Source organism: Chiloscyllium plagiosum, unplaced genomic scaffold (assembly GCF_037043375.1).
Source record: "Chiloscyllium plagiosum isolate Xiang-an unplaced genomic scaffold, Cpla_swu_hap1 HiC_scaffold_27, whole genome shotgun sequence".
NCBI lineage: Eukaryota > Metazoa > Chordata > Chondrichthyes > Orectolobiformes > Hemiscylliidae > Chiloscyllium > Chiloscyllium plagiosum.
Window position 1 is genome coordinate 69,377,177 of NW_028270165.1, and position 72,089 is coordinate 69,449,265.

Here is a 72,089-nt window from a genome sequence, read left to right on the forward strand (position 1 = left end):
TCACCTTCTTGAAACATCTTGGACTGGGTCGGTTGCCATTAAGGATTGGAAGGGTAAATACTGAAACAATGCTTCCATTCATTGGGTTTAGGACTAGAAGGTAGTGTTTCAGAATAAAAGGCGCCAGTTAGGGCAGAGATGAGTAAGAATCTATTCTCTCTGTGAGCTCTATCTCTTCATCACTTTGCCACAGATAGATATTTCGGCAAAATTCCATTAACAGTGACAGCTAAATTGTATTAAAATACAGTCTGTAGCTTAAACAAAATTTAAAATCATAATGGTCCTTCATTGTTTAACTGTTTTTAAATTTTCATTCCGTCATGAGTTGAGGATATCGTTGTGAAAGACAGTATTAATCTTGCAAAGTATTCTCAGAGAGAGAAAAAGACAGTCAACATCACTGACAATGTGTGGAGTCAAATGCACGCCACACCAGATAATTTTGGCAACCTTCTTCCATTAGATGGTGCCACTTTCACGTCGACCGCTACTTGGGCTAGTTGATTTCAGATTTTTGCTAACTGAAGTTGCATTGTGCCAGGAATTCTGCCATGGAACTTCAGTCTGATCTTCTTAAATCTGAAGAGCAGTGACATTACTATGACACATCATTTGCGCTTGAAATGTACATGCCCTCATATTGTTTTGCGATTGCTTAATTAATTATTAACGCATTGCAATTATAATATTGAATACTTGCTGGTATACATGTATAAAGCAGAAACGGTGGACTGGTCGGATATTATATTTTCTGCTGCTCTGTCCCTGCTGGACGATTCTTCGTTCCAAAATCTCGTACAGCAGAAATAGCTTTAATGTTCTAAAATGGTATTTCCAATGATTGAACCTCGATCTGGTTAATATTACGACACCCTGTAGCTTTTTACTGAATAAATAGATTATTGAAACATATGGGGTAATCTTGTTCGTCTACAAATAACAGATCACAATTTGGAAACATAACAATCATTGGTTCCACTCAACTATGTATATCAGAGATTCATTGGACACATCATCAAATTTAGACTGCATGGAATCCCCACCACAGCTTCCATTTACTGGTATTCGCCTTTCAGCTGTCTCCTTCGCTTTGGCCAAGTTTTGTTCTTGGAGAGATGTTTGCCGCTACGCGAATTTTGCTGTTGATTGGATCCGCAAGGCAATGTGGCAGCGATCTGTGTTTATAGAATCATAGAGTCATAGAAACAGCATGGAAACAGACCCTTCGGTCTAACCCGTCAATGCCAATCAGATATCCCAACCCAATCTTGTACCACGTGCCAACACTCGTCCCATATCCCACTAAACCCTTCCTATTCATATATCCATCTAAATGCCTTTTAAATGTTACAATTGTACAAGCCTCCAACACTTCCTCTGGCAGCTCAATCCATACATGTACCACCCTCTGCGTGAATAAGTTACCCCTTATGTCCGTTTTATATATTTCCCCTCTCACCCTAAACCTATGCCCTATAGTTCTGGACTTCGCCAACCCAGCGAAAAGAGTTTGTCTATTTATCCTATCCATGCCCCTCATTATTTTGTAAACCACTATAAGGTCACCCCTTAGCCTCCGACGCTCCGGGGAAAACAGCCCCAGCCTGTTCAGCCTCTCCCCATAGTTCAAATCCTCCAACCCTGGCAACACCCTTGTTAACCTTTTCTGAACCTTTCATGTTTCACAACATCTTTCCGATAGGAAGGAGGCCAGAATAGCCCGCAATATTTCAGCAGTGGCCTAAGCAATGTCTTGTACAAGCATAACATGACTTCCCAACGTCTGTATTCAATACTCTGACCAATAAGAGAAAGCATTCGGCTCTGACAACGAATTTCCAACACTGCAGAGGTACGGAGACAGGTTTCAACATGCGGAATTGCCTTTTGCCATTCCTCAGCATTGTGCCCATTCACAAAACTATGTCCTAATCAGAACAGAATTGTTCCTAATCAAGTAATATTTTGATCGAAAAACAGTTAATGTGACGATTGTGTTGATCAATCTGAATTTGGCGCTGATTCTCGCTTCCTTTGCTCCTTTCCATGTGTTGAAATGGAGCCAACAATATACAATTGAACAGCCGTTTACTGAAATGACAGTTGAAGATGGAACAATATCTTCTCAAGCTGCAATTTGAAGAAAAGTGATGCAAACCTTACGTGTTATAATATGGGCAACCTCTACAGTTCATCTTTTGACTAGTTAGGAACAGTGTGCCGAAAGAAAACCGCATCAGTCATCTGTTTTCCTCTCAGGATCTTAAACTGACAAGATCACTAAACTAAATGTCAGTAACATCCTCATCACCTATGAGGATGTGTCACGTACCTATGTGCTAGTCAGCACTGTAGTGAAATGAATAAATGGAGTCAAAATCTCGTAAAAAGATCCATCCTGAGAGTTCCAGTTAGTGATCACTAGAAGGAGCCATCACATTGAGAATCCTGAGCAATTGCACCCTGACTGCGAGAAACCCAAAAATCTTCTGAGATGATAATGATGAGACGCACAAAACTGAACAGAAATTTTTTGATTAGATTAGATTACTTACAGTGTGGAAACAGGCCCTTCGGCCCAACAAGTCCACACCGAGCCGCCGAAGCGCAACCCACCCATACCCCTACATTTACCCCTTACCTAACACTACAGGCAATTTAGCATGGCCAATTCACCTGACCTGCACATCTTTGGACAGTGGGAGGAAACCGGAGCACCCGGAGGAAACCCACGCAGACACGGGGAGAACGTGCAAACTCCACACAGTCAGTCGCCTGAGGCGGGAATTGAAGCCAGGTCTCTGGCGCTGTGAGGCAGCAGTGCTAACCACTATGCCACCGTGCCGCCCGTGAAGCGTTTTCCTTGCGCACTTCGTTTGTGTTAGCGAGTTCTACTCATTCCTGCAACAAGTTTATTTGTATTGTTGTTCCTACACGGGGTAAGCTCCTTTGCCAAGTTAAACTAGCCACACAGAAATGGTTCCCCTCGTGCTGTAATCTGTCAAACTTTGAGGGGCAAAAATCGATCCCAGGGATCAATATTTAAAGTAAAAATTAAAAACTTTACTCTTTAAGTCCAACAGAGAATATTAAAGCCAACAAGAATTTACACCCTTTTATTTTCTCTTAACCTTATTTATACCTCCCACTCTACAATAATGGTCTGATCTTAAAAATCCCAATTAAGCTTTACAAAAAAAAATCACGTTTCAAAACCAGTCAGCTTTGTCAATACGCCTTTGTAGATTTGCATCTGTAGATCGTTTTCGATGTTGTGCTGTGCAAACCTCTTATGGACTGGTACTTTCCAAAGAGCTCTTCAGCTCGCAGTCCATATGTTGGTCCTTGGCAATTCTCCCACTAACCGTTCAGAATGTTCAGTTTTCTACGCCAAAACATCGGATCGTCTCATTGGTTTAATATTATCAAAATACTACATTCAAATTTTATACCACTTTGGTATCGTGGAGCATAGTATAAACTGATTGGTCGAATTCAGTTAGTTTTTGTTTCATGGCAATTCATCTGTAGCTACTTGTTTCGACCAACTGTTACTTTCTTACTTTGTTGAAAAGTGTTTGTGCTTTGTCAGTCCTTGCCAGCTTTTCAACTCGCTTAAAGGTACAGTACGCTTCTATACATTCATAACACCTCTCCCTGGAACAAAAAAAGATGAATCATCATAATGAAAAGATGTTTTATTTATCTTCTCTATTCTTGACCCAGAGGATCATGACATGCATGTGATTTTAATCTCAGTTCATATTAAGTTCTTCACACGTATACATAATACATCCAATGATACCAATCGTATCTATGCTTCATCAGTTACATCCGCGATAGCACAACTGTGATTACTTTCTTACGACCTGCAACATTTCCGATTGGTATATTAAATGTGTGTAACCAAAGAATGCAATGAAATAGTCTCATCTTCTTCTCTGCAAGGCTTTCCATCATCTCAACACGTTGTGCATCAGTAAATACACATTAGCCAGAGGCCATTCAACTAAATATGTGTGAGACAAGGGGTTCAATCTGTTATCCAACATGGGGAACCATTGTCACAGAGAAATTGGAAGTGAGGCTTTGACCAACCTATCTGCCAAGGAGAACATGGTGGTGAGCTGGCTTCTTGCATGTCTGCACTTCCCATTGTGCTGGGATACATCATTTTAAAAAAAAAGTGAGATCCAGGGCCTGAACCACTTGATGTTGACGTAATGTGATATTGGTCACCACCTTTTTGGGCGTCACGGTGGCGCAATGGTTAGCACTGCTGCCTTACAGTGCCAGAGACCCGGGTTCAATTCCCGTCTCAGGAGACTGACTGTGTGGAGTTTGCACATTCTCCCCGTGTCTGCGTGGGTTTCCTCCCACAGTCCAAAGATGTGCAGGTCAGGTGAATTGGCCCTACTAAATTGCCTGTAGTGTTAGGTGAAGGAGTAAATGTAGGGATCTGGGTGGGTTGCGCTTCTGCGGGTCGGTGTGGACTTGTTTGGCTGAAGCGCCTGTTTCCACACTGTAAGCAATCTAAAAAAAAACCTTGACATCATGAGCTGAGGTCTGAAGAAGCTGTCAGGTGTCTAACCTGGTAACAATTTCGGAAATAGACCCAATCAGATTAGATACTTAAGTCTCTCAGCTAAAATAATTAATCATCAACTCCTTTTGTTCAAATCCAACATTCTCTCTGCAAATGGTTAGGCATGTTTTATCTACTCTTACCATACTGATGCAGCTCTCTTAACTGTTAAGTTCGGAGTTGTAAAATGTTAGCATTTACATAATTTGGCAATAGAAATCGCCCCTTTTGCTGTTTTCACTGTTTTAGAATCCATGCTATAACTTGGTGACATATTTTTCATGTTCTATGTTTCTCTATTTCTGGAGGCAATAGTTTTGCGGATTTGGTGTCACCGGTGCTGAATAAAGTGATACAATTTGAAGAAATTTGGTGATTATTAATTTCAGCTATTCGAACAAAGTCAATGCACATGTTTTCAATTTTGCCATGTGGACGTGGGTATTAAGAGCAATTCCCATACATACGGGAATACTGTGAGAGCAAATGGGGTTCGTACTCGATTTTGTGCATCCCTGGACTCTTTGAAAATGAGGGAAACTTCACGATCTGTGTGTTGCTGCGGGTTGGGAGACACGGTTACAGGAACCAAACGAGCTGCGCTCAAAAATGCTGTTAGTGTTGGTCAACGTTGGACAAATGGAGATAAGGGGAAGTGTGCAGCCTGCATATAAATACACTCTTTGGAAATGCATTCTTCAAAAGCTGTCATTTGAAATAGACACAATTTTTTCACAAAAAGATTTAATAGATGCAGCACTGGGGAACGTTTTGTATTTTCCATCTTTTCTCCTTTGCAAGAAGCACAGTGGTTTAGTAGTGAGCATTTCTGGCCTTACAGCGCCAGTGACCCGGGCTCGATTCCAGCCTCGGGCGACTGTGTCGGCGTTGCACATTCTCCCCGTGGCTGCGTGGATTTGACTGGGATGTTCTGGTATCCAAATATGGTTTGTCTTAAGTGAATTGGCCATGCTAAGTTGCCCATAATGTTCAGCGATGTGTAGGTTAGCTGCATTACTATGATAAGTTTGCGACTATATGGAAGGGACATAGGTCTATGTGGCATACTCTTCAGAGGGTTGGCGTGGACTTGTTGGGCCAAAGATTTTGTTTCCACACTGTAGGGACTGTATGATCTACACGGAAAAGCTTTTGAACGTTATAAAAATGTGCTATTAGGAAATTCACGCGGTTTTGTTAAATAAAAACTTGGGGACAGAGTAGTTTCCCTAAATGTCTGACATGACATTCCTTTCCAATCGTTCATGAATGTTTAACTACAATATGATCGCACCACCGAATGGTTCAGAAAAACAAAACAATTATTTTTATTCGCACATACTGTTATCTGATGAGTTCAGATTTCTAAATGTGCTTCTAACATTTTATGGCAGAAATATTAATTATCCAACAGGCTTTTATATTCAATCGGCTTCTGGACGGAAATCTGTCTTTTTAAATTATTGCTATAAACAACAATAATCGCAATGATTCCTTCGTCTCGTGAAAATATCCCTTTTCACTTTATTATATTGTAAATTCTTAGTGTTTACGTGTGTATTTTTAAAACTGAGAGGTGTTCAATTAGTTTACTGTAATTACCAAGGATTTCCTCACCTGGCAGCTATTGCATTGCAGAATTTTACATCAAAAGGTTGTCTGTTCTTTTTTTCTCCTAAAACAGTGTTACACAGATATTGTTAGTACCAAGACGGTTGCGGAGTTTGTATTTTAAATGAATGAAGAGTTTACAGGGAGCCTCAAATAAACAATCCTCACATGGTTGAAGGGGCAATCAGGATCAGTGCTTGCTGAGAGCAATTTGAAATGGTATTTTGTCTCGATTGTCCTCCAGGACGTTTCACTCACAGTTCTGCACCACATTTCCACTTATGAAACACTGTTAAAAAAAACCGCTGAAGGTGCAGCATCTGTGACCCAGAAACCTGTGATAGTTATTGTACGAGGCTTCAGCTGGTTCGCGTCACTGTGAGACTCGTTGCACAGTAATATACTGCGGCGTCAGCCAGAAGGATGTCCGAAATTGTCAATTGGTAAAACTTGTCTGTACGCTGGAAGGCAATAGAAAACCGGGTCTGAGCGAAATCCGCCTTCTTTTCAGCCTCAGCACTCGTGTACCTCCAGACTGCGAACTCGGGCTGCCTGCCTGGATATTGACGGTACCAGAACACGTAATTAGGGCTTCCAGTGTAAGTGCAGTTAAAGGTGACATCTTCTCCCTCCGTCTGTGTGAGGTAAGGAACCCGCTGAGTGACAGAATCTCCATCGCTCAGATCTGGAATACAATGTTACGGAACGCGGAAATCAGTAATGAAATATGCAAATAAACTGAACTGAAGATGGAATTTCATGGTGTAAACAGGACAGACAGAATTGAGAGCAACAAAAAGTGCCTTTAGCACATCACGCTCATGTCCATGCAACTAAAAGCAACGAGTAGCCTGCTTACTTCTCCCTGTAATTCTATCTGTAAATATCTCCAACCATTTCTACATCCCTATTTTTATGCACGTTCTTTAAAATACGTCTTTCCAGTTGTCTCAAATACCCCTTGTGGAAAAAAAACAGCCAGATTCTCGACATTCTGCATCTAAAAAGAATTAGTTAGAAATCTGTTTTGGATCTTGTGCCACTTAATTATTTTTCAATTAAACTTATAAATATGAAATCCTTCTCAAGTACAATATTCCCTTCTCTGTCCAGAACGTTTAATCAGTGTAAAGATGTCAGTTTGGTTACCCTATAGTCTTGTGACCAGTAGGGAATAGATCAGAAGCTTAGATATTATTTTCTGACTGTTCAATTCTTGAAATTCAAGCATCATCTGCACAAGTCGTATTCCATGTGCGGTTGTATACCTTAGGTCTACAGCCAAGAATGACACAAGAAGTGCACATCCCAGTGTACAAATGCTCAGATACTTATCTAATGCGATCATTCTGCTTCAAAAAATGCATACACCTGGGGATTAAATCCTCGTTTAAAAGTTCAGTTCTTACCAATAAGAAATGTTACCCACATCAGAGAGAGGACGGACAGCCACATCACTGCTGCTCCTGATGCTAGCGATGTTTCAATACTTCACAACATTGCAGAGTGTCAGGCAATAAAACACTGCCAGCATTGGCTTGTTCAATTGATGTCACTTCCTGAGGATTACGCGATAGAATGACTCGAGACTGATCGTCTGATGATGTAGATAGCTGGAAATGTGTTGCTGGAAAAGCGCAGCAGGTCAGGCAGCATCCAGGGAACAGGAGAATCGACGTTTCGGGCATAAGCCCTTCTTCAGGAATGTCGATTCTCCTGTTCCCTGGATGCTGCCTGACCTGCTGCGCTTTTCCAGCAACACATTTCCAGCTCTGATCTCCAGCATCTGCAGACCTCACTTTCTCCTGATGATGTAGATAACCATATGTCTAAGTCGATGTCAGAGAAGAGAAACAATAATGGGCATTGTAATGAGTAGCGTATCAAATGAGTAAGCAAAGACACGTTTGTCTGAAACTGAGCGTTTTAGACACTTAATGGTCTGAAATATGTCATTTACGGGAAATAAATATATTTGTTGAAATTCAAAGTTCCTTTTCACTCACTGGCACTCGTCAGTTGGGTTTAGAGAGTGGTGACATCTGATAAACTTGAATGCGTGACATATGAGGGAATGGTTATCCCTACTCACTCCGTGTTAGCAGCACCAAAACAGCGAGCGAGGGCAATCGGCAGCGTATGTTAGAGGGGACTTGTAATAACTCCATCATACTTAATCTGCCTGTTGCTAACTGTGGAATTAATTTGCAACGGAAAGCTCGTTCATTTCTTTGGTTTGATAGGAACAAACAGGCTCTTTGTTAAATAATGGTCAATGTTTTCTCCTTGCACAGCCCTTCAGCTGTTCACTTGGTTGCCAACGTAGTAATAGTTTTGTGTGATACTCCCGCTTGAGTCCTCTCGTTGTCACTTTCAGTTTTCAGTAATATATTGCTCTGACAGTCATCAACAGCTCACTGTTTGTAAAATTACCCCCACTTTTTACACAGTCGATGTAGACAGAAAATCTAGGAAATCCTCAGCTCTGATAACATCAGCAGTTACGAAGTTAGGAGGTGAGGAAGTTAGAAATGTAACTTAGGCTTGTTGGGCATTTTCCCGATTCTGCTGATATAGTTGCAATGAATGTGCAGCAGCCATCTTCAAATAACTTTTACGATTTGCCACCATTAATTTTGAAAACTTATCGCTGTTTGCACTTCTTCCAAACGCAGAAATTTACAATTGCAGAACTTCAATTGGTTATCATTATGCTCTGGCATTATCTGATAACTCATCTTCCTCAAAATATACAGACATCACATCTGAACGATATCAGGGCTACCTGCATGGAGTAGTGTGTAAATTTTATAATGAGGTACCAGTTTTGAGAGCTGCAGTTGCGAAGAATAAATATAAAGTAACAGCCATGTTTGGAGGCAGTTGATGTGAATTTTCATAATGCAAACTCACATTGCAATAGTTACACGCAAGAATGGAGTTAACATTCAGTGACATCACGAGTTTCTGCCGATTAGTTAAGTGTTGACATGGTTAGAAGCTGACAGCCATCTGCTCACTGTTCGTTTATTCTCCAGTTCTTGACATGAGAGGGCCCAGTTCAGGAGTTGAACTCAATGTCATCCGTTCAATTACTTATATCTTGGAGATGCATAGATTGAAGTGAAATTGCCCATACTATGTTGTTTTGAGTGCCAATGATTAAGGTGTCTATGCATAGACACTTGAACTTCGGGCAGGTAACATATTATGGCCTCCAAAGGATTAGTGCTATAATGATGATTTAAACTCAGTGATGTCGCTAAGATGGTGTCTGCTTCACACAGTATCAGTGAAGTTAGGACTGATTGATCGGCTGTGTAGGAATAGCGGTTTGTTCGCAGTAGATATGTAATTATAAAACGTGGGAGCTGCTCTGTCAAACAAAAACACACATGTTGACATTCATAATAATTTAACTGTCTCTTTGACAGTTTGTAATAAAACACGACATGTATTTCACTGAGTTTTAATTGATGCTCCTTCACATGAAAGGATTTACTGTGACTGGGCGATTGCAGACTCCTTATTAACGTTTACCAGCAAGTAGAAAAACCTAATGTTCAGGCGAATACTTTCTAACAGAAAATACTCAACGTTCAAAGGCAAACTCAATCCAAATTTTCGACACAGCACTTGCATGTTTTGAAATCATGGTGGATCAGAAAAAAAACATAGTTAACATTCTGAAACCAATATTCTTTTCCGCAGAGGGACAACGTACCCTCAACATTAGTTCTCTTTCTATAGATGTTGCCAGATCTGCTGAATTTCTGCAGCGATTTCTGCTTGTGTTTCACATATGGAAAAAGTGTTGTAATAAGTGATGGAGGAAGGTATACCAGCACATTTTGAAATTCAGTTCCTCATCAGGAAAGCTAAATTAGGACTGATTATTTTTTCAGAGAATTGTGAGTCCATTGCAAATCGACTGGATAGAGGACAACAGGCATATGTATCATTTTGGAGTGCCAGGAAACACTTGACAAGGTACCTCAGAATGGTTTGTCAGGAAATAAGAACCCATTGTTGGAAGTGCAATATTGCTATGGATGAGGAATTGACTGATAAACATAAAAAGCGAATGGGGAAAGCAGTTAATTTTCAGCTTGGCCTCCTGGAACTATTGGGGTCCCATTAGGATCACTGATCCGATGATAATATTTTCCAATATGCAAACGTTCATACCTTGGAGAAAGGAACGAATGCACTGCAGCCAAATTTGCAATTGATACAAAAATAGGTAAAATCGCAAACTCTGAAAATAATACAACTGGTATAACAGAGTTAACAGATGCTGCAAGTGGGCGATATATTAGCATTTGACGGGTAGTATGGAAACGTGTGAAAGAGTAAACAGCAGTGTTCTTTTTCAAATGGACTGAAAGTGAAGAAAGTTGCAATACAAAGAGAATTTAAGGTATACGTGCACAGAACACAGTCAATAGTGCTCACGTGAATCAGGTAATCAGAACGATAACGGAGCGTTGGCCCTACGTCAAGAGGTTTGAAACTTCAGAGCAGGGAATTCGCAATTTAACTGTACAGGACACAGTTGGTGTTCTGGGAGCATTTTGACCCACTTATTCAAATAAAGGCAAAGTTTCATGAGAGTCAGTTCAGAGGTAATTCATTAGAATAATCGCGAGACTGAAGAGATTTTTCGTACAAACAAAAAAACAAGGATTCAAACAGTAGAGATAACAGTTCAGTGGAATGAGAGGTCATCTTTTTGAAATATATCAGACTGCGGCCATTACCATTGAGGACTTCTCGGGGTAAACACTGGGACAAATGCTTTCATTCATGTGAGAGTGTGGAACTAGAAGGAACAGTGTCAGAATAAAAAGCTCAAATTAAGAGAGAGATGAGGAAGAATGTCTTCGCTCCGTGAGTGCTACTCTTCAGCACGTTGCCATAGACCGCTATTTGGACAAAATTTCATTAACAATGCCAGCTAAAATATTTTAAAATATAGTCTGTAACTTAAACAAAATTTAAAAGGATAATGGCCCTTCATTGAGTAACGTTTTTCTTTTTTAATTTCATTCCGTCATGAATTGTGGATGTCACCGTGAAAGACAATATTAATCTTGAACTGAGTTCTTTCCAGGTCTTCTCAGAGAGCAAAGGAGAGTCCACATTACAGACTCCTTATGTATGACGTGGAATGCACACCTCACCAGATAATTTTGGCATCCTTCTTCCTGTAAATGATGTCAGTATACAACAAACCCATTACTCTTTCACGTCGACCGCTACTTGTGCTACGTGATTTCAGAATTTGACTAACTGAATTTGCATTGTGTCAGGCATTCTGTCTGCGATCTTCAGCCTGAGCTTTTTTTAATTCGAAGGAGCAGTGACATTACTACAACACGACCGTTTGCCCCTGCAACGTACATTCCCTCATGTTGTTATGCTATTTCTTAATTCAATATTTACGTTCTGGAATTAAAATATTGAATACTTGGAGGTTTTCATTTGCGAAGCAGAAATGATGGAATAGTCGGACATTATATTTGCTGATGCTCTCTCTCTACTGGACGATTCTTCATTCCCCAATCTGGTGCAGTAGAAATGGCCTTAATGTTCTAAAATTGTATTTCCAATGATTGAACCTCCAGCTGGTTAATGTTAAACTATCTTGAAGCTTTTACTCAAGATATAGATTATTGAAACATGAGGGGTAATCTTGCCCATGTATAAAGAATAGGGCACAAATTGGAAACGTAAACATAATTAATTCCAATCAAACAGGTCCGAGTATGTCTGAGATTCATCGAACACATCATCAAATTTAGACTGCATGGTATCCCCACCATGGCTTCCATTTCATGCTATTCACCTCTCAACTGTCTCCTTCTCTTTGGCCAAGATTTGTTCTAGGAGAGATTTCTGCCGGTACACAAATCTTGCTACAGATATGATCAGCAAAGAAATGTGGCAGGGTTCTGTATTTCTGCATTGACAGTGAACATCCACCAGTGCAGATGTACAGAGACAGGAATCAACATGTGCAAATGCCTTCCGCCATTCCTCACCATTGTATCCGCTGACAAAACCATGTCCTTGTCAGAACAGAACTCATTGTTGCAAATCAAATATTATTTTTGGTCAAATAACCATGAATGTGACAATTGCGTTGGTCAATCTGATTTTGGTGGAGATTCTCGCTTTTTAATTTGGCATTTTCCATGTGTTGAAATGGAGCCAGCAGTACACAATTGAACAACCCGTTGCTGAAATGACAGTTGAAGAGGGAAAGAATATCTCCCCAAGCTGCAATTTGTAGAGAAGTGATGCAAACCTTATATATTGTGGTACAGGTAGCCTCCACAGTTCATCTTTCGACTTACTGGGAGCAGTGTGTAGAAATATAACTGCATCAGTAATGCATTTTACTCTCAGCTTTAAAAAACGTGTAAGACATTAAACTAAAAGTCAGAAATACCCTCACCTTCTACATTTTCATGCACCTATGTGCCAGTTAGCACTGTAGTGAAATGACAAATAGAGCAGATCTCGTACAAAAATCCATCCTTAAAGTTCAAGTTAGTGATCACCAGAAGGCGCCATCACACTGGGAAGCATGGACAATTGCACCCTGACTAGGAGAGACCCACAAGATGTTCTGAGACATGACAATGATGAGACGCATAAGACTGAACAGAAACAGACGACATTTCCTTGCATACTTAGTTTATATTAGTGAGTTCTACTCACGAAGCAACAAGTTTTGAATATTGTTGTTGTGACACGGGGTAATCTCTCCTGCTAATTTAAACTACCCAGACAGGAAATGTTCCCCTTGTGCTGTAATCTGTCAGAATTTGAGAGGCAAAGACCGATCCCAGAGAACACAATTTAAAGTAAACATTAAAAACTTTATTTTTAAGTCCAACAGAGAATAATAAAGCCAACAACTATTTACGCATGTGTTTCTCTTAACCATGCTTATACCTCCCACTCTACAATACCTGTCTGATAAAAATAATCCCGATTAAAGTTTACAAAGAAAACAATGACGTTTCAAAACCAGTCAGTTTCGTCGATTCTCCTTTGCAGATTTTCATCTGTATGTCTTCTCTCGGTCAGTTTCATTTTTGTACTGTGCAAACGGCTTATGGGCAGATATCTTTCAGAGAGCTCTTCAGCTAGCAGCCCATATGTTGGTCCTTGGCAATTCTCCTATTATCCGTTCAGAATGTCCGGTTTTCTACCCCATAACACCGGATCGCTTATTTGGCATTAATATTATCAAAATGCAGCGTTCAGAATTGATTCCACTTTGGTGTCTTGGAGCAGAATTGAAAATGATTGGCCGAATTTGAATTTGATTTTGTTTCATGGAAATTCATCCGCAGCTATTTGTTTTGACCGACTGTTACATTCTTACTTTGTTCAGCAGTTTCTGTGCTTTGGCAGTCTTTGCTACCTTTTCAACTGTCTTAAAATTACAGCACACATCTACACCTTCATAACACCTCGCCCTGAAATTACACAAAAAACACCATTACAATTGAAATATGGCTTGGGTATTTTCTCTACTCCTGACCCGTAACGTCATGACATACATGTGATTTTAATTTCAGTTCATATTAACTTCTTCCCACATAGACATAAAACATTCAAATGACACCAATCGTATCTGTACTTCATCAGTTAGATAAATAACGCAACTGCGATTACATTCTTATGATCTGCAACATGTACGATTCTTGAAAAGCTGTGATTTGAAGTGTATCTAAATATTTAACAAAAGAGATTAATAGATGCGGCATTGAGGAAGGTTTTGTCTTTTCCATCCTTGCTTCTCAGCAAATGGCACAGTGGCTCAGTGTCTAGCACTGCTGCCTCAGAGCACCAGGGACCCGGGCTCCATTCCAACCTCGGGCAATTGGCTGTGTAGAGGTTGCACTTTCTCACCCAGTCTTGGGTAATGCGGTTTCCTCACAAAATCCATAGATGTGTAGGTTAGGTGAAATGGCCATTTGAAGTTGCCCTTATTGATCAGGGATGTGTAGGTTAGGTGCATTAGTTTGTCAAATATAGGGCAGCTTTGTAGGGAAATGCGTCTGGGTGGTGTTCTCTTTGGAGGGTTGGTGAGGAATGGATGGGCTAAGGAGCCAGTATCCACACTGTAGGGACTCCATGATTTAATCTGAACATTATTCAAAAACATTATTAGAAAATTCGCATGGTTTTGTAAATTAAAAACTTGCGGACAGAATAGCTTCCCTCAATGTCTGACTTGACATTGTTTTCCAATCGTTCAATGATATTTAAAGTTAACATAATCGCACCACGGAAAGGTGCAGAAAAACAAAACAATTACTTTTATTCACGCATAACGTTATCTGACTAATTCGGATTTCTAAATGTGCGTCGAACGTTCTATGGCACAAATATTAATTATCCAACCGGCTTTTATATTCGTTTGGATTCTTGACCAATGAAACCTGTTCTTTCAGATTATTGTCATGAACTGTTGGCGATCTTCCTATCAACTGGTGAAAATATCCCATTTTCACTTTATTGTATTGTAGATTCTTAGTCTTTATATGTGTATTTTTAAAACTGATATGTGTTCAATCAGTTTACTGTAATGACCAAGGATTACCTCGCCTGGCAACTATTGCATGCTGGCATTCCACATCGAAAAGTTAGCTGTTCTTTTTCTTCTTATAAAACGGAGTTACGTGGACATTTTTAGTATCAAGCCGATTGCAGAGTTTATATTTTCAATGACTATGAGTGAGGAGCTTACAGGGAACCTCAAAGAAACAGCAAAGACTTCGGACCTCATATGATTGAAGCGCCAATCGGAATCAGTATTTGGTGAGAGCAATTTTAAATGGTCTTTTGTCTGGATTGTCCTCCGGGACTTTTCACTCACAGCTATGCACCACAGTTCCACGAAACCCTGTTAAGAACAACGCTGAAGATGCCGCATCTGTGACCCAGAAACCTGTGATAGTTATTGTACGAGGCTTCAGCTGGTTCACATCACAGTGAGAGTCATTGCACAGTAATATACTGCGGTGTCAGACAGAAGGACGTCGAAAATTGTCAATTGGTACAACTTCCCTGCATGCTGGAGGGCAGAAGAAAATCGGGTCTGAACGAAATCCGCCTTCGTTTCAGTATCAGTACTCGTATACATCCTGATTGCGAACTCGAGCTGTCTGCCTGGGTACTGAAAGTACCAGAAGACATAATTAGGGCTTCCAGTGTAGGTGCAGTTTAAAGTGACATCTTCTCCCTCAGTCTGTGTGAGATAGGGCTCCCGCTGAGTGACAGAATCTCCATCGCTCAAATCTGGAAGACAATGTTATGGAATACGGAAATCAGTAAAGAAATATGCAAATAAACTGAACTGAAGATGGAATTTCACGGTGTAAACGAAATTTAGACCGAATTCAAAGTAACAATAAGTCCATTTGGCACGTCACACTCATTTTCATATAGCTGAAAGTAAAAAGCATCGTGCTTATTTCTCCCTGTAATCCTATCTGTAAATATCCCCAATCATTTCTACTTCCCTCATTTTATCCACTTGCCTAAGAATCGATTTTCCTATTGTCTCAAAAAGTCCTTGTGGTAACAACAGCCAGATTCTAGACATGCTGCGGATAAACAAATTTATTTAGAAGTCTGTTTTGGATCATCTTGTGCCGCTATTGTTTTTCAATTAAATGTATCAATATGGAATCCTTCTCAAGTGCAATATTCCCTTCCATAGCCTAAGATCTTTTGATCACTGTAAAGACGTCAGTTTGATTACTCTATAGTCTCCTGCCCAGTAGGGAATGGAATAGAAGCTTACATATTATTTTCTGGCTGTTAAATTCTCGAAATTCGAGCATCGTCCACAAAAATCGTTTTCCATGTATCCTTTTATCTCAGGCCGAAAGATAAGAAAGAAACAAAAAATGCACATCCAAGTGCACAACCTGCTTGGATATTCTGGATCATTCTGCTTCAAAAATGCATTTATCTAACACTAAACCATCTTATAAACTTCAGTTCTTACCAACAAGAAATGTTATCAACACCAGAGAGAGGACGGTGAGTCTCATCGCTGTTGTTCCTGATGCTAGCGATGTTCCAATACCTCACAACATTGCAGAGCGTGAGATAAGTAAAAATTGACAGCATTGGCTGTGTTCAATTGATGTCATTTCCTGAGGATTATGCGATAGAATGACTCGAGTCTGATAGTTTGATGATGTCAATAACCATAAGTCTGTGTCTATGTCAGAAAAGAGAAATTAATGGGATACTGTAATAAGTAGAGTATCAAATGAGTAAGCAAAGACATTTTACCTGAAACTGAGCATTTTGGCCACTTAATGGTCCGAAATATGTCATTTCCAAGAAGAAAATATATTTTGAAATTGAAATTCCTTTTTCACTCACTGGCACTAGTCAGTTGAGTTTAGAAAGTGGTGTCGTCTGATAAACTATGCATGACATACGAGGGAAACATTATCCCTTCTCCCTCCATGTTAGCAGCAACAAAACAAAAATGGGCAATAGTCAATGTATGTTAGAGGCGAGTTCTATTAACTCCACCATATTTAATCTGCCAATTGCTCACTGTGGAATTAATTTACATCGGAAAACGCGTTCATTGTTTTTTTTCGGTTTCACAGGAGCAAGCAGTCTCTTTGTTAATTGCTGGTCACTGTTTCTCCCTGCACAGCCTTTCAGCTGTTCAATTTGTGCGAAGGTGGAGTAGTTTTGTGCGATGCTCCCTCTTGAGTCTTGTCATTGTCACTCTCAGTTTTCAGTAATATATTGTTCTGACAGGCATCCACAGATCACTGTTGGTAGAATTGCCCCAATTTTTTAAACAGGCAAAGAAAACAGAAAATCGAGACATCCTCAGCTCTGATAACATCGCCAGTTACGAAGTTCGGAAGTGAGCAAGTTAGGAATGTAAATCAAGCTTATTGGAGCTTTATCCCGATTCTTATGATCTATTTGCAATGAATGTGCAGCTGACGTATTCGAATAACTTTTAGGATTTTTTTTTTGATTATCGCTGATTGCACATCTTCGAACCTGCATAAAGTTACAATTGCACAACTGATCTGGTATTATCTGGTAACTCATCTTTTTCAAAATATGCAGACAACACATGTAAAGGATGTCAGGGATGCCTGGATGGAGAAGTATGTCGATGTTTTCATAAGTTACCACTTTTGAGAGCTGAAGTTGTAAAGACTGAAAATAAAGTAACGTCCCTGTTTGGACGCAGTTGATGTGAATTTGCATAATGGAAGCTGACATTACAATTGTTACACTCAAGAATGGAGTTAACATTTAATAAAATCATGAGTCTCTGCCGATTGGTTAATTGTTGACATACTTAGCAGCTGACAGCCACCTGCTCACTGTTCGTTTATTCTCCAGTTCCTGATATCTGAGGGCCAAGGGCAGAAGTTGAACTCAATGTTATCCATTCAATTGCTTCTATATAGGAGATGCCCAGAATGAAGTGAAACTGCCCATAGTTTGATGTTATGAGTGCCAAAGATTCCCGTTAACGTGTCTGTGCATACACACTTGAACGTCGGGCAGGTAATGAATTATGGCCTCTAAAAGATCACTGTTGTAATAATGATTTAAACTCAGTGGTGTCGTTAATAAGTTGACTGCCTCATATAGTGCCACTGAAGTTGGGACTGATTGATAGGCTGTGCAGGAATACCAGTTCATGAGCAGTAGATATGACATGATAAAGTGTGGGAGCTTCTCTACCAAAACAAAACCACGTGTTGACATTCATAATAATTTAACCGACTATGTGACAGTTCATAATAAGCACGATACGTATTTCACTGGGTTTTAATTGATGCTGCTTCACGTGAAAGGTTTTTGTTGCGGCTGGGCGATTGTAGACTCTTTACTAACGTTTACCAGCAAGTAGAATAAACCTGTTTTTCAGGCGATCACTTTCTGACAGGAAATACTCAACAAAGTTCAAAAGCAAACTCAATCCAAACTTTCAACATAGCCTTTTCCTGTTTTGTGTTCACGGTGAATCAGCAAAACAGAAAGAGTTAACATTCTGAGTCCAATATTCTGTTCTGCAGAGGGTCACCTGACTCACAATATTAGCTCTATTTCCATAGATGTTGCCAGATCTGCTGATTTTTTGCAGCCATTTCTACTTGTGTTTCCCATATGGAAAATTGTTGCAACAGATTTTGAGGGAATGTATGCCAGCACATTTGGAAAGTTGGTGATGATTCACGAATGTGAAATTATCACTGACTAATTTTTCAGAGTGTTTTGAGGCAAATGCACATCGACTGATTAGTGGATATCAGGTATATGTGTCGTTTAGGAGTACCAGGATTTTTTTTGCCAAAGTACCTTAGAATGGTTTGTCAGAAAATGAGAACTCAATGTGTTGCAATTGAAACATTGCTGTGGATGAAGATTTGGCTGATAGGCAGGAAAACGCAAGTGGGGAAAATTGTTCTTTTTCAGCCTGGCTTCCTGGAACTAGTGAGATGCAACAGAATTCAGAGATTGAATTTTTCTTTTTTTTTGCAATATGCAAATATACATTCCTTGGAGAAAGAAAGTGAATGCATTGTAGCCAAATTTACACATGATGCAACATTATAGAAACACAAACTGAGAGAAAAACAACTGGTTGAAGAGAGTTAATAGATTTGCAAGTGGGCAATATATTAGTACTTGAAGTATAGTGTGAAAACATTCATTTTGGAAAGAAGAGTAAACAACAGTGTTCTTTTTCAATTGGACAGAAAGTGCAGAAATTTGCAAAACTAAGAGACGTTTGGGTTCATGTGTCTGGAACACAGACAGTTAGTGGTTACTTGAATCAGGTAATATGTCAAGTGGCTTGAAGTTTTAGGGCAGGAAATTTTCAATGTAACTGTGCAGGTCACTAGAGGCATCACAATTGGTGTTATGGGAGCATTGTTGATCCTCTTATTTAAATAAGGGTAATGTTTCATTGGAGTCAATTGAGAGAGGATTCGTTAGGATGATCCCGAGACTGAAAAATGATTTTAAACTGTACAGATAGCAGTTCAGTGTAATGAGACGTCACCTTATTCAAACATATAGGATTGGGGCTATCACCATTACGGAATTGTCAGAGTAAATACTTAGAGAATGCTTCCATTCATGTAAGAATCTAGGTCTAGAATGTAGAGTTTCAGAAAAAAAGGCGCAAGGGAAAGCAGAGACGAGGAAGAATGTCTTCTCTTAGTGAACTGTGACCCTTCATCACTTTGCTACAGACATATGTTTGGCAAAACGTACGTTGCAGTGACAGCTGATATGTTTTAAAATACAGTCTGTAACTTAAACAAAATTTAGAAGGGTTCTTCATTCGGTAACTTTTCTTTTTATTTTCATTCCGTCATGAGTTGAGGATGTTGCTGTGAGAGACAGTATTCATCTGGAAAAGAGTTCTTGCAAAGACTTCTCAGAGAGCAAAAGAGAGTTAATATCACTGGCTATATGTGCAGTCAAATGCACGCCACACAATATAGGTTTATCATCATTCTTCCTCTAAATGGTGTCAGGATACAACAAACCCATTAGACTTGCACGTCGAACGCTACTTGGGCTAGCTGATTTCAGATTTTTACTGCCTGAATTTGCATTGTGCCAGGCATTCTGCCTGCGAAACTTTAGTCTGAGCTTCTTAATTTGAAGGAGCAGTGACATTACTACGACACCACCATTTGCCCTTGAAAAGCACATTCCCTCATGTTGTCTTGCTCTTGCTTAATTCATTATTTACGTTCTGGAATTGGAGCATTGAATACTTGCTGGTAACCATGTGTGGAGCAGAAATGGTGGAAAGGCTGGACGTTATATTTTCTGATGTTCTGCCCTTGTTGGACGATTCTTCATTCCCCAATCTACTACAGTAGAAATGGCCTTTATGTCCTAAAATGTTATTTCCTCCAATTAAAACTTCATTTGGTTAATGTTACAACACCCTGTAGCATCAACGCAAGGAATAGATTATTGAAACATGAGGGGCAATCTGGTTCATGTATACAGAACAGGTCACAAATTGGAAAAGTAACCATCATTAGTTCCACTCAGCCAGCTCCGTGTACGTTGAAGATCTACCGAACGCATCGTCAAATTTAGACTGCATGGTATCCTGCCCCCGGCTTGCATTTCCTGCTATTCAGATATCAACCGTCTCCTTCTCTCGTGCTATGTTTTGTTCCTGGGGAGATCTCTGCCGCTACGCTAATCTCGCCATTGATTGGATCAGCAAGAAAGTGTGGCAGGGATCTGTATTTCTGCTCTGACAGCGAACTTACATCACTGCAGATCTACTGAGACCGGAATCAACATGTGGAAATGTGATTCACAGTTGCTCAGCATTGTATCCGTTCTCAAAAGCTATGTCCATATCAGAAGCAGAACTCATTGTTGCATTTCGAATTGTTAGTCGAACAACAGTGAATGTGGCTATTGTGTTGATCAATCTGATTTTGGCGCAGATTCTCGCTTTATGTAAACTAATTTCCATATGTTGAAATGGAGTCATCAGTTTGCAATTGAACAGCCATTTGCTGAAATGACAGTTCACGGGGGAAAGAACATCTCCCAAGCTGCGATTTGAAGAGATGTTATGTAAAATTACTTATTGTAGTACAAGCAGCATCCACAGTTCCAGGGTCGACATACTGGGAGCAGTGTGCAGAAGGAATATTGCATCAGTAATATATTTTCCTCTCAGCCGAACAAAACTGCCAACATAACTAAACCACAAGTTAGGAATATCCTCATCTCCTATAGTATCATGTGTCTATGTGCCAGTCAGAACTGTAGTGAAATTAACAAATAGAGCGGATCTCATACAAAAATCCACCCTGAGAGTTCCACTTACCAATGATCACCAGAGGGCGCCATCACACTGAGAAGCATGAACAATTGCACCCTGATTGGGAGAGACCTACAAATTCTTCTGAGAGATGATAATGATGAGACGTATAAGACTGAACAGAATCAGACGAATTCTATGCAGCAACAACTTTTATGTATTGTTGTTGCGACACGGGATAAACTCCTTTGTTAATTTACAGCAGCCACACAGAAAAAGGTTCCCTCATGCTGTAATCTGTTTAAGTTTGTGAGTCATAGACCGATCCCAGAGATCACTATTTAGAGTAAAAATTAACAATTTTATTCTTTGCATCCAACAGAGAATATTAAAATCAACAACTATTTACAACTTTTTTCTCCTAACCCTATTCATACCTCACATTCTACAACACTGGTCTGATATAAAAAAAATCCTGATTAAGAATCACAAAAACGAAATTGCTTTTTCAAAACCAGTCAGCTTTGTCGATTCTCCTTTGTAGATTTTCACCTGTAGATATTCTCTTGGTCGGTTTCAATGATGTGCTTGCAAACCTCTTATGGACAGGTACCTTACAGAGAGTTCTTCAGTTAGCAGTCAAAATGTTGGTCCTTGGCAATTCTACCATAAACGTTCAGAATGTCTGCTTTTTTTACCCAAAACATCGAATTGTTTCGTTAGTTTTAGTATTATCAAAATACTGCATTCAAATTTGTTTCGATTTTGGTATCTTGGGGCATAATTTAAACTGGTTGGCCGAATTTAAAGATGTTTTTGTTTCTTGGCAATTCACTTGTAGCAACTTCTTTGGACCAAGAATCAAACGATTCTTAGTTTGATCAGAAGTCTCTGTGCTTTGTCAGTCCTTGCTGGCTTTTCAAATTTCTTAAAGGCACATTGCACATCTCCATCTTCATAACACCTCTCCCCAGACCAAAAAAAGAACCGTTACATGAAAGGTTGGCTTGTTATTTTCTCTATTCCTGACCCAGAATATCATGAATTACATGTAACTTTAATCGAAGTTCATACAACTTTTTCCCAAGTATGCATAAAACATTGATTAGACATGAATCTTATCTATGCTTTATTAGTTAGAGCATTCTTATGATCCGCAACATGTACAATTTGAAAATTAAATGACCATAACTGAAAAATAGTCTCATGTTCATGTCTTCAAGGTGTTCCAAGTATACAAGAGATTTATGATCCTGGACACTACCTTCTCCAGCACATTGTTTGTGACATACACATTAAAATGTTGCAAGGCCAGTACCAAACTCAATAGTACTTTTTAGACAGTAAAGCATTTCTTCCGGTGGATGTTAGGTTTCTTTGAAAAGTAACCAAATGGCAGTTCAAACCGATCATCAACTTCCTGTAGCAGTACAGCTCCAAAGCTTATGTCACCAGCGTCGATGACAATGTTGAAAGGTTTTGAAAAGTTTGGTGCCGCAAAAACTGGTGCGGTGTTTAATATTTCTTCCAAATGGTCGAATGCCTCCCAGCATTGTTCTGCCCACCTAAACATTGTGTTCTTGTTCAGCAAATCGGTGAACAATGCCACTGCAGGGCTGAAGTTTGGAACAAACTTCCGATAGAATCCACTGAGTGCCAAATCTGGAAGCACCTCTTTCTTGAATGTGGAAATTCCTCGACGGCCTTCGTCTTTGCACTCTATGGTGACAAACTTCCATTACCGACGTTATGTCTCAAGAACGCCACCACTGCTTTCGTGGATTGTGTTTTGCTTAAATTTATTACCAGTTTTGCTTCTCGTAGTAACTCAAAGTTCTCTGCCAAATTTACCATGTGATCTTTTCAGGACTTACTAAAGATCACGACGTAGTACAAATCGACTGCACGTTTTGCTAACCCAGCTACAACTCTGTTCATGATTCTTTGGAATCTGGCGGTGCATTCTTCATTCCGAAAGATATCACTTTAAATTGGTATAACCCAATTGGGGTTACAAATGCAGAAATTGCTTCCAACGTCTGTGTTAAATTTACCTGCCAGTAAACAAGAGGAATCGCTAAATTGGTGATATACTGGTCTGTCCAACATCCTTGATTCAGTATTGCAAACTTGGATATGAGTCCAATTTTGTAAGGACGTGGACCAATAATGCAGAAAATATTGTTGAATCCCCTCCAGTTGGGAACTAAGACAATCAACAAACGCAATTCGCTTTGGTTAGATAAAAAGCCAATCCTGATGAAGGGCTCTTGCCCAAAACGTAGATTCTCCTGCTCGGCCATTGCTGCCTCACCTGTTGTGCTTTTCCAACACCACATCTCGATTCTGATCCCCAGCTTCTGCAGGCCTCACTTTATCCTCCTCACTGATATCCTCATTGAGCATGGCCTCCACCTCCGTCTAGATATGTCTGACTTTGAAAGGACTATGCTGATAAGGGTGTTGTTTTAATGGGCCAATATTCCCTCCGTCAGCCTCATGTATAATCGCGTTATTCCTCCCCATCTGATTCTTTAATATATCCTCATACTGAAGTAGCAAACTTTTCAGCTGTGTTCTATGCTCCTGAGACAGATAGCTAACTAACCTCCCCTAATGCTCAAGGACTTCCTCACTTTATAACATATTTTGAGGCATGTCAAAGTCCTTACGATCTGGACTTGATTCATCACTCTGCAGAGCAGTAGCTAACACCTTTTTGTCCAATTCATTCTCTCCAGTTCTTGGAGAGTATCAACACAGCCAATCATAACCTGTATGAAATGTTCCTAACATGAGAGAAGTGGCAACAAAGGTGCTGGTTTTATTACCACCAGTGGCCCACCTACCCTTTGGCATGTAGGGAGCGATTGGCAAAACTAAATACACTCTTGTGCATTCCAGATCAATAAAAAATGTTGTTATACATTAGCCCGAGTCTTTCATACCCCGTAGCTGACTACTTACATGCACTTCTATAACACTTCCTGTCTGTCTGCTACCGGCAATATAGTCTGTTGCACTTAGACACATTTCCCCTCTGCACTAACCTACTGTGGTCTCCATTTCCCTCTGCAGATGCCATCTCGCAGGTCATAACCCTCCGGAACATTCTCTGTCTTCATTCGGAGTACGCATCCACATACATATCTTTTATCATACGGTCTTGCTGTTGCAAGTTCCTGAGCATTTCAGGACGAAACACTTCTGTCTAACTCTTGGCCTGTCCAGGTTTTCCAGTACTATTGCATCAAACGGGGTGTCCGCTAACTGACCCAGAAACCTTTCATATTTATCTTTAGTTTTTGCTTCGTGCTTTGATTTATGATAGTGGGATCTGTTTATGACACAGTCTGTGAAAATACCAGAATATTTCTATTTAACTCCTCAGTTTCTTTGTCTTCCTTGGGCTTCTCACAACAAGGAATGCCACTCCCACCTTTACCCTACTAAATTATTCACATGAGCAAACTGGAATGCTGGAACTGAAACTCTGTCTATTACTCCCACTGTTACTTATACATAGGGCCTTGAGTTGGCAATCGAGAGGGAAACGCTAAGCTTCTGTCCATGTCGCTTACAAATTACAATACTCTCAGTTAACAAATCAGCAAGAGTGCAAATTCGCTTTGTTGTACTATCAAAGACTGGTTAGATCCTTTCTCTATCAAAAACATAACTTCTTGCCTTTCTCCCCCTTTCTTTCTGAGTAAGCATCGCCCACACAGGCTAATTCTTTACAGAGGTCAGATATTACTTCCATACATAGCCCCTGCCGCGCCTATGGACTCTCCTGCAACTCTGCGACTCTTCTTGGGGTTTCCTTTCCAACTTTCACTAACTCCACTGGCTTAGCATCTTTTACCACATCTTCTCCCACAATGCCTTTATTTACCAATCAGCATTGTGAGTTTAGGTGCCCCACTTCACCACAGTGTGAACACATGAGGCCTTTCACCTCATTTCCCTTCCTTGCACATGTTTCTAAACTGTGGTAACCTGTTCCCAGTGTTCTCTACTCTTTCCTTAGTAGCATACGATCTTCGCTTCTCCAATCTTCTGTCCATCACACGGCGAAATTCTGGCTGGAAACTGGTCTTCTGCTCCAGCATGTATAGCTCTGCAATTGTGCTGCCCTTCTCACTTCCTGAAATTTCTGTTCCCAATCGAGAATTCTTATCATCTCTGGAAGTGAGGTTTTTTTTAAACTCCTTCGGCAACATAATCTCTGTTAAAGCTTCATTAACCTTATCTATTTCTAAAGCCGTACCAATCTATCAAAAATACTCTGCACAATTCTTTCGAACTCAACATAAATCTGACGTGCTTCCAACTTTTTCTCTCTGAAATGCTGTCGCATGCTTCTGAAACAAATTGATAAGCAATTAAAATAACCTGTTTGACCACTTCATATTCTCAAGACCCCTGATCTGACAGCAGGACAAATACCTCACGAGCTCTGCTAACCATTCAGTCTGAACTAGCATTACCCATCAATCTTCTCATCACTCCATCTGCCGAGCCAATTTTACAAATGAAATAAAGAAGGTTTCAACATCTTTCTTCTCAAAGTGTGACAGAGTTTTGACATATTTGTGTATATCACTATTTTCTCTTTTAACTCCATTCTGTTAAACTGACTTTGCTGACTAAGTCGCAATTTCTTAAGGTCAAATTGTCTCTGTTTTTGCTCAGCTAAGAAACGTATCTCTCTTTCTCTTTTCTCTCTCTCTTCTCTCTCTCCCTTTCATCTCTCTTTCTTTGCTCAGCTAAGAATCTTCTCTCTCTCCTTGTCCTCCCTCTCTCTCGTCCCTCCCTCTTTCTCTCCCACTCTCTATTTTCTCTCTCTCTTTGTTCATCTTCTAACTAAATTTTCCTCAATTGCAATTTAATTTTTTTTCCAACTGTACTTCTCTGTTTCTCTGACATACCTGAGTGTTTGAGTATTTCCCTCAAATCTTCAGCTTTACTTTTGCCATTGTTAAACACAAACTTGACTTTTTATTTGCAAAATCTAAAGGTATGGCCTTTTTATTTCCTTCTAAACTTTCTTAGTAATTTTGAAAACCATCTTGAAACCAGAGAACCTCTTTAGCAATTTGAAGAGCCATTTCTCCTACTTTTAATTTAATTAACCAGAAGGTCCCCGAAATTAAACAAGCTGTCTTACCTCTAATTTATTAGAAGATCTGGGACAATAACCTGCACGTCTTAAAGTCTCGCCGGTTTTTCTTCAACCAAATCGAGTCAAATCTGTTCAAAATTAAGACTGGACCTGTCTAAACCTGTTCAAACCGTCGAGGAAAGCCCCCAAACTGTTTTAACACCGGGTAAACCCCACTGCTAATTTATACCAGCGACACAGAAAATGTTTATCTCGTGCTGTAATCTGTTAACCTTCCAGAGGCAAAGAACTATCCCAAAGGTCAGCATTTAAAGTAAACATTAACACCTTTATCCTGAAAGTGCAATAGAGCATATTAAATCCAACAAATATTTCGAGCTCCTTTATCTTAATTCTACTTTTACCATCCACTCTACATCTCTGAATCAAATAAAAAATAAGGTTTAAAAAAACACGTTTCAAACCACTCAGCTTTATCCATTCCTCTTTGCAGATTTTAATCTGTAGATTTTCTCTAGATCGATTTCGATGTTTTGCTGAGCAAAATTCCTGTAGACAGGTACCTTACACAGAGCTCTTCAGTTCGCAATCTATATGTGATCCTTGGCAGTTATCCACCCAACTGTTCAGAATGTCCGATTTTATTCTCCAAAGCATCGGATCGCTTCATTACTTTTAACATTTTCGAAATACTACATTAAGAAATGATTAGACTTTGGTATCTTAGGGCATAATTTAAACTAATTGGCCGAATTTGAATTGGTTTTTTTTGCTTCATGGAAACTCAGCTGCAGCTGTTTGTTTCGAATAAGTATTACACTCTTACTTTGTTCAGGAATCTCTTTGCTTTGTCAGTCCTTGCTAGCTTTCAAATCTCTTAAATGTACATTACGCCTCTACAGCTCCATGACATTGTTCTCTGATACTTATTGCTGTTCAATTTGTACAATTTAGAAAAATGGGCAATACTTATCCAATCTTCGCTGCACTGACCTGTACTTGCAACCATTTCTTTCTCAGTGAATTAATATCACTTAACAGTAATCCTTTTGATCTCTGAGAAAGGATGTTCTTTTCGGATGTGTTGAACTGAGACGTTTTGTCCTGAACAGTATCGAGCCTCGTGTGCACAATTGGAGAGACACTGTTCCACGTAAGTGGAAAGTATGCCACCACACTCATGACAGTTGAATAGTGAATGCAGAACCGTCTTTGGGAGTCAGAAGGTGCCTTATACACTGTGGGATTAGTATTCTCTGGTGTACTCATGTCGGCAAAATATTTCTATGGCTTGTCCATTCTGATAAATTGAAGCCCTCAGGACATTGATAGTGCAATATCAGCGATGTCAATCCGATTGGCAATCTGGGACGATGGTTAGATTTCATTTTTTTTGTGAAGACTGCCACAATCCAGGCACTTATGTGACGTGTTTGGCTCTTGGAAATATCCAAGCCATGCAGGAAAGGCATTCAGCTCATTCTGCATATGAAAAGGAAATGTCTAAATAACTGAATATTTTTTTAAAAACACATTGCATAATTTTCAGCAAACATTTCGAATTCTCACGGTCCAGCACAGGATGGTACAACGGGTACTAATAGCTGAGAAACTGAAGTGCAACAGAGTCACTGTTGTTGGGTACTTATTTCCAAGGAAGGGTAGTGCATCACTCGGGGACAGATGTTTGAGTGTTCCCTTTCAAGTAGCAGCTTCGGACTCTGTAATTTCGACTTCAAGGCCTGCAACTTCTGTTTCAACGATGAAAGGTCCAACAGTAATGATGTACATGAATATAATGGGTACCTGCCAGTAGTACAAGCAACTCTTGCAAGGTCGTCCCAATGCTGTGATAACTCCACTTCTGACCTCCAAGAAACACAAATAATTTCTTCCGTGTTACCTCGGCTGTGTTTTCGTCAAACCAGCCAAGGTGATTCCCCCCATTCTCATTGCCTCACTGCGCAAAGTGAGATGTCACCCACAGATGTATTTCCTGTCATGCCAGCTGTCAGCTGTGACTCGGGTCAACGTACAGTTCCTGAAATTACGATCACAGAAAATACGCTGAAAATGCGTCCAGTGCAACGCAGTTTTTCATGCTTTGTAAAATGTCTTCTCGAACTCTTGCTGATTTTTTTTTAGTTCGAGTATTATTCTTCCTAATCATTTATTTCTATTCTAGAATTACTTGTCTGTGATCTGCGAATTCGCCAAGTCACGAACACAATTTACAGTTTAATTAATATTTGTTGTGGTTCTGTTCGCCGAGCTGGAAGTTTTTGTTGCAAACGTTTCGTCCCCTGGCTAGGCAACATCATCAGTGCTTGGGAGCCTCCTGCGAAGCGCTTCTTTGATGTTTCCTCCGGTGTTTCTCGTAGTCTTTCCCTGCCGCTTCCGGTTGTCAGTTTCAGCTGTCCGCTGTAGTGGTTGGTATATTGGGTCCAGGTCGATGTGTTTGTTGATGGAGTTTGTGGATGAATGCCATGCCTCTAGGAATTCCCTGGCTGTTCTCTGTCTGGCTTGCCCTATGATAGTAGTGTTGTCCCAGTCGAATTCATGTTGCTTGTTGTCTGCGTGTGTGGTTACTAAGGATAGCTGGTTGTGTCGTTTCGTGGCTAGTTGATGTTCATGTATGCGGATTGTTAGCTGTCTTCCTGTTTGTCCTATATAGTGTTTAGTGCAGTCCTTGCATGGTATTTTGTACACTACATTCGTCTTGCTCATGTTGGGTATCGGGTCCTTCGTTCTGGTGAGTTGTTGTCTGAGCGTGGCTGTTGGTTTGTGTGCTGATATGAGTCCTAGGGGTCGCAGTAGTCTGGCTGTCAGTTCTGAGATGCTCCTGATGTATGGTAGTGTGGCTAGTCCTTTTGGTTGTGGTATGTCCTCGTTCCGTGGTCTTCCTCTTAGGGAATTCCTAGAGGCATGGCATTCATCCACAAACTCCATCAACAAACACATCGACCTGGACCCAATATACCAACCACTACGGACAGCTGAAACTGACAACCGGAAGCGGCAGGGACAGACTACTATAAACACCGGAGGAAACATCAAAGAAGCGCTTCGCAGGAGGGTCCCAAGCACTGATGATGTCGCCTAGCCAGGGGACGAAACGTTTGCAACAAAAACTTCCAGCTCGGCGAACAGAACCACAACAACGAGCACCCGAGCTACAAATCTTCGCACAAACTTTAATTGATATTTATATGACCGACTTCACAGTTATAATTCCACAATTATAATGATGAAATTCTGATTTCGGGATTTCACAGCTCAGCGCGTCGTGGCTCCAATGGATTATCTTGAGGCTAGTGGAGCTTGTCGCATCGCACACAGACGGCTTTCAGGCTTTTCTCAATTCTTTTTCTTCTCATGAAACTTGAGAAATGCCTGGATAAGAATGTAAAGTTCTTCGAGGCAAAAGTAGTGTTGTGCTGAAACGTACTGCTCGAAATTTCCTTCATAAATTGACATCTGATGTAACCTTAATGACAAGATACAGCTGCAAAATCTGACAAAATTTAATAAAATCAGCATAGTTGTTTATACAAGAATAATTGAATTAAATCTCTTTTAATACAGGTGGAATCTACCTATCTATCTATTTATCTATCTAGTCATGTGAAAGGCAACCGTCGTTGGTTTTCTGATCTCTACTTTTTCTGTAGAGCACTGCAACAAAAAATATCGGACTTAATTTGTGCACTCACTTTACCAGTAGTAATAGTTAGAAAGACTTTGTTGCTTAGTCCGGATATAAGTTTGAGTATCAAAAGTAAACCTTGTTAATCTCACTATGATTTGTAAAACTTGCCATACGGAGAAGGTTCATTCAGATCGCAGAGGGAAGTCTTCGCCAAGATATTGTACAGGCGGTTCCAAACATTCACTCACAGTGTCTGTTTCGCACAGTAATACATTCCGGCGTCATTGAACATGGTGTCTTCCATAGACATGATGTAGGAGTTCTTCAGTCGGTCGATTGACAGCGTGTAATGTCCACTTGTCTTATTACCCTCGTATAGTGAGTCGATAAATGTCGGAATCCCTGAAAGGGTTTGTCTGTACCAGGCTACAGTTTCGCCTGTACCAATGGACATTCGACAATGCAGTTCAACTCTTTCCCCTTCCAGAGTTAACATCTGATCAGACTCTGAGCTCTGATCCTCAGACTGAACAGCTGAAAGAAAAGAAATATCATTCCAACAAGACATGATGTTGAAGAGTTGGTAAAGCCAGGAGTCTGATTATAAAAATAAACTTACAGACTATGAATATCATCAGAGCTCCAACTGAGAATACATGATTGCAAAACTTTCTGTTCATGCTGACGAAACCTCCCTCGAAGTCGAATAACCAGGCAATGGTTCGAGTCCAAGACCGGCTGTCAATGTTAAGACTTTCAATGATGGCAACTGGAGAGCAGAGAGTTAAACGTTATATTCTCTTCGTACAGAGAGACTGATGGACGGGATTCACAATAACCAGCCTATTATGGGATGTTGACACGTGACATCATCAATGTCATACTCACGGATTGGCTGTCTCAAAACAGGGGCATGTTGAAATCACAACTAAAAAGGGTTGGAGTCTCTCTCTCTCTTCTCTCTCTCCTTATTCACTGTGTAGTGGTCGATTAGATGCTTCATGTTCTTAGTTATTGATCTTGGTCAAACTTTTAACTGTAAATGCTTATGGTAGTTCTGGAATGAATAAATCTATCTTCCATACTTGCTTTCCATCCTCCCAAACCCCTTTCTCTGTCTCAGAATTCATTAACCCTTTCATGTCCTCACCTTCAAACCTGTGTCTGCTTGACATTGCCTTTCTGAAAATATCAAATTTATATTGAAAGTGTCGTTGACCTGGTTATTTATCGTGATGTTTTCATTTGGTTAAAATGCACAGAAACAATATTTACTAACCAGAGGCCCGGGTTCAATTCCCGTCTCAGGCGACTGACTGTGTGGAGTTTGCACATTCTCCCCGTGTCTGCGTGGGTTTCCTACGGGTGCTCCGGTTTCCTCCCACAGTCCAAAGACGTGCAGGTCAGGTGAGTTGGCCATGCTAAATTGCCCATAGAGTTAGATAAAGGGGTAAATGTAGGGGAATGGGTGGGTTGTGCTTCGGCGGATCGGTGTGGATTTGTTGGGCCGAAGGGCCTGTTTCCACGCTGTAAGTAATCTAAATATTTATGAATTAACTTTCAATCCCATGTTAGTGAAATCCCTGTATGCTTTTCACACGGCTGCTGGTGGATTCTGGTTTGTGTCTGGTCAATCTATCAAATACTGTATTTAATCCCAAGATTAGTTGCAAGTCCTCACTGCCGTGTATTTTACTTTTCTCAATTAGAGTTTTAGCCTGTGGTGTCTGCTTTAAGTTAGTTAGTAAATATTCATGGATTTCAGTAATTACCACACTTTGGAAAGCATATCTATAGGCATTACAGGAACGATCGCTGAAGATTCATTGTGGCAAAATTCATTTGACTTATTGTTTCGTGGGCGGGAAAGAGTAATAACTGAACAGCCTTTACTCGATTACGCACTCGAATCTAAACCTGTTCTGTAATATGCTGTTGTCCCTGTAAAGCTGAGAAACGTTTACTGAAGGTACATAGCACTGCGAATGAAGACAAATTTCATTGTTTCCAAGAAGTCACTCTGTCCATTTGTATAAAGCAAGCAAAACGCTTGCTTGAAATATTGATGGAGTACTTTTCTCTGACAGAGTCATGTACTTCTCTACCATGGCACACAGACTACTGCAAAGATGTCAAGCACTCTGCACAACACTCTCAGGCAAATACTTACAGCTAACACACAACAGAGTACGTTATGACTATGATAAAGGAAACAAATTTGCAGAAATGAAAATGGAATGGTGCTGCAGAAACTGAGGTGGTCTGGTTCCATGCGTGGAGAGGGAAGCTGAGCTAATATATCCAGTAAACTGGCACCTTCCCTGAATCCAGGGTAGACAGAAAGCTGATGGCCAGTGCCCCGAATTCTGTAGTCCTGCTGCCTTCAAACTCTGTCGAATTACCTTATTTGCCTTATCCTAAAATCTGTTACGTTCTTCACTGTTTGTAAATTTGTTCTGTTTTGCTGACAATTTTCTCCTTTGTCACCATGGCAGCAGCCTCCTCCTTTGGCAAGACCGTGGAAAATTGTTGATTTTTCACCACAGCCACGTCCCCTGCGCACATGGCAAATCTCCTTTTGATTCTGATCGAAGACTTGTGCTGTGAGGCAGCAGCACCTATCTCTGAGTCACCATCCCGCCCCAACATGTAGCATAATGACTATAAAGAGTCGTCTAATCTTTAGAAACATAATTCTGTCTTGGATCAGTGAATATCTTAATTGCATGCCACAGTTCTACATCAGCTATGAGCTGCGATTGCATAATGTGGAATCGGATGAAAATAAGAATGGAAGGGTGTCAGGGTTTGGGATGACAATGGCGATTTGTGAACTTATGACTGGTGGCCTCGTGGAACCAGGATCAATATGGGAGTCTCAAGATCACTTTCCCCTTTTTGCCCAGAAACACAGATCATGCCAAAAAAGTCACCTGCAATGATTTGCTCTCATGTGTTACCCTTTTATGTCTCCTCAGGGTTCACTGGCCCAAGTGCCCACATTCATTTATAATTTGGAAAATATTAATCAGGATAATGTTGCAGCCTCATTTGAAGGCTATGCACTTTAATAGCCATTCTGCTATCATACCTTCTCTGCTATTGAATACTCAGATCTGGTAATCATTAACTGCACTTACATGTCATTTCCCTTCACCCTGTATAGCCTTATTGATTTAAAAATCTGTCTATTTCAGGACTGAATGCATGTAATCACCCAAGCATGGCATCCCTCTTCTGTTACAAATTCCACAGTTTCACAATTGTCAGGGTGAACAAATTCATCTTCATCTCTCTCTCTCTCTCTCTCTCTCTCTCTCTCTCTCTCTCTCTCTCTCTCTCTTAAATGTGAAAGCTGTATTCCAAAATAAAAAAGTTAGTTCCAGGGCTGTTCCAGGAGGGGAACATAGATTTCCACATCCAACCTGACAATTTTCAAATAATGGCATGCTTCACGAAGGAGGGTAAGTTTTGTGGTGCTGTGGCAGAGAGACTGAAACAAAGTATGTTGGTTCTTCCTCCGATTATCTTTCATCTCCAATATGAAGCTGTCATTGATGCTAATATAGCTGCTCTATTTGCTGTTTTCATGTCAAGAGTTCATACATGTACGATAAATCCACATTCTCTGAACGAGAATCAAACAGAAGACATCGCAGTGAGAGAAATGAAGCTTAACAGTGGAATATGAAGGAAGGCGTGCACAAACATGTGTTGTTGATAATCCTTTTAGCCTTTTTTATTAATTGAAAAATGATAGAGACTCACTGCATCTTTTTTTACAGCAGGAGTAGCCCCATTGGCACATTCTGTCAGTGCCAATTATCAAATGTTGATCGTTTCCAGCACGTGACCCATAGCCATGTGCACGCTGAAGTTTCAACTGTTCATTTAAATAGTTTATCCAACTCTTTCGGATTTCAGTTGAACACAAAAAGCTCTTTCAGCTAATGGCAGGAAGCATTGCTGTTGGCTGGTACATGAAGTCTACATTTCCGTCAGGGAATACGGTTCTAAAAGCCCGAAATCTTTCCCTGAACATTAGCCAGTTTTACTGATAATGCCAATAGTATCAGTTTAGTTTCCACACAGGTGTAGGTTACTAATAAAGACCCTCATTCTGAATATTACACCTCATCTGCGGGGTAGTGCCCATCGTATTAAATAACAGAAGTTGCCTCTCTTTTCAATGAGACAGTAGCTATACTTTACAGAACGAGTATAGGACATTGACTTTCAAAGTGTAGCTCAATGTCAGACTTAGTGATATTATATTCCTGGCACGATTTATTCCACATTTTATGGATTTTATGTCCTAGTTTTCGTTGCTGGTGGCGATAAACAGGAAGATTGCTTGCACAAATAATAAGAAATAAATTCAAATTCTCCAGTGACAGCCGCTGAACCCAGAATTGCAAAAGAAGGGGAAGCAAACCTTTCCCACGGAATTGATGATCACTGCGAATGCTCAATTTGTTCCCTACCTCCCCACTGTCTAGTTCATGCACAGCGAGAGTGCTCCTCAGCTGCCGGCAAACTCAAGACTACTATGCGACATAAGCTGGGAATTTGCCCCTACAGTAGGTGGATTTTTGATGATCAGCACTGACACAAATAATCGAAGAGCTTTTTTTTTCCGTGCTGTAAAATCTCGATACAGAGAGAAGCTGATCTGTGCCGAATGTAATCGCCAATGCTCGAAGCAGTTTTTATTTTCTTTTTACCTCTCCCGGTATTCTGCCAATTTCTGAAACAGAAAGAAACTCTCATTAACCAGAGCAGTGGCGATGCAGATCCTGTTTTCATGGTTATCTTGTTGATGTTAACTATTGTTAAGAAGCTTTAAATCCATAGAAAGTGTTCAATATTTGTCTTTGTAAGTGTAAATATAACCAGTATACTTTCAATAAGCATTGGAATCTGTTTGCATTACCGCTGCGCTGTTGTGAGCCGATTTGCTCAAATTCTTGCCAAAAAAAAAAACAGGATGTAAAACACATAAAAATAATCACACTGATAATCCTGGGCACTCCATTGAAACTGATTTTTTTTTAATTCTTCTCGAGAAAATGTAAGACTGATAGAGATAATTACACTAATTAAGCTTTATTGTTTGGAAAGCCTTGAGCGAATGTCCTAGATTCTGGACGATGGCTAAACAATGAGACTTAAATATTAGAGTCCACAGAACGACCCATCAGCAAATATAAACGGAAATCCGTTTCTGTTTCAGAAGATGGACCTCAACTGACTCAATGTGTGGTTGCACTGGATTCAATGATTCATGACGATGAAGTCAGCTGAATCGACGAAGAAGATTTGGAAATGAGTACATGCACTTGAAATTCGCGTGAGGAGGTAATGGATTCTCGAGTGGATTGCTAATATGGAGAAAGGCCACTTATTTTCTGAAGTCAGTTAAATGATGCAAACAGAAATTGTTGGGAACATTCCATAGGTCTGGTAGCATCTCAGAGATAAAGCAGAATTAAAGCAGTTTTGTGTCCATTGACCCTTCTTCTGAACTGAAGTTTCCAATAGCCAGCCTTATTTTTTAATATTTAATTTCCTGCTACTTCCATGTCACAAAGTCTGTGATTTTATTTTTTACCGTTAGCTCAGTGAACTGAACATTCAATCAATTACCCCCGCTTTCTTTAAACTTGTGTTCAGATATGAACCATTCAGCGGCTGTTCCTCAGCGCAGCTCTCACGGTCAGAGACAGAATGAAAAGATGATGATTTAACTGCACCGAAACAGGTGCCTTCAGTACATAGGCAGACCGAGTTCACAGTCTGAAGGTACATGTTGGGAGATGTTGAGTTGAAGGTGGATTTACTTCACAGCTGGTGTTCTGATACGTCTATCAATCAGATAAGGTGTATCGATTGACAATCTCGAAGCTGGTTGTGTCTGACATCGCAGTCTGTTACTGTGCAATGAATCTCACAGTGATGACCACGAGTGAAAGCCTTATACAGGCACTGTCACAGGTTTCTGGGACACAGCTTCAGCCTGTTTACGGCTATATATAACAATGGGTCAGTCGCTCACAGCTCAATAGATTTGTGTGAGAGAAATTTCACAACCTAATCCACACAAATTTCAATTCGTTCAGTTGTTTGGTATATTTTTGGGAACCACGGAGAATTACTGACATGAAGAAAGCGATTGTTTCAAGTGGTCAGAAACAAGACGTGTTCCAATGCGTCGATTTCAGAACAAACTCACTGCAAAGGAGCAAGTCGTGTTCAATTGAAGTATCGGTGTATAATGAATACTGAAGTCGGCCCAGTTAAGTTCCCATAATTGTAATAAACGGATGGTGAATCTCTCAAAGTAAAAGACATTTACACATATTAATACTAAGCACCTAAAATATTCTCGGAAGCAATGAGATTCTTATCAAGACAGAATGAAAGGCTAATGAACAAAGAACAATACATTAATAACCTATAACACTTCGTCTGGAGGCTCACTGGTGATGTTTCCTTGTATGCTGATGAAACATCTGAAAATGAACCATTCAGCTCAGTGAGCACACTTACATCCAGAACCTCAGACTGAGCTACAAATCTTCTCAGAACTCGCTAGCCTACAACACAGGATAATAATGTCCAAGTTCCGAGAATGATTAGTGGATGAGCAGAAATCAGAGCAAAGGAGAAGAGCCGAATTGAAAACTTGATGGAATAATTGATAAAATTGCTTTAGGATATGTAGACACACCACACTCAAGTAAGTTCAGGTTTTGTTGACATTTTACTCCACGTTGCTGTTGCTTCATGCTCTGTGCCCCTCCTTTCTGAGCAGATATTGTTGACTATATTCGACAGTGATTCTATTGCAACGATGAATTTTCACGGCAGCATGCATTTTCTAATCATGTATTTTGCTCATAATGTACACAGTATTATTGAAGGGAAGAAACCTTTTCCAATGCTTCACCAACAGCTATAGATTTATTAATTATTTTGAATGATTTGAATTGTGGTTTGAATTTAGGTAGCAAATGTTAGTATAGATTCTACCACTTATAAATTTCACGTTGTTACATCAGTTCAATGTTTTGGCATGAGTCCTCCTCTGGTGTGTGCAATACGCCCTGTTCTCGGACAACAGCAGCTCACGAATCGTAAAACCTCCCCGCGCTTTTTGTAGAGGCCAGAGATGCAGAAAATCGAGTGCCAACATCACTTGGTCTTATGGTGTCTTTGTATTTACGGATGTAGATTAAAAACATCAAAGATTGACCCGGGTCCTGACGGTACAATTAAAAGGTAATAATAGAATATCTGAAATGAATGATCACCGAATCTCCTTCAATCTGTATCACTCTAACTATTTCCTGTGAGACAGGTCTGCATCGTTAACGCCTGTAGAATTTTAGAAATGAAATGACATTATTAGGATGACTATAATCAATGTTACCAAACTAAGAGCATAAATTGTGATACAGGAAGCAATGGAAAATGGAAGATTGCTAGGCCCGTATTACATACAGAGCTGAAAATGTGTTGCTGGAAAAGCACAGAAGGTCAGGCAGCATCCAAGGAACAGGAGAATCGACGTTTCTGGCAAAAGCCCTTCTTCAGGAATGAAGAATGTTCCTGAAGAAGGGCTTATGCCCGAAACGTCGATTCTCCTGTTCCTTGGATGCTGCCTAACCTGCTGCGTTTTTCCAGCAACACATTTTCAGCTCTGATCTCCAGTATCTGCAGTCCTCACTTTCTCTCCGTATTACATACAACAGAGCATTTGAACCATAAATATCGCGCAAGTCATTGTAGAGAAGAATATGGATTAAGACACTGAAAGAGAGTTTGGAAAACTCTCGCCTTACTACATTTTGACGATACTAACATTTCAAGAAAGAGATCATAGATTTGACTCAGCGAGTTTCTGGTGCTAAGAGTCTCTTGTTTGTTTTTGTAAGGGCTGAGTATATTTATGTAACAATGTGGGCAGCAGCGCACAGTAATACATTGCTGAGTCAGAGACACGAACTCCAGCGATGCTTAATGGAACTGTTTTCTTATCTTTTTCCAAAAAGGCAGAAAACCGATCAGAAAACTTTGAAGACGTATCTCCCTTTTCCTCAGCGAATCTCCTCAGTAAATATTCCAGAGATTCCCGGGGATACTGGATGTACCAGAAGAGGGTTGGTGCACCATACTTTGTCGTGTACGTGCAATTCAACTTTATGGTCTGTCCTTCTTGAACTTGCAATTGAAGAGGATCTTGTGAAACTGAATCCTGGCCAGTCGTTCCTGTAACAAACGGTTACAATATATCAAAAATAAGTGCTAATAATGAAGAAAAACAAAAAAAAACACATGATGAGCGTTTCAGTTCAGACTCACCAGGCAACATGGCCGTGATTATAATTAAAGTATGCAGTGAATACATGGTACGTTGTCCAAGAGTAAATAATGCACACTGTAAAGTATGTTGTCACATACAACCTTATGCTGGCGAATGAGCTCTAATCAGAGGTAGTCGTTACTTACTGTGAATCTCTACAGCATTTCTCCCAGTTTCAATTGGCTGTTTTTCATATCTGACGTTAACTATAGACCAATCACCATTCATTAAAAAATAAATACCTTTGGCTCTCTCCAATCAATTATCGGATTGTATATGCTAATCAACCTGCTCAGAGTTGCTATGCACCTCAGGACTTGACTCGGGCCCCCTGGCACAACCACTGTTTCCATAATCACCTGATACGCATACTTCTTTGTCATTGCCCAGTTTGCGAACTGACTGTTAGCTTTTATTAGCCAACGGGGCGTCCAGGGAGTACAAACAGGAATGCAATGGTTAATCAGATCAGTTCCCTCCTGTGGAGGAAACGACATCATCCTATTAATGCCATCACAAAATTATGTAGAAAAAAGTCCTTTACTTTACTGATGAAGGCATCAAGAATACAGAAACTGCAGCAAAAAGCCAATGATAATCAAATTTACAACCACCACTTTAGACAATCAGCGCTTCAATAACTGATCTAAGGATCCTGAGATGCACAAGCGTTTCCCTTGCAGACAATCCAATTTAGCATAACATAATCAGATACTGAGAGAACGGAGCGAATGAGTGTCAGGCTAGAAGTGGAAATGCTCCAATTTTGAATCGTACAATTCGTACAGCATTGCAAACATGCCGTTTAGCTTGACAAGTACATAATGAACCACTGAAGAATATTGCACCGAGACCCAAACCCATATCTTATCACTGCAACTCAAGGAGACATGCACATGCTTGGATTGTGAGTAAAAACCGTTCCAGGCAAAAGGAGAATTTACAAACTCCATGCAGACAGTTGTCTGAGTGTGGATTCGCACCCTGACATTGTGAAGCAACGTTGCTGACCACTGCATCATCGTGCATTAGACTCATGACATTACCAGGAGATGGTTCAATTTTAGAGATTTACCTTACTTTTGCTTACTGATTACTGCTTCATTTTTAACACTTTTCTTTACATTGTTAATAGAGTCACACTTTAATCAACAACACTTTCTTACTGGAAAGAAAATGGTGGACTGTGAGTGGAAACCCTTTCAAGTAGACAGCGCAAGTGCAAGCGTAACGAAGAAACTAGCCTGAGCGTGGAATCCCACGTACATCCCTGGTATTGGAAAGCAGCCGGGCTAACCAGTGAGCCACCGTTGCACTCGTGAGCGCGACTTTATATGGAGATGGCTCAGTTTTAGAAATAATTCTAACAGCCTTGGCATTCATTACAAACAAAATCTTTCACAGAACGTGTGGTTCGATGGATAAGCCAAATTTATTGATAACCTCTAACTGGCCTTGAGAAGGTATTGGTGAGCTGCCTTCCTTTCTGCGGATGTTGTTGGAGTTTTGGACAACCATATTGGTGTATGAAAGGTGGGACCCACAACTATAGACCCAGGGACACTGAACTAATAGTGATGTAGATAGTACAAATCAATGTACTGAATCACGTCTATGGAAACTTTTGTCGTAATGATCCATAGATCCCTCGTATTACAGCAATGAAATCTGATGTCAATAAGTAAACAATGAGAGAATATCAACAACCCTATTAATAGAAACCGAGCCTCGATCACCTGTTCGACCAGAGACTACATCTACATTATTATTTTACTCCTACTGGCTGAACAATGTCCTTTCTGTCAGAAAATAATGTACGAAATGATCCATAATCTTCAGATGTTGGCGAGAGAATGGGAAGTGAGGCATTGGAATTTTCCAATCATTTAATATTAATTTGATCACCATTCCTGGGAACAGATGGAAGCGAAAGGATTCCTTTTGACAAGTGCTCAGCATTAGTAGAGTATGAAGAACTCGCTTTACTGCTATGGCTCAGATTAGAAAGCGATGGGAGCTAGAAAAAAAAACACATTAGCGTTCTTGAATTCTCTTCCATCTTATTACCAGCAATTTCCAATTTCATTGCAATGAGTTGCTTCAGAATTCAGATCCCAAGCTCATTCCCATTCCCACTCAAATAATGTTTCCCATGTTCCACATCTTCCATTTGTCTGTACTTTCCAAAGATTAATACCTGAAGCTAAATATTGAATATTTGGACAACTTCATGAATTTGCAAAGTATACTTATTGTCATAACATTTGCAAAGTATATGTCAAAATGCTCTGACTTGAAAAATACAGAATGCAAAACAAAATTCAACTTGCTTCTTTCGAAAACATGCTCGTCTGACGAAGTGCTTTATAATTGCAACCCTCTTTTGTTAATTATTAATTGATGACAGTTAAAAATCAGTGCAGACATTTCATGTAATTTTTTTATTTATTCCACTGTTGAAGAAACAACATTGACCTCAGTGCCTGTGATCGAGCCAAAAGATGCGTGTTTGTGTGTGTGTGTGTGTTTCAAAGAACTGCGGACAAGAGAATTAGACACTATGACTGAATTTGCGACATGGTTTGCAGCTGTTTCCATGAATGCATGCGGTAATGTTTTTGCATTCGTCTGCCAAGATGGAAAAAAATACTTACTTCAACAATATGCCCCAACTTGCCCCTCCCCCAGTAAATTACTAATGGTGATGCAAGTGCAATTTAAATGAGGTTTCCGTGTTTGGAAGTGGAAGGAACTAAGTATCAAGATGAGAAGGGAAACCATTGGAGTCATTCATTGGAAAAATAACATGAAACAGAATTACACAGACAGAGACTGAGGTGATTTTCGTACCATATTTGCATTCCGAGTTTACACAGTTATAGAAATCTGCAAATAGAACCCAACTGTCGTTACTGAGGATTTTTATTGCCTCTTCAGAAGTTTTTGTCTACGATTCTGGAGGTGATTTTTTTCTGTTCCTCGGTGTGACAGCGCCCTCTTGTGACCGCTAACTGGAACTCTGAGAATGATTTTCTTTTCTGGGCCCGACCACCTCTCGACATCAGTATGGGTCTCATTGCACAGAAATACACAGCAAAGTCGGAGGTGACGGTCTTGCAGATTGCTAACTTGGCAATCTTTTTACTCTTATCAAATGTCAAAGAAAAACGATCTCACTGAGCAGGACTCTTGAATACCACCATAGCTGTAATCACGTGAACCTTGTATTGTGGAGGTTGCCCTGGAAATTGACTGTACCAATAAACTTAAAGATTAGCAGTACTTGACTTCAATTTGCAGGACAGTGTGAAACATTTTCCTTCATCAAAAATAATTTAAGCAACTGGGTATTCCATTTACCTTCGCAACTGTATTCTAAGAAAAATAAAAACAATATTTGAAATCATAATCATCGTTTAAATCATAATCATGTCTCGACTACAGACAGCTTGGTCGGGGAAGGAATGGAAGGACAGACTTACTGAGAAGTGAGACAATATTATGGAATCGTGCAAGGCATTTTCTCATGGTGTTGTTTGTTTTTGTAATTCTTCAGTCTGGAAAACCATCTATCCTCGGTTCACTTTCAAAGTTGCTTCAGTCAAACACAACTGGTCAGAGCTGCAACAATCTCTGAAATCTTGAAAGCTCTAGTTTTCTGGAGGCGAGCTGGCGGCTTCAGTAATGTGTCAGGACTCATGGTGGAGGTGGCATGAGTGACTTGGACATTCTTTCCCTTTGGTTCTCTTTCGTTTGTTTCTCGTTTTGTTTTAAATTACATAGTTTGCACTCTGTACAAGAACAAAATCTCATGTCAACTAGAAATTTGTTCACAAATTCTAACCGTGCATTGATGTTAGTTGTGGTTCTGTTCGCCTAGCTGGGCATTTGTGTTGCAGACGTTTCGTCCCCTGTCCAGGTGACATCTTCAGTGCTTGGGAGCCTCCTGTGAAGCGCTTCTGTGATCTTTCCTCCGGCATTTGTAGTGGTTTTTATCTGCCGCTTCCGGTTGTCAGTTCCAGCTGTCCGTTGCAGTGGTCGGTATATTGGGTCCAGATCGATGTGCTTATTGATTGAATCTGTGGATGAGTGCCATGCCTCTAGGAATTCCCTGGCTGTTCTCTGTTTGGCTTGTCCTTTAATAGTAGTGTTGTCCCAATCGAATTCATGTTGCTTGTCATCTGTGTGTGTGGCTAGTAAGGATAGCTGGTCGTGTCGTTTCGTGGCTAGTTGGTGTTCATGGATGCGGATCGATAGCTGTCTTCCTGTTTGTCTTATGTAGTGTTTTGTACAGCCAGGGAATTCCTAGACAGGGGACGAAACGTCTGCAACACAAATTCCCAGCTCGGCGAACAGAACCACAACAGCGAGGAGCCGAGCTACAAATCTTCTCATAAACATTGACATTAGTAGAGCCATCTTATTTTGGCTAGACCCTACATACCGTATGTCTCTTATTTGTCTTATTCCCCACATCTATAAATCACGAATCCACACAATCTCTGGGCCAAAACGGAAGCCTATTTCTGACCTTCCCCGATTTATTTGTGCTACTCCTAGGATTTTCTTCTCTTTCCTCTCAACTGCGTGTCCTCAGTTTTCTAGAGCCTGTCTTCAGGTTGAGAATCAAATCTATGTGTCTCATGCAGAGATTGGAATCAACAGCGGTTGTTTGTGAATCCTCTCCATTCACATGTCAATGAAAAACGTTGTTTTCATGGCTTGCAATCGCAATTACACAGTAAACGATTTATCATAAGTTTCTGGTAGTTGATAAAGTTCGTGAAGAAGCTGTAGTTCAGAAACAATGTATCAGTCATTACACAAAGAAAGCATGCAACCGTGAAAACTGGGGTGGTTCGGCAATACCTGAGGACATATGTGCTGTCATCCAGGAATGTTTCAGACTCTTCATAGTTGTGATGGTAGCACGATGTTCTCTGTTAAAAAAAAAACAAACTATTCCCTTGGTCGTTCTCCTCTCCATTGGTAAGTCTTTCCCTTGCCTTGTGAAGACTACTTCATGAAGACTGCTTTCCACTCTACCTTGAGTCTATTCTTGGTCCCTGCAAGGATCCATATGCAAAGATTTGACTTGTCCCCGTGCTGCAGCATGTCCATTGCAAATGTGGTTTCTCTATATTTCTAGGCCACAGTGTTGATATTCTGGCATGGAATTAGAGTATCCTTGATTAGCTTTCCTGGCGTCGCTTATCCTGAACTCTCTACTTTCTCTGACCCTGATGTTTATTGCTTAATCTTAGTTCTAGGAGAACGTTAATTTTATACTTGCATTTCAACTATCTAAACCCTTTTGTTGAATGGGTATGTGGCAGCCACTCACGCTGTTGGGTTATGATTGCCCCACAAACTGTTTCTGATGAAGGTTAGTTCACCATATTTCTGAAGCCTAACTTGTAAAATGAAAGCAAAGATAATGGAATGCATTAGCACCAGGTGAATTGTTGATGCTGGTCTTGGGAATTGTGGTTTACCAGTTTTTTGCAAAGTCCCTCTTCGTTTTCATGTGTTAAATTTTTAGATGCTTAAGATCAGTTGTTGTAGGTGTTAAATGAAATCTCTTGCCACACAGTAAATGCAGGAACGATCAGTATTTTTTTAAAGAAAATCTTCAATACATGGTTTCCTTCCTCACCAGGGAACAGAGCCAAGTTGCTATTCCTCAAGTGAAACCCTTTTAATTATTTCCCCTCATCCTCTGTGTGTTTGTGGACGTGTTTGCATTTGTCTGTTTCAGATGTCTTCGCAATTTCCAACGGATGGCGATGACTGCTCACTTACTCAAAATCATAAGGCCCCTTCTACAGAAAGAGAAATTTGAAAATGTAAGAATATGCCTGGAGGAGATATACGCCGGTCGACTAACTAGCTCCGAATTTAGTTTTGTCCCATTCTGTGCCTGATTAAGACCGTGATCACTATCACTCTTTCTGGAGTTTAACCAGAAAGCACAAGTGTGAAACGCTAGCAGCCTCTGGTTATCGCCTTGTGACGGGTATTTTGGATTTGAGTCTGCTTTCTAAATTTCCCATTCATTCCATCATTCCCAATTCATGTTCCTGAATGATCAGTATCTTTCTTTTTGCATTCATGTACACTGTGTCTGCTGTTTGTCCTCAGAGATGATCAACAGGGATTCAGTACCCCAGTCAGAGTAAGAAGCTATACCGTTAAAAGGGGAACATTCAACAATATATATCCTCTACCTCATGCACCAAGAGACTGTGGATTGCTTTTGTATTTCCAGTATCCACATGTAAATGCTCAATTTCTGCTCAGAACCCTTAATTCTGATGCTAACAAGACTGCTCTCAGGTTTGAACACTGTAAGGAATAGATTGTTGACACTATTGTCAGTGTTGTGTAATTTCTTGGAGGGATTCTGAAGAACAGGATTTCCATGCACGTGGAAATCATAAGGCCCCTTCTACAGAAAGAGAAATTTGAAAATATAAGAATATGCCTTACAGTACTGGGTAGGGGCAATCAACAGAACTTTGCATGTGAGAAATCTTAGGTCAATTATTAATTTGTTCTTTTTTTGTGAATGGCAAAGGAGATTGATGAAGACAGGGAACTAGACGTTGGCTATATAAACTTGAGCAAGGCTATTGACAAGGTTTCATATTGCAGACCGTTTACTAAGATGTAATTACATGAGATCCGGGGGAATCTAGCCAATTGGATACAAAAATTCCCTTGAAGAATTGAAAAAGAAGAGGATGGCCCATGGTTATATTTCGGAGGAGGCCTGTGGTAAGTGGACTGCTGGGTCCTTTGCGTTTTGTCATTTTTATAAACGATTTGGATGTGAATAGAGGAAGTATGCTAAGTAAGTTTACAAAAGCCACCAAAATACTGCTGTAGTGTACAGAAAAGAACATTACCTGAGAGTATAACTCGGCTTTTATCAGATGTGCCAAAACAGACGGGTTGTAGAAGGCATTTAATTTATAAAAAATTGAGCTGTTGCATTTTCGTAAAAGGAGCCAGGTCAGTAATTATTTAATGGTAAGGCACTGAGCAATGCTTCCCAACAAAAAGACAGGGGCGGGGTGGGGGTGGGGTGGGTTGCAGGTGCATAATTCCTTGAAAGTGGATTCACAGGTATACAGAGTTGTGAAGAATAAATCAGGCACGTTTGAGTTCATTCGCCAAAAGTAGGGATGCCATTTTCCAGATATACAGTGGGTTGGTTAATTTACATTTAGAATACTCCATACGATTCTGGTCGCTCTCCGAAAGGAAGAATGTTGTTAAACTTGAAAGGGTACAGAAATTATTCAAATTATGTTGCTGAATTTGACCGAGATGGAGAGAAAAAAAAGAGGCTGAAACTTTTTTTTCCTACACCGTTGGATTATGAGGGGTGGTATGATAAGTGACATGGATAGGCTTAATAGCCAAAGTCTTGTTCCCACATTCGAGGAGTCCAAGTTAGATCGCGTGAGTTTAAGGTGATGGGGCAAATGTAAAGGGACCCGAGGGGCAACCTTTTAAGCAAACATTGGCGCATGTGCTGAGCAAGATGCCAGTGCTGGAGGCGAGTACAATTTCAACATTTAAAAGATGTTTCGAGAAGTGAATAAATAGGAAGTGTTTAGAGGAACACGGGCCAAATGGTGGCAAATGGGACTAGATTAGTTCAGGCCATCTGGTCATTGCAAACTAGTTGTACCAAAGAGTCTGTTTCTGTGCTGTGCAACTCTATTTCTCAATCCGTAACTGTTTCACGTATGGACATAATTTGTCTCTAGCATTATATAGAGTCATACAGGCATAGAGAAATGTAGCAACAAAACAGACCCTTCGGTCCAACTCGACCATGGCAACCAGATATCATAAACAAATCTATCCTCATTTGCCAACATTTAACTCATATTCGTCTAAACCAATTCAATTCATACCCCCAATAAGATGCATTTCAAATGTTGTAATTGGACCATCCTCCACAACTTCGTCTGGAAGATCATGCGATGAAATCATCACTGTCTGTATGAAAAAAAGTTGCCCCCAATGTTCCTTAGAAATCGTGCCCTTCTCACCTGAACGCTGTGGATTTTAGTTTTGGAATTTCTAAAACAGGGAAAAGACGTTAGCTATTCACTTTATCCATGCCCCTCCTCATTTTATTAACCTCTCAGCCTCCGACGCTACAGGGAAAATAGACCCAGCCTGTTCAGGCTATCTCTAAGCTCAAACACTCCAACCCTGGCAACATTCTTGCAAATTTGCTCACAACACTTTCAAGTTTCACAAATCCTTTCTGTGGCAGGGAGACCAGAATTGCTTGCAGTATTCCAAAAGTGGTCTAATCAAAGTCCTTTACAGCAGCAACATGACCTCTCAATTCTGACACTCAATGCATTGACCATAATCGTAAGCATACCAGACGCCTTATTAATCACCCTGTTGGCATCAGACTTTAACATTCAAGGAACTATACATCTGCATTAAGGTCTTTTTGTTCAGCAACACTCCCCAGGTCCCTAACATTGAGTGTATAAGTCTTTCCCTGATTTGCCTTTACAAAATACAGAACCTCACGTTTTCAAAACTAAACTACATCCACCAATTCTTTGCCGATTGGCCCATTTGCTCGTATGACCAAGGTTCTGTTGTACTCTGAGATAATCGTCGCTGTCGACTACACACCTACTTGTAGCATCATCTCCAAATTAATGAACCATACCTCCTACCTTCACGTTGAAATTATTCATATGAATGAAGAAAAACAGTTGCCCTATCACCAATCCCCACGACATGCCACTGATCATGAGTTTAGAGTCTAAAAAGGAAATCTCCAGCCATACGCTCTGTCTTCTGTCATCGAGCCAGTTGCATTACCAGATGCCTTGTTCACTCTGTATTCCATGTGATCGACTCTCGCTGATGATGAGGAATATTATTGAATGTTTTTTTAAAGAAATCACATAGATGATGTCCATCGCTCTTGCCTTGTAAATTTTCTTTGTCACTTCTTCAAAACATTTAATCACCACAATTGGACACAATTTCACATGAAAAAAGATACGTTGACTAACCCTAATCAGCCATCCTTTTCCAAATAATTCTAACTTCCGTCCCTCATAATTCCCTCCAAAAACTCGAACACCACTGATATCAGGCGCACTTGTCTGTAGTTAACTGATTTTTCCTTAAGAAATTTCTTAACGTGGTAACATGGTTGCCAATCTCCAAGCTTCTTGCACCATACCCACGCCTATTTATTGTCCGAACATCTCGGCAAAGGGCCCAGAAATCACTTTACTAGCTACCCACAGAAGTCTAATGTTAAGCATTATGCGTTTTAAGATGTCCAGCACCTCCTCCTCTGTAATATAGACATTTTCGAAGATATCAGTACTTGTTTCCACTCATTCTCTATCTTCCATATCCTGCTCCACAGTAATCACTGCTGAAAAATACTTGTTTCATACCTGCGCAACCTCCAGCGGTTCCTCACATAGGAGGACTTCCTTATTTTGCTAGGGCCCTTTTCTCTGCATTGATACTCTTTTGACTTTAATCTATTTGTAGATTCCCTTTAGATTCCACTTAACGCTTTTTGCTTCCAGCCTGCCCTGATTGTTTGATTCGCTCCATTCCACATGTGCACCAGTTTCAGACTGACATCTTTTCTCTCTGTCTCCCCAGTCCACGCCACTTCCCAGCCCAGTTTAACTCCTCCTAGTGGTTTGAACAAATTTCCCTACCAGTATATTTATCCCCTTCCAATTTATGCGCATACCATCCCTTTGTAAACAGATCATCTCTATACCCAAAACCGATTCCAATGATACAAGCCTTTATCTGACCCATCTTCTTATTCCTACCCTCATTAGCTCGTGGCATTCGGAGGAATCCAATTATTGCTCCCATTGAGAACCTTCGTTTTAACTTCCTGTCTAACGTCATTTTTCAGTCATCAGAATCTCGACTTTCACTCTTATTATATCGCTAGTTCCCATAAGTCCAACGACCTCCTCGTGTTCCCCCTCTCCTTTGAGAATCTTCTGCACTCTCAGAAGCATCCTTGATTCGAGCACCATGGAAGCAACACATGATTCTGACGTCTCGTTGTTGGCCGCAGAAACCTCTGTCTGTGCCTCTGACTAGAGACCCCGATCACAATTGATCACTTGGAACCTGACGTGCCTCTGTTTAAATTAGAACCAGTCATGATACCAAAGAGGTTTCTGTCAGTATTCCATTATCCACCAGAGTGCACCGCCCGGCTGCCCAAATGTTCCAAAAGAAATCAGGTGTTGTGTAAGCAGCAGCGGTGGGTGACGTGTCAGTAAATAGAATTTCCCCGAGCTGTTCAATGTTCAGGGAATATTTGTCTTCAACATTTACTTTGTATGTATTTCGTATTTTCCACAACTTCTATCCACTTGTCCAGTCCACACGTTAGTATCAGATTCCAGGTATTCGATAGTGTGCAGCTTTGTATAAATTTAAAATGTATTTTCTTCACAAAGAACATAAAAAAGTTAAAAAAAATTGAAAACTAAAGGATGTGCAAAACAAACGTCTCTGCACCACAGATTCCACTCATTCCAAGGGAAATTCTCCTCAGACATGTTTATGTTTGATGATTATTTCGGAATCACAGAACCAGCCTAACTCGAATTTTAAATATGAATCTTCCATTCAATCCAAATTTGAGATAACTGGTTAAGAAACAGCATTTGAATCACCGCCTGGGACAATTAAACCCACGAGTTTATTTAGTTTTTTTTAATAGATTATGTGCCAGCTGTTAATCTCAACCGGACACTGACCCGAAGAATTTGTTGGTGAGGTGCCTTCCTGCAATGCTGTTGTCTTTGGGATTCAGGGACAACCAGAATGCTATAGGGACGCTTGTTGAAGGATTTTGAAACATTGACTAAAATAATGGTGTTCCCGTTCCAAGTCAGAATGACGAGTGACTTGGAAGGTGAAATTTTGTTGGGATCACAGATCGCTCATCTTATATCAACGGAATTTGATGTTACTTCGAAAACACTTGTACCAAATCAACTCTCCCTGTCATTGAAGTAGAGATTTGAACACAAATCTGCCCAGAATTTGCATCTGAACTGTTGCTCTAGTTCGACCTAATGAGAGCTATTCTTCTTTCTGCCTGAGCAGAATACTTTTAATCATCTATAATCTTCAGACTCAGAATTTGAAGTGGGAAAGAACAAAGAACGCAGCACCAGCATTTTCATAAATTTCCTGCAAATGTGTTCACCGTCCCCACAAACAGAACGAGAAAGGCATGTTCAAACACTCCTGCATGAAGTGTGTGCAGACTCATGGAAAGAGGAGCAAATGCCAGAAACATGTGAACAACAAACATTGCTGCCATTGCTCAGAGTAGAATGGGATATGAGAAGTAAGAAATCTGTAGATTAATTTAAACTGTCTTCCATTCCATTATCATCGATGGCCAATGTCATTATCTGACTTGCTTTAGAAACACATTCCCGGACAGACCTTTCATTTTTACTTTGTATATATTTCGCATTTTTCACAACTTCTATCCACTTGTCCAGTCCACAGGCGATTATCAGAATCCTTGTGGCCTTGTTGATCGCTGATTGGAAAATATTCGTAGTTAAATTACATTTTACAGAGAACAACTCAGGAAAGCTAGGATACGGACCGAAAGAATTGTGGAAGGTGGAAATTTGAAACAAAAGTAGAAATTATAGGAAAAGCTCAGCAAGTCTGATGATGTCTGTTGTGAGAAATAAGACTCACCGTTTTAGGTCAGTGACCCTTCTCAGAAATAAACTAAATTTAGGATTCTGTTCTATCATCTGCCTAATCGCGCCAGGAACTGTCGAGTCTGCCCTGGGTCCTGGCTGTATCTTTGTGCATAACCTGCATCGCTTGTCTTCAAATATCAAGTTAGTAGAAAAGTACTTTCGTCACTTGAGAGCCATTTAAGAAACTAAATGTTCCACTGTGTCTTGCAGACTCAATTACAACAAGAAAATTACACTAATAATCATAATTCTGATCGCAACCGCCACTGATTTACAAATGCGAATATCTGAGTTACAAGCATAATGGTCGGGCAATATGGAGTGTTTTTTTTCTTGGAAATTAGTGTTAAATGAGAAACACAATAACGTCGAGAATGTGCAAGATGGTTCCTCGTGGTGCTCTCTGGTTGTAATTCTGGAATATGCAAAACCCACTGCACATGATCCTTGTCCGGAGCTGCTCCACTCAATGATAAACAGTGACAGTTGCAATAATTGCTCAACCAACACAGGACATGAAGGCGGGTCGGATCCAGAACATCAAACAGGAGGGTGGCACTGCAGCACACTTGGTTCTGAATGAACTCACTGCCCCATGTGAGCATAGACTTGAAACATCATTGCTCAGTTGCATCTGGACTGATTGATATTGACACTTCTGTGACCACCTAACGATCTTACCAACACAGTATCCAACCAACAATTTGGAAAAGTTGAAGGACGAATAATGTATCATGCAAACCTATAACGCAAAACAAGGACATTTGGTCATCGTGTTTGTGCCTGCTTTTAAGGAGCCATGTAATTAGTTCCAGTCCCATTTTTGTTTTCACATTCTTTTGCTATTCCAGTTTAGTTGCTGTCTAAGTCTATTTACAATAACATCCTGAAAGTTAGCATTTAATCTTCTTCTACCGACCTCTCACTTAAGGTCTTACAAATTGCAATAATGTACAAGTTGTAAAAGATGCTTCCTTTTTTTCAATACTCTTGGTCATGTTCCCCGTGTTACCGGACGACTTGACAAACAATCCCACATGCTCCATACAATGAAAGAATTATTGAGCTTCCAGACGCATCGATTATTGCCTAGGTATGACATTAACTTTAAAGTATTGACTTTTCATTTTAACTGGAGAGAAGGATTAACCTGTCTAAAGGTAAAGCCGTTGAGTTGGAAGCAGAAACAAGTTAAGCCGAGACGGAATGACTGAAAAGATTAGACTGAACAAGGGGAAGACAAATATGTGAAAAAAAACAAAATACGCAATTTGAACGAATCTCATCTTTCATCGTCAACTGATTTTGTTTACTCCACAGTTGATGTCACATCTGAGAAGACGACCACTCGCAGCACAGGGAAACCGTGCTCAGTTTCCCAAAAAGTGATGCCTCCTCCGGACTTAATTTCAATGGCTGAGCTAAGCGTCGACAGAGCATTTCAAGGGTACTGTTTACTCTCGAAGCAGATATTATGTGTTTACTGTATTGTTTTACTGTTCAGAATGGCCGGTAAGTCAGAGATAAAATCGTAATTGTACGTTTGATTGTATTTAAGGATTCAAATTTTTAACACTTCGTCTGTGTTTGTTGCATGAACGAGCGGCCAAGATTCAGTTTCCCACAATCCACCTGAATGGACGGTTCAGAAAGGTGCTTCTATAACACTGAACTGTCGTTACACAGTAGCAGACGTATCTGGAGACACTCGCTTTTGGTACATCCAGTATCCTGGGGAGGCTCCAAGATACTTACTGCAGAGATACAATAAGCAGCAAGGAGAAAGGTATACAGATTTCAGCGACCAGCTTTCTGCTCATTTGGACAAGGAGAATAAATCAATTCATTTAAATATCTCCGAGGCTCAAGTCTCCGATTCTGCCGTCTATTACTGGGCACATAGCTCCACATTGACAGGCAGAACAGTCGGCCAGTGCAAAAACTGACAAGACACCCTTAATATCTCTTTCTGGATAAGATCTCTGAGCGGAATCATGAATTGTTAGCATAATAAAATCACCGTTTTAAGATTAGTTTGCACAGCTGTTTTATTTTTGCCGTTTCAAATCCACAACGTTGTGTTTAAATCCATCTTAAGATCAGGTGTCTGTGTGTGTTTTTAACTGATGGTGAGTCGCGCTGTAAACGGCATATTCTGGCACAAGTACACCAACGCCAGCAATTATTTTTGTCTTTTCACAAAAGAGAAATTGGCCCAAAAAATGGGCCAAACTACTGCTAATTGACAATTCATTACTTTTTTTTTACATCAGCCAGGAGTCTTTCTTTCTAATATTGAGTTTATTTCAGAACGATGTCGATTGACTTTTGAATCTAACTCAAAATACGAGACTTGGGGTTATGCAGGAAGGTGGATATGCAGTAGATTGGCTAATAAGTGGGGGAATAGGAACGAAATTTGAACTCGAGTACTGCAGTTTCTCCTCACTGTGATCTGTTGCCCGCTTTCTCTCAGAACAAAAGGGCTGTTAGTTGATCGGATATCACTCGGTGACTCTTTCACAAATCAAACAATTGGCAGTGAAATCGAATGTGATGCAGATGAATTTCTGCTCAAATCTTCCATCAGCTTTGTGCCAAAACAATTCTGAGTCATCATCATTGTCTGTTCAAACCAAGCAATATTTCAGAGCGGACTCAGACATAACGACACAGACCAGAGCACATCTTGGTCATAAGCAAAGTCTCAATTTGACAAGTCGTTCAGCATAACGATTGTGGATAAACACATATCGAGTAGCAGCACTTAACAAGATATCACCTCTGCACAATATCTCTCCTGCTATGTCCCGTCAGTGCTGAATAAAGGGCTGAGATTTCAAATTTCAATTCATTCCAGAGTAAGCAATTCGCAGAAAAAACATGGTGCTGTTTATTTAAAATGTATATTTAACGAAGGTAATGTAGTCAGCATGTTTATCTCTTAGACATCTTCGCCCACCAATGCTTGACACGCAGGCCAAGACCCCCGCCCAACCAAAGCCTCTTCACACTCCGTATGGATGCTCCATATTTACGATCTCAGACAAAAATAGAAATTGCTGGAAAAGTTCAGAGCTTATGGCCACATTTGCGTAGAGAAGTCAAAGTTAAGGTTTCAGTTCGAGTGGCACTTCCTGAGAACTGATGGTAAGTAGGAAAGCGTCGGTTTATTTGCAGATCAGAAAGTAGGGGAAGTGGGTGAGAAGTAAACGACAGATGGGGATAGAGCCGAAAGAGGGATAAGAGCAACTGGGCAGACAAAAGAGTGGATAACGGTCTGGCAATGAGGGTGAAAGTGTTGCCTTAGGGATTGTTAGAGGCTAACAATATGTGCTGTATAATTGCAGAATATGTAATAACAAGGCATGGTTGTGAGAGTTGGGATAAGTACGTGGGAGAGCTCAAACCATAAAAGTATTGCATTCAACATTTGTCCTGAAGGTCGCTGGGACCCATGTGGAAAATGAGATGCTGTTCTTCCAGGTTTCGTTTCGTTTTACTGGAGAGCTGCAGCAAGCCTGAGGCAATGATTTTGGCCAGGGAACCGTGGTGTTTTGAAGTGACAAAGAACTGAATATGCAGGGTCTTCTTTTTCGAACAGAATGCAAGCATTCTGTAAAGCTGTCACCCCAGTATATGCATCATTTCCCCAATTTCGACGAATTCACATGCTGAGCAGGGAATACAGTACGCTAGATTGTATGAAGTGGATGTAAAGTGCAGCATTACCTGGAAGATATGTTTGCACCTTTGGATAATGAGGAGATTGCAACTGAACAGACAAGTGTTACTTCTCTTACAGTTGTAACAGGAGTTTCCGTGATCCTGTTGCATCTATTGGCGGTGAAGGAGGAATCGACCAGGGTTTTCCGGATAGGAACGGTACCTGCAGAGAGCTGGCAAAGAACGGGAGGGAAATATGTGTTCGAAAATCTCAGGTGTCCCTGGTAGAATAAATTATCAGAACTCAACACATCTGCAGAATCATTCTGATTAGTGACAATGAATGAAACGGGAATTTTTCAATCTAATTTCGACAACAGAATTTATTTTGTTCATTCAGTATGTTTTTGTTTAGTTAACGACTGACCTGTGTATCAGGCAAATTTCAGATGAAGTTGTTTCTGCTTTCATTTGGCGGCCAAACGTCTTATTGGTCAATTAAAGACCGGATGTCTATATTTGGTCATCTTTTTTCTAAACTCAAATGTCTCCATTTTTTCTCTTTTATTACATGAACACAACATTGCGGCTTTTGACGTTTTCAGAACGTTAGATCAAAGTCGTCCAATCACATGATTTGCAAGAAGTGAAATCAATTTGAACTTAATCCAGGCTGACAGACTTTTCTTTCCGGGTGCTCTGCAGATTTTTCAAACCGAGAAACATTCGATTTCAAGAGCAGCAGCGATGTGGCTGTCTGTTCTTTCTCTGGCTTGGACGATTTCCATTATTTATAAGGGGTTAAATTGGTGAAGGAATATATTTGGTAAAGTACATACGTCAGATAAATATCAGAGCTGCATTGGAGCACACTTGGTTATTGCACTCAATTCTGGTGACTGTCTTACACACAAAAATGTAAAGGATACAAAGCACAACAGAGAAACGATCTGTAGATATTTGCTGGAATTGAAAGATTGAAGTGTTTGCGTTGGGTTCCTTTCTCCAATAATGAGAAGACTAACGGTACCAGACGGATGTCATGACAATTATGAAAAGATCCCACGTTCTGATCATGGAGCGATATGTTGCAGTTGAGGAGGTTTCCTGACCTGCAAATTTCAATCATGAAAGTTAACTGGCACTAAACTGTCCAATGAGCATTTCAGGGGAAAAAAAATCGAATGTTCAGCCGAGGAACAGATAAATAGGTTAGTATTACCACAAGGCATAGTTAGAGTGAACAACAAAGATGCACTTAAAAGCAACGTAGGTAAATCACCGAGGGAGAAAAGGCTGTAGTGATTTGCTAATAAAATGAGAGGGAGAAATAATGAGGTTTCTTGTGGTTATTGTGCACATGGCCATAAGCTGAAGGGTCTGAAAGAGTTCTTTCTGGTCTACATTCTGCTAATTTTAAATAAGGTCATGAATTTCTAAATTCAGTACGCTTTCTCGAACACTTAAGCGCTGATTTCTGCTTTCTATAACCTTGTTTCTAGATATGAGCGATGCAATTTCTGTTACTCAACAGTATCTTTCGTTCACACAGACAGAGAGAGTAGATGGCATTTTAAATTGCTCCTATACTGACGGTGGTTATTACATGTTCTCTTACCGTCAGTACACAGGCAAAGAACAAAAACTGACAAACCATGAGCCCCCTCAGCCACATTTTCTCGTTTTATGGAACATGAACGTAGTTTATGCAAGAAACTACACCAAATTTTGAAAATCTTAATAGAAGACTCATGCGAGTCCATCCACTCCAGCCAAGAATTTCTGGAAGTCATCAAATATGAATATCGAAGAGGATGAAATAACGGTTTCCTTTAACGTAACAGCCCTACTCACATGCATCAACATCAATATGGCCAAAGAAACACTGACTACCCTATCACAAGAATCAAAGACACATACACCAAACACAACTAACTTCATCAGCAATGACAAATCGCCAAGCTAGTGGATTTATGTCTTATCACCCACTTCACTTTCAATAACAAATCCTACAGCAAAACCCATGGAACACCCATGGGTTGTCCAATATCAGGATTCTTAGCAGAGGCAGTAATGCAGAGACTCAAACATATGGCTTTGCTGACAATCCAACCCAAACTTTGGTTCCACTAAGTGGATGGCACCTTTGTCATTGCTAAACGAATTTATTGAGAGGAAATCTCAGGGCCCTTATTTTAAGTCTTACCAGCACAACATTCACTAAACAGGAGGAAAACAGTAACAAATGCAATTTCTCGATGACAAAATAGAGCGAACAGCCAATGGTGAACTTCAAACCAACGTCTAAAAGAAAACAACATATATGGACCAGAAGCAATCATCCCAACACTCACAAACGAAGCTTCATTAGAGCATTATTTCAACCAGCCACCACACACTGCAGCACAGAGGAACTATGAAGAGCAGAGGAAAATCACCCACATAGCGTATTCAAAACGAGCAAGGATCCAATGAGCTGAGTCTGCGGATTTATCAGCAATAAACCTAACCAAAACCTAAACAAGCAGACAAAACCCGTCCAGATGAGCTAACCACTCTCCCCTACATCAAACCCATTGCAGAAGTGATGGTCAGGCTACTCAGGCCTCTTGGCATCATGGTAACCCACAAACTCATCATTGCACTAAAACAGCAGCTAATGATACTTTGCAATCAAAAAGCAAAACATATGTGATTTACAAAATACATTGCAAGAACTGTAACAAACACTATACTGGACAAACGGGCAGAGACTTCGCCACCAGGATAGAATGAATAACAGTGAGACACAAAACGCCCTATCCACTATCACTGGTGTCCTTATATGCAGATGCAGAAGGACAATACTCCGACTGGGATGACACATTCATCATCGGACAAACCAAATATAGATACGCTATCAGAACACATTGCCTTGGATGCTATTTCCCAATTTCACGGGAAATGAACATAAAATAACATCATCAACTCAAAGGAAACCTAAACACGTAAATAACAAGCACAACACCAGTGCTTTACGGAGGCTCACTGATGATGAAACCAAGTATGGTGACCAAACGTCTGAAAACGAGCTATCCAGTTCAGCGACCAAAGTTACATCCAAAAGACAATGTATTTGCAGTGCAAATAATAGGATTGAACAAAGGAATTGAAGCTGAATGTTTTGTGCTGGTGTGTCATATCTGGTCTCCATGAGAATTAGTTCATTGCTGACACAGTGACATTATTGCGTTCCATTTTCGACGTCAAACTGCTGACCACAGGACCCGGAAATGGAAGCTGGCGGACGTAATTTGGCCCGTCGAAACTACCGCAACAATACATGAAATCCTGGTTGTCCTACCTCACAGATAAACTAATCCACACATCACTTCTGCCCTTTATGACTCATTAATCTTTCGACATCCTCTGAAATATCCTCAGAACAATGGCTAAAGTCGTTTCTGATGACGGAGTTAAGCTCAAAATGAGTATTAAGTTGGATTTCTGTTTTTAACAGTGCGGTTCTGGGCTACTGAGGGATAATATTTACTGTTGTGTTATCAGTGCTTCACTCTGTCATTAATAGCGCTGCTCACTGATCAGGAGCAATCCACGCAACAAGTCATTCATAGAAGTGTACTGAAGTGTCAGTATGTGACATGCTGTTATAGACGGATATGAATGGGCAGCAGTTGTCACCAAGAAATTCCTGACATTTCTTATACGAGTATTTCACTCATTTCCAGCACTGAATTGCCCGGTTATAGATCGTGGAGTCAGAATGCAGCAGTTACGAGATGGCCGATTGGCACAACTTGTGTGTTTGCTGGAAAGCATAAGAGCCTTTGCCAGAGCGAAATCGGCCTTAAATTCAGCAGTACTACTCGTGTGCTTCCAGAAAGCGAACTCAGACTCTGTGACTGGGTACTGAACATGCCAGAACAAGGAATCATCGTTGGCGGTGTAGATGCAGTTTAAATGACATCTTCTCCATTTCTCTGTGTGAGAGAGGGCTCACTCTGAGTGACGCAAACTTCCTCAGTCAGATCTGGGACACAAGGGAGGAGAAAATGGAAATCTGTGAGAAAATGGAAACGAGCAAATCGAGTTGAAGGTGAAAATTCACGTGCTACCAAAAAGAATTGCGAGCAGAAGAAAAACCTCAGTAGGACCAGCAGGTCCATGTCCCTATGTATAATATCGACAGGCTTCCTGTGTATTGCATCCCTTATTGAACCTGCAAATCACTCCATCGTATTCACTCTCCCAGGGTTGTCTTGTCTCGTTTTAAATACATCCTTGTTGCTTTCTCTAAACAGTCTTTGTCATAATGACAATTTCATTCGTCTTTGTTTTACCAGATAAATGAAGAATTGTAATGAATTGATTAACTAAATTCAATTTCTTTTATTACCATGATTGGAATATGAGCCAGGATTATTAACTCATTTTGCCTGGATTATTTGCTTAAAAGCATAACCATGATTCTACTTGTTATCCAGCTAAATAATAAATGCTAATGAAGTTATGAAGTATATTCCATATCTTTTACTACTATGGTTGGAATATGTGTCGGGAGTATTAAGACAATTTGCCTGGATTATTTACTTTAAAGCATAACCATGATGCTGTATTATCCATAGCCTGTGCAGTGAAAACTTAAGCACGATGATAGAGCTCCCACTTGTAGCGAATAGAGGTACATTACCTCACTCTGCAAAATTACTGAACTCTCAAATAATTGTACGAGATTAACGCCTTCTTATGCAGATTAAAATTATTATTAGTAGTAGTAGCATTGTTATTATCATGAATATTATTAAACCTATTGTTGTTGGTTTTATTATTGCCATTATTATTACACATATTACTGCAGATAAATATATGCACAGGACAAGTAGCAGCTTGCTTTTTCTTTTCTCAAACTTCTTCCGTTCGTTTATTTTCAAGATCCAAACAGATCTGTCGTGATCTTTCCAAGTAAGTTAGAACCACAGTGATCAACAAAAATTCCACATGTTCACACAAATGAAGGTGAGAGAAATGATCCCGACTCACACTTTCAATGTGGTTGGTTCCATTTGAAACTTGCCCACGCCGAGTGGGTTGCGACTTTTGCGTGATTTATAACTACTCCCATGACTTGATTTCTGCGTTGAAAATTTGAGTGATCGCTAATGACAACTGGAGATTGTCGCTCTGGAAAAGTGTGTTGAAGACTCGTGGGTAAAGGCGGGAATAGAAATACACTGACACTTTCAGTTTCCCTGTGAACAAGTTTAAATAACAACGACCTGCAGATTGTAAGGACTGGAGGTGCTGTAAGTCAGAGTCCATGAAATATGGAACAGGAACGGAACAGTAGGTCAGACAGCATAAGAGGAGCAGGAAAGTGGATATTTCATGTCGGGACCTTTTATCAGGACTGATGAAATATTGAAAATACGATGTTTATTAAGGAAATGTTTTTCTAGAAAATAGGGATATTGCATTTATCAATCATTCGAAAATTACTACCTAATTATAATATTTTATCCAGAACTGGATAGCTGCAAAGTTGGAACCGAATATGGCAAGCACCATGTCTGTCAGTGATCACCACTTTTCGATAAATCTCTCTAAACACAATCTGTGCTACTCGGATAAAATTTCACATTCCAGGTATCATGCTAGATTACCAAGCATGGTGACGAAATGTGTGAGAATAAACCACCAGCATAGAGAGCAAACCGACAACCTGAGCTACAGATCTGAATTTCACACTTTGTTTAAGAACAATTGCAAGCAGTTTGATTAACAGGTTGTCTCTAGCTTTGACATTCGCTCTTTTTTTCTTCAGATTTTCCCGAGAGACAGGATCTTATCAAGAGTCATTCTGACGAACATTTTCATGGAGCTATGCAGTAGTCTCTATTATAGAAATATACAAAGCTTTTTGGCGCTATATTGTGGAGGTACAATGTACTGCATACCATTTCAGAAGGATTCAGGGTGAGATGTCCTTTGTTATCCCTCGTGAAAGGAAATATACATCTGTAAGTCGGAAAACAGATAGCACAACGTGGAATGCCCACATCAAAGTTATTCAAAATAAGTAACAATGAAATGGCAACATTTATATTCATTTATGCCACTGCCATCTGTCCTGTAACTTAAACTCATTCGGCATTTTGGACCAAATTTTTAACGTGAAGTAGGAACGCCCAGAAAGGTCCAATATAAAAGCAACTTCCACTGATTAATTGTCGTTGGGACTCTATAATGATGAGGAGTGAGTGCTTCGCTGCATTTTCCAAAGAAGGTTTGCTGTCTCAGTGCATCCCTCATTTCACAACAGTATTCGTGCTGATCCCCAAACCGATGTTTCTTTTTACTTTTATCTCGTGAAAGAATTTACATAGGATTCATTTCTCCTCTCTGGTTTATGGGGTGAATCAACGTCCAATGACATAGGGTAGCTTGAGATTGCAGCTCACTAACACTTTCTTGAGAGGAAATATTAAGTGTGCATTAAATGCTGGCATAGTTAGTGCTGACTGCATCTCATGAAGTATTTTTATAAATCACATCTGAACTATCTCAGAATTCTAGTGAAAAAAGACATAACTCAGTCTCACTGGTGTCCTTACATACTGATGAGGAACACTAGTGTAACATCGACTAGTGCAACATATCCATGCTAGGATAGCACAACAGAGACACACATGAGAATTCCCAGAAGGATGGCATTCCAACCGGAACTCTATCAACAAACACACTGACTTAAATGGCATTTGCCTCCCACGAGAAAAATAACAAGAAATGACATCACCATAGGAAATGACGTCAGCACAGGAAATGGCACCACCAATCCAAGGAATCAAAAACACATGAACAGAAAGCGGGCTCCGAAGATGTAACCTGTTGTGGTGACGAAACGTCTGAAACCATCCACCTCAACGAGTAAACCTACATCCTGAACCTCAACGAATCTTCTCAAAACTCCAAACAGAATCCTTGAGTAAAGCAATCTAAGTACAAAATCCACAAACCATCAGCTGCAATGCTCTTCGTTCTGAAATAATTCTAATTGCAGCAAAATATGAAACAATCTAATTAAGTCCCTGAAACTTGGCATCAGTCATAATTTCGAGGTTTTCTTTCACAGATCATGAACAGGCCTGGTCCTTTCTATTTTCGGCTACATCCCTGTAGCTATCAGGGTTCTGCGTAAAGTCTTGCAGTAATGTAATACTTCTTGAATATTTGGTAACTGTATCAGTTCTATTTCCGATTAGCAGATATCCTTAATAGACATCTCATTTTCAATATTCAATTATCCAAATTTCAGCCTTCAACCAAATATATTTTTACCGTTAGCTGGCATACTTTCTCATCTTTCACTGTATCATTCATCGCTATTTACCTGCCATTTTAGACAATCATTTATTCCAATTAGTGACATACTTGTTTGGCGTTAATTGTCTAAACCTTCTCTTGGCATCAATTGAACATTTACATTTCGACTTCAGAAAAGTTATGCAATTCCTTTATCATTAGGTTAATTGTATTCGCTATTCTAAATTGCTGCACAGTGCCCAAGAATCTGTCAGCCATGTAGATAAGCCAATGGAAATTGCAGGGTAACAAGGATAGCGTAATGGCTGGGTCTGTGTGGAATGGTAATTGAAGGGTCGGTGAGGACTTGATGGCCTGTTTCCACTTTGTAGAAATGCTATGCATCTATGCAATTAACAATATAATATCTCGCAGTTTATGATACAACATTTTCTGATGATAAATACCTTTCTACTTTTTAAAGTTATATTGGTAGCTGATATATCACTGTTTTCAAGAGAGCGAATGCTGCGTCCTGTCGATCTGAAATAACCATGGTGTAGTTTGTTTTAATGTTAAAATAAACGAGTGAGAGTATTCAACGGGCAAATCATCACCTTCAACTCCACTCTAAATATTATCTAGCTATTGCAGAGTTGAAGACATTATTGCAGGAACTCAACAACTGCAGCATGTTAATTACTTCTTGAAAGTTATACTGAGGGTATTCAAATCCAAGCTGATGTCATATCCATGACCTGTAACGTGACTGTGAAGGAAATACACAACATAGATAGTCCATAAGAGGACGAAACTGACCAATATCGCAAAGAGAAGTACAATGGCTCTCTTGCAATTAGCCATGTTCTGATCTTCATGATTCTCGGCCCCACTGAGCCTCCGGCGGGCTCTGGTGCCGCTAAAATGTGTCTTACGTCAGGGCATTGAGCAGCAGAATGATGAAGAAATGAGAAAGGGGGTTAGGATGTGATCAAGCCAGTCGTAAGCTTGCGAGCTGACCGAAGTGCAAAAATTGGATTTGATCACACAGAACCACGGCACCCTGTTCTCCATGTACAAAGGTTTGAAGAGAAAGTACAAAGCGGCATTCTTGATGCAGCTCAGGAAGCAGAACATTCAGAGAACAGGCAACACGGTGTTCTGAGTGCAGTATCTAGTCTTGAGGCTTTGGCAGCAGATGGCCACAAAATGGTCAGTGGTAAAGGCAACAGCGAGACTGAGCCATCTCTCGTCGGATAGGCCAGCACAGCGCTGGTTCTGCCATAAGTAGTTGTCAACACGACACTGTTCCGAGAATTTTTTATACCCAATTCGGTTTAGGACAAGAGAATTGATAATGAGAAGCAAATCAGTTGCCACTATTTCCATGAGGTAGTAGGTAATATAACGGGAGACACCACAGCGACCTTGGTCCATGAGTATTTTCGCCAGGAAATTGTATGTGAATGGGGAAGAAGGGAGACGTGATACACCAACTGCAGTTGCCTTCATTTCCTTTTGTGTGTAGTTTAATCAGTTCCGTTACCAACTACACAATGATTTTTCTAAATCCCTTAGAAATTGAATGGAGACTTGTTCTGTGTGGTTTCCTTAGTGATTGGTGTTGCAACAATGCTGCTTGGGTAGTTGTTTTAGAAAGTAAGTGTGTAAACAGCTTTGAATTTCTTGAGTGCTTTTGTCGGATTAAAGGAAAGAAACATGCGTGGCTGAAGTCCAAGCATGAATTATTCCATCAGCAGTTATTTTTTCCCTATTAGCTGTGGAGACACTGCTCTTTGGAATTCCATAACGTCATTTCTCAACCCGTGTTCTCTCCGTCCTTTCTGATTTAAGTCATTGATCAAACTTCTGTTCATTTGCTCTAATACCTCCTTATTTCATCTAGTATTAAACTTCCTTGTTAAATTTGTTATCCAGCAGTCTGACCATAAACACCTAACCAGCTGGAGAAAGAAGTGTGACCTGCAACTTTACAAGTGCTAACTGAAATATATGAAAGAAAAGAAAGAAAAATAAACTTACCTTACAGAGTCATTTTTTTCTAGTTAGTGGAGGGTGGGCGTGACGGACGTACTACACATGTAGTATCTCGGGGTTAGACGCTGCCCACATTTATCCTAAGTCCTTACCTTCCCAGCAACCTCCCTGTCTCCAACGTCACCTCCACGCTGTCTCCCGCTGCTCCCAGACAGGAAAGCTGTTGCGTGCTTTGAAGTTAAGAATTTACAGAGGAACCTCGATTATCCGAATACCAATTATCCAAAAATCGGCTTATCGAAAGGAGATCTTGAAATCCCGACAGAAACATTACATCAAAGACGTGTGTCCATCACGGATCGCATCTTTTGTTTACAGTGTTTCAAAGTGCTGCTGAAAACAATCCTGGACTGATGGGAGTCTCTAAATGAATGTCCTTCCACCCTCTCTCCCACTTTCTTTCTTTGTCTTCCGACGCCTTCCCTGGAGTTCTACACAGGCTTGTACCCTAAGTCCCACTTCCCCAGAATATCTTTCCAACATTGTCCTGTACAGGGCAAAGGTGTAACGTGTCAAATATTTGCAGTAAATAGTTGCGTGAATGCATGCTATTTGGAGGCACACCCCCCTCCCCCCCATAAAAGCCAATAGAAGCAGCAGTCTTGTTGCTGGTGTTCAGTTTGGCTGCCCCTGAGAGGGGGCGGGGAGAGAAGGTTCGAGCGGAGAGGCGGGGGAAGTGGCCAGCAGGGGTGGGTGTTGTGGGTGGGTGGTGCTGGATGGATTTTGGACGGGGTTTGGTGGGTGGGCGTGGGTGGTAACGGACGGGTTTGGGGGCGGGAGGGGGTAGTGTTGGACGAGATTGCGGGGATGGGTGGGCGGGAGCCAGTGCTGGACGGGATTGGGATGCAGGCAGTTTTGGGCAGAATTGGGGATGGGTGGGCTGGTTCGGACTTGGACAAGATGGGGATGGGGTTGGTCGGAATTGGGGATTGGCGAGTGGCGGTGTTGGATGAGATTGTTGGCGGGCAGGGGGCGATATTGGAGAGTGGCTAGGGTTTCTGAACGTGTTTTGTTTGCTTGTTTGAATTTGTTGCTCAGAAATCGGCGGACTATATTCATTGGGTATCTTTATTAGTATCTTTGGTATCTAGCATCACTAGTATCCTGACACATGGATGAGGAAGCACATCAATTCCACAACATGCCCATCCGAGGACAAGCCAAACAGAGACTCGCACGAGAATTCCTAGAAGCATGCCATTCCAAACGGAAACCTATCAACAAACACGTTAATTTGGATGCCATTTACCAACACCTGAGACAATGAACAGGAAAGGACGTTAACATAGGAAATAACGTCAACACAGAAAATGACATCACCAACCCAAGGAAACTCAGACATATAAATATAAAGCGGGCTAGACCACCAGTGCTTCGTTCGGAGGTTTACCGAAGATGCTACCTGGAATGGTGATGAAACAGTTGAAAACAAATCTTTCAGCCAGCGAGGTAAGCTACATCCAGAGAGATAGATAGATAGACAGACAGACAAACAGATAGATATGTTTATTCCACATTTGTACGTGCCTTACATTGAACTCTACTCATGCATACGTTATGAGTATTTTGTTTACTTTATTTGTGTTTTCAGCTATTTCTTGTCACTCGCAGACGATTCCAATATCAAGTTTTCAGGGATGTACCTGACAGACTGTTTCCCTTCAACACAACAGCACTATTGCCTCGAGAAAAGTTCGCAATCTGAGACAAACATTGTCTTCAATCAAGCCCTCAAGTCTCCACTTTCAGGAATGAAATAGATTGAGGGAAGATTTCAAACGTCTGTGGGCGGGGAGAAAGGCTCCATTCATCTCACTGCTTACACGGTCTAGTTGGCAGTCTCTGCCTTGAAATATTCGGAAATCAGAAATCCTTCAATATCCAAAGTGCAATTATTTACGTGAAATCGGTCTGGTTGTTGTAAGTAAACATGTGTTGTGTTGGTGACTTGGAAAATTCATAGAACTCAGGCAAGTAATCTGAAATTGCAATTAGTACAAACGAAGATGAATAGGTAAGTATTACTCGAGTGAAATTATTCTGTAATATTAATTAAGATATTTTTCAGTCAATTCCTGAAAGTTTTCATTGCCCGCAACGGCGCTGGAGAATATTCTCTGTGACCAAAATTGACACACCTGTTAGCTTACCTATGTCCCAGCTGACAGCTGATGTAAGTGGAAAAACATCGTTCCTAACACTTCACTTCATGCAGTTTGTGGATATTGAATGCCAGTCATTTCGGCCCAGGACGACACTTTTAAATTTCAATCTACTTCATCAAATACACTCCGTCGTGGCGAAGGGGTGCTAGACCCGAGCTGGGAAATCACTGATGCTAGTGCTGCTACCTTAGCAGACATATTAACATTCCCAAGCTCCGATCAGCACCCAACATTGGAGAGTCTGTCAGAGTTCGGTGGCCCATCTAGTGAAGCCCATTGCACATGTCTGGGCTGTACTGTGAGAAGTGGAGACTTTTGTCGACAGTTTTACAATCTGCAGTTCATGACTCTTCATTTACTGACACAGTTCATCTCCAGTCGCAGAAAGACTTAATAACATTCACGCTGGCCTCAGCAGTTATAAGTAATATTCGCATTATACTCGTGCCAGGTTGTGGCCATCTTTATAATAAGCGAATCTGACCATCATGCCTGGATGTTAATGGCATTGGCACCGCTGAAACCCCACTATTCAAATGGAGAACCCTTCCATTCACCAGACACTGGATCAGCCATATAAATACTGTTGCTATAAGAGCAGGTGAGAGTGGGAGACTCCCGCAGTGAGTAATTCACATCAAGACTCCCAAAGCCGTTTGCGATCCACGACACACAATTCTGGACTGTGATGGGATACTGTTCACTTACTGAAACAATATATTTTCAACAATGCCCATAGATTCTTGAGACCGTTCAGGACAAAACATTTTGGTTGCTGTTGCCAGAGGTGACTGGATTTTCACTGAGGTGAAAATGCTTATTATGAAGTGATATGAGTGAAGAATGAAGGGACAGGTAACAATTGAAAACAGGATTGATGATGTTCATTTAGGTAAGTCTAGAATTCGAAACTTAAAAAATTTCAGAGAACAATATATTTATGTAAAACCAGAGACAACTGCGAATTCTGGAAATCAGAAAAAAAACCTATAACTTGCTGAATAGTCTCCTTACGTCCAGCAGGATCTCAGGAGCGAAATTAGATTTAACATTTCGCGTCTTCTAACCCTTCTCCAGAACCTATAAATACAACTGGTCTTATGAATTGAGTTTGCAGGTGTAAACTAACTGTGAAAGAGAATCTCCTTTGTTTTCATTCAGCATTGTACATTTCGTCATCTTTTAGAAGTTTTTTTATTGTTCTCCCCGAGCATAGGACTCAAAAACATTTTGCTCTGTGTTGGAGCACCCTCTAGTGCGAACAAACTGAAACTCTCAACGTGGGTTTTTGTATAGGATCTGCTATAACCCTGTTTCAATGCGGGCTGCACGGCACAGAGACACACGGTGCTGTCTGAGATGAGGATATTGCGGATTAATAGTTCCATGATCTTGCCAGTTTTATTCGAAGAAAGTCGATCACTGATGCCAGTGTTACTGTGCAAATTCATCCCGATTAACCGAAACATGAACTCTGGAGGCTGCATGTGTCGCTGACTGTACGAGTATGCATAAGGGTTAGAATCACTTGTCTTCAAATTGCAGTCGAGGGCGATGTCCTTTCCCTCTTCAACCGTCATTTCAGCAACCGATTGTTCCACTGTATCCTGCTGGCTCCATTCTAACATGTGAAACGAAGTAAAAGTGACAATCAACATCAGCCTCATATTGATCAATATAATCATCACCATCTCATCGATAAACAATAGCTTTTGATTTGAAATAATTAGCTCTTTTCTGAAAAGCAGATACTTACTGGCAATAAATGTGATTATGAGGATTGTTATGAGACATCTCCCCATCTTGTTTGTCGACTCGGTAACTCGAACAGAGCAGCACTACAGACCCTTGGTGAACAGCTTTCCTCATCCTATAAATAACATAAATGGTGCACCGGCAGCAATCTGTCCAAAAGTGCAATTGCGTCAGCGTGAATGTAAGGGTGTAGAGCAGGTGTAAGGGCAGGAAAGGGAAGCTTTGGGCGGAGATATGGTCGGTTCTAAATTTTACAATTTAGAATGACATTATTTTTCAATTTTCATACGATCGCTGGAATCACTTTCGGATTCCAATGTGTGACTCCATTCCTTCTTCTGTGAGGAAAAGATCTGAATTGCTGACAATAATTCAAGTGTGTTCCAACCCAGGTCAGATACACGTTTAAACCGAGTACCTTTTTTTTTATTTCAAATTTAGCCTGGAACAAAGACAATCATATTTAAAACATTATACTACTCACCGATGATAAAGCTCAGAGAGACCAGAGCAGCAATGAAGGGCCACATCACGGATGCTCCAGTATTCGAGGGGCCGTGTGTACTGCCAAACCGACAGAACACTGGAACAAGAAAATTCTGGAATAATTAGCAAACTTGCTACAGATGTCACCTTTTCCATAATGTGCAATAGGATGAGCTCAGATCGTTGGACCAAATTGGTCTGATGTCACTTCTGTCAACACAACTCAGTGTTTATTAACAACAAATTCTGCTCATCAGAAACAAAGCTTAATAAACATGGACAGATTATCTCTAATTGACTCAATGGCAATGTTACCTCTAACAGAATGAGAAACACTTTATCTGTGATTGATTTGAGAAACATTAAGATTTCCAACTGAACTGATGGACAATTCGACATTGGCTTGTCTTGCTCCTCATCATTATCTATCTTTTCAGAAGTTATTTCGTTTGCCAGCATAACTCAATTTCCCTCACTTCAGAGGTTTGTAGCATTGATGTGTCTATTAATACAAGAATGTTGATGATAATCGCAATTCTTGACTCCCCCCTCCCCCATCAATAGCACGGAGCCAGCAGGGCAAAGCGAAATAGCCTGGTCCTGATATGGCAGTTAAAGTGGGAGGTAATGTCGAGTAACATGCAACTTGAAGACGTATAATTCTATCCCTCAAGTTTACTAGTACAGTCAGCAGCCACAGCACCATCTACAATATGTTTATTTGATTGCAGAAGTGATGGCAAACAGAAATTATGACTCCCCTGATCCATTCTCTGTCAAATTGAATAAAATTACGAAGATAACCAAGTTAGCGACCAACAAGGCTATCACCTTCACCAGTGCGGTGCATTTATGTGCAATGGGTGGTACTGATGCAGTCTGACAGTAGATTCCATACAAAAAATGAAACTCATTTACAATTACACGTGGAGAGTCAATTTTCTATATTTGTTTATTCAGTAACAATGAATTTCATTGTTATAATGGAAGAGATCCATGGATCTGTCTGAGGAGATTGTCCTGACTTTTTGACAAACTTGGGGAGGTAGTGAGCCAGCGATAAGTTAAATCCACTTGAAATTCCCGAGTTATCGGCTGCAATGCCATTTATTACCGCTCCTCCAAGTCACGCATCATTCTGACAAGGAAATATGTTCCAATTCCATCTGTGTCACAGAGTCAAAATCTCGCAACTCCCTTCCACACAACATCCCGGTATCCTCATACACGATCGGCAGCAGCAGTTCAAGGACGCAGCTCATCAGCACTTTTTCCGTGGCAATTAGGCATAGACAAGAAATGTTGGCCGAGTCAGCGTCACCCATATTCTATAGGTGAATATTTACAAATATAAATGCATCTTTTTCTATCGCCAGTTCCGCTGGAAAACTGAACCACCTGTCCTCAGCCCCTATGTTTCAATTCGGATCATTTCTCTTTACTGGCTGGCGGTTCATCCCTCTCGGTCTCACAGTCCTATTCGGGATACTAGGCAGCGAGTTGAGAGTATCCTGAGATAGTATGGTAGATCATTGAGATTCGGGAGTCGAACCAGGCAACATCCAATCTTTCAAAGTTAATTTTGGGGTAGCAATTAAGAAATTCAGATTATCAAGCAAATTTGCTCGATTTTGTTTCTCTGCCGAGTTCCAGGCAGCGAATGCATTTAAAGCAAACACATAAACTGCGAGAGGATGGGCGGAAAATAGAAATGCAATGTTTTGTGTCCGGGGCCCTTGTTCCAAACAAATTCTTAACCTCCTTTGGACTGAGGATTATTGAATTTCCAGTGAGTTACTGATCTCTCAGACTCACAGTGATGGACAGCGGACTGAACAGAGTAAAAGATTCGTTTATGATTCAGATTCTAATATACTGCACATCATGAAGTTGAATTACAATTAACCAGATCTCTGTTTCTGTTCACCTGAACCTTTCAGATTTATTACTGTAATCGCCAAATCTTCTGAATATCACCCTTCTGACCCCTCTTTCAGTTTTGTTAATTTGGTTGCTTTTGTTTTCATTGCACATGGTAGTCATAATCTGATAATCCATGCGAAATTGCCCAGTGTTAGTGCATTAATCAAAGGAAAATGGGTCTGGGTGGGCTACTCTTTAGAGGGTCGGTGCGAACTAGTTGGGCCGAAGGGCTATTTCCATACTGTAGGGAATCTAATCTAATCAAAGTGCTCTGGGGGAAGGAAGGAAAGGGGAGTTGATGATCAACAGATCAGACACAATCTTCTTTTACTCCTAGATTTTGTGATCTTATGATGATGATGCATACCTAACCTGAGTATGGATGTCGTCATTCCTCTGAACATTGAGCCGAAATGCTCACTGATGTAAAATTCAAAACTTATGAGACTTCACATCTCTTGGTGTTCTGGAACTCCCTGCACGCAAGGTTTGCAGAAACAGAAGCCCTCATAACTTTAAAGAAGTATTTGAATGAATGAGTGAAATACTCCAACTCAAAACGTCTATGGGCTATCTGCTGGAGAATGGGGATAGAAAAGTAAGGCCCTTGTTTTTGATTTGCACAGACTCTCTGGGCGTAAAGTTGCTATCTGTACTGTAGACATTTACGACTCCATAACTAGCAGTGATTAGGTTCACTTCGCTCAGTGAGTGAATTGACAGGAGAATGTTTGGAAATAAAGTGCACCCTTGCCAAATAGGAGTGAGACACACTGTTGCCAGATGCATACACAGTCAAGTTATATGTTGCATCACTAGCTGTGTTGCGAATGTTTCAAAATTGTTGCCAGCTAAAACTTTACCCATATGAAAACGCTGGGATAAAAAATAGTTCTCAAACTTCAAGAGGAGATTGTTCAAGTCAGTATGTTTGAGTAGAGACTGTTTAATAATTCAATGCTCATTAATAAATAAGCAGAGAGTGAATGAAACGTTCATTGAGAAAGCTTTAAACATGCATTGCACGAGGCCTTGCCTCAATCGTCATTACTTTGCATCGTTTTTGTATTTTTATTAGACTACATGCATATTCCTTTATTCACTTTTGTCTCAGTTTACCGTGCACGAGACTCTGCCTTGTTTATTATTACATGGAATCAAATATTTACTTTATGTTATTTTTTTTTTCTCCATTGTGTTCAGTTCTGTCTCAGATATTGTTGTATTCGATAATATATAAGTCAATGTTCCATTGTACATGTCTCACTCAGTAGTGTTTTCTGTTCGAGCTGAATATATTTTTCCAGTGCAATGATTCTTGTGTTAAGGACACTACCATTTCAGCACAAGAGCATGATGCTATAACTCAAGGTCATGTTTCAGTTATCAATTTACCTGATGTTGTCTCTGTTTACATTATACCAGGCCGTTAACATCTGTCAACACACCAGGAATTCTATGAGAACCTCCGACGTTTGGTTGACTTTATTGATTTTATGTTTTAGCAGAAGAAATAAATGTCCTTCAGTTTCTATATGGCTCAGTATTTGTATGCAACAGTTCCCCCCTTAGATGCCTTCCTTATTATGTTAAAACAGGTTTCTAACAGCTCAACCATGGATACATGAACTCAAAAATATAAGAAATAATGCAAGAAATCAAAAAGCAAAAACAAAACAAAAGCATGAATTAAATAGATGAAAGGATCTCGAGATATTTTGAACATGCTGTAATAATGAGTGATGGTCTTAAGTTCGAGATGGGGTCTCAGAACAGTTTTAAGTCAGGGATTCCATGTGTGGTGAGAGTTAAATGCAACCATTGCAGCCAACAGATTGCCTTTTTTTGATTTGCGAAGTTCCATGAACAATGTTACAAATCAAAGTTAAGAGTTATTACTTTTACTGACAGAACTCCACCCGAAGTGCATGTTCTAACTTAATTGCCCCTCTGGAGACTCTCAGTTACAAACGATAAGGGACACCTTGAATGCGTCTCAGAGCTGAAGTCTGGACATTCAGTAATCCATTCAATCGCTGAAAACAAAGATGCATGGGTCAGCAAATGGGCTGTTCTTTGCAATTTTCTATCCAGTTCTCGCTCTTATTGGTGTCCCCGGTAAGAAATCTATTCCAACAGAGTTATGTTTTTATTTTTCATAAAAATTTGTTCTTTTCCTTCAGGATCTGACTAAATATCAGCAACATCCAATATGTTGTCTGTATAATGGACTTCAACCAGGTTCCAATGTGTTATCGCAATATATTAGATTGCATTCTGCCATGTGTTTGCATTACTTGGAAATGCACTATGGATCACAAAATGATATTATTCTCTATATTTTGGGATTACTTTGTAACGTCATTTTTTATTATACGTACTAAATATTTCGTTAGTTTGTACATTTTAATTTTATTAATATTCAATTATAATGCATTCAGGTACATTTCAGCATATTTAATATGCTGTGAAGTAGTACTATCAAAGTTCATGAATATTTACCATTAACAGTGTGATCTTAAGAATTAGTGAAAAGGTTGCAAGAAGTAATTGCTGGTTGAAAGATTTTAAATCATTTTGCATTTTGACTGATCCTGATAGATTTTGTATATTTGGCTTATGTTTTGAATAATTCAATGTTTGCATTCATTGTGGACGTGTGTTTCGCTGGTCAATATCACATGGAATGATCACTTTTAGTTTATTTTAGAAAAAATGGCTTTCCAGTTGTGTCTCTCGTCAGTGCAGTAGGTAAAATGGGGATGCATCAGAGG

At 40.2% G+C, this 72,089-nt stretch overlaps 2 long non-coding RNA genes across 2 annotated transcripts; both read right to left on the reverse strand.

The window, feature by feature from the left end:
* Positions 1-13,079: 13,079 nt before the first annotated feature.
* Positions 13,080-16,302, reverse strand: LOC122543712 (uncharacterized). The gene is made up of 3 exons (XR_015751759.1): positions 16,236-16,302; positions 14,823-15,520; positions 13,080-13,692 (listed from the first exon to the last, which is right to left on the reverse strand). It is a non-coding gene; the product is annotated as an uncharacterized LOC122543712 (long non-coding RNA).
* A 17,241-nt stretch (positions 16,303-33,543) lies between these two features.
* On the reverse strand, positions 33,544-38,300 carry LOC122543710 (uncharacterized). Its single transcript, XR_015751760.1, has 3 exons — positions 38,180-38,300; positions 37,680-38,086; positions 33,544-34,562 (listed from the first exon to the last, which is right to left on the reverse strand). It is a non-coding gene; the product is annotated as an uncharacterized LOC122543710 (long non-coding RNA).
* Positions 38,301-72,089: the final 33,789 nt, after the last annotated feature.